Source organism: Hordeum vulgare, chromosome 7H (genome assembly GCF_904849725.1).
Source record: "Hordeum vulgare subsp. vulgare chromosome 7H, MorexV3_pseudomolecules_assembly, whole genome shotgun sequence".
In the NCBI taxonomy this organism is placed as follows: domain Eukaryota; kingdom Viridiplantae; phylum Streptophyta; class Magnoliopsida; order Poales; family Poaceae; genus Hordeum; species Hordeum vulgare.
Window position 1 is genome coordinate 575,142,021 of NC_058524.1, and position 72,089 is coordinate 575,214,109.

At 44.6% G+C, this 72,089-nt stretch overlaps 1 protein-coding gene and 1 pseudogene across 1 annotated transcript; both read right to left on the reverse strand.

The window, feature by feature from the left end:
• Nucleotides 1-41,483: 41,483 nt before the first annotated feature.
• On the reverse strand, nt 41,484-43,042 carry LOC123409347 (annotated as a pseudogene).
• A 1,656-nt stretch (nt 43,043-44,698) lies between these two features.
• LOC123409995 (probable LRR receptor-like serine/threonine-protein kinase At1g74360) lies at nt 44,699-47,572 on the reverse strand. Its single transcript, XM_045102863.1, has 2 exons — nt 47,114-47,572; nt 44,699-47,012 (listed from the first exon to the last, which is right to left on the reverse strand). The coding sequence occupies exons 1-2, from the start codon at nt 47,163-47,165 to the stop codon at nt 44,797-44,799; spliced, it is 2,268 nt and encodes a 755-aa protein (XP_044958798.1). The 5' UTR covers nt 47,166-47,572; the 3' UTR covers nt 44,699-44,796.
• Nucleotides 47,573-72,089: the final 24,517 nt, after the last annotated feature.

Below are 72,089 nucleotides of genomic sequence, written 5' to 3' on the forward strand. Positions count from 1 at the left end.
TTTCATCACTGAGGAAATTCCTTTTGAGGAAATTCCTCACCGATGACTAATTTACAGCGGAAACAGTGAAGGATCAGAAGTGCAAAGTTTCACAACAGCAGTTTTTCAGAGTGAAGAATGTGAAAACAGATTGCACAGTGAGCAGACACGCAGAATTCAGATGAGGATTAACTGATGTGAAGAATTTGGGGTTGAGGAAATTCAGAGAAAGTATTCAGCAAATTCTTCAAACAGTCACAGTGAAAATCATCAACACATAATACGGGGAAAGTAAGGAGTTGAGGAATTAGAACCCGTTTCTCAGTGAAGACAATCGTTGATGACCCAGTTCCAACTGCTATGACAGTCGTACATCTGGTTTGGAGCGGCTTGGTATTGAAACCAAAGGACACACAGTCCCTACCGTATTCTCCTTGAGCTAAGGACACACAGTCCTCGCCCAACACTCGTGGTAAGTCTTCAGGGCAGACTTCCAAACCCTCACAAACTTGGTAACCCGGCGATCCACAATTGACTGCTGGAAAGCTCTAGACCATGATGCCTAACCGTCTGGAGGATGCACAGTCCTCAAAGGTAAAAGGCTTCAGTCCCACACAGGAACAACTTCTTCAGTGATGCTCAATCACTAGGTTTGGTTTGTGGTTTCGGTGTATGGTGTATTTCCTCACTAATGAATTACTCTCGAAGGCTCTGAGGAATTGGGTTGCTCTTATGACAAGTGTCAGTTTCTAATGGAGCAGCCAACCAGCTAGTGGTTGTGGGGGGTGGCTATTTATAGCCTGGGAGCATCCCGACATGATTTCACACTAATGCCCTTAAGTAATATGACCGTTGGAGTGGATAAGACCAGTGACTTGGCGTGGCTATCAAAACGGTCGGAACCCTCAACTGTGAGAGTCCTCATGTCACTCGTATTCCTCATTTGAGGCTTTTGGTAGGATTAGGGTTGGGTTGAGCATCATGAGGAAATGCATTCCATAGTGTAACTTCGACCCCTTTAACAGTACGGTGTTCCTATTACTCAAATGCGAAGAAAGTAAAACAGAAAGTGTAAATCTTCATGCTTCAAATTCTTCAGAGTGATTTTCTTCAGGACACACCGGACTTCTCAATATCAGTATCTTCATGAGGAATATCAATTTTATCGCAGATTCCTCACGATTCATTTCTTCAGCTTCAGACCATTTTCTTCAACTGAAGGCATACATTTTTAGGGGTCGATATTCTTCAAATATCTCAAACTCCTCAATGACTTATAGATCCTGTGTACACTCACAAACACATTAGATACTTAACCTATAAGTCTTCAAACCACCAAAATCACTAAGGGGCACTAGATGCACTTACAATCTCCCCCTTTTTGGTGATTGATGACAATCAGGTTAAGTCTTCAACAGGGATAAAAAATATGAAGTGTAAATACTCATTTGAGGAATTTAAAATCAAGATTCAGAGAGACTCCCCCTGAAGATGTGCATATCTTGAGGATTTTGCTTTTTACAACAAATGCACATTGATGATTTATATCATGGAGATCTCCCCGTGAGTCTTGTAAATCATGCATACATGTAACATATCATATGAAGAAAATGAAGATGCATGATGACAAATGGTATCTGACGAATTCCAGCATGCGTGCATTAAAACTCGAGGAATAAGCATGCGAAGAAAAACGTTCAAATGCGTCAGAGTACCATCGGGCTTAAGTTACAACTCATTACATAAAAACTTCAGAAGAGCCAAGAGTTTGTAACTTAAATATAGTTCATAAGCCCCAAAAATATCCCGCTTGAAGACTAACTCTCAAGTTTCTTCCCCTTTGTCATCAAGTGACAAAAAGGGACAAACTGAGGACTAACGTTCGTGAAGACTTCACTTCGTGGCAGTTGATGAAGAGCCGTGATGCTTCTTGGAAGTAGTCTTCTTCCTTGGACCGGTAGCAGTGTCGAGATGTTCTTCATCAGTTTCAGCAGTGCGGAATGAAGAAAAGGAGTTGTCTTCAAGGTCTGGCACTAGAATAGGCCTGAACTTCTTCTTGGGAGGCCACGACCATTCAAAGTCTTGCTCAAAGTCCATTTCTTCAAGCTCAGTCTGAGTCTTCAGATGTGCAAGTGTAGCCCAGGTGCGATCAAAAACCTCATGCAGATAGTGATGGTTGAGCTTCACAGAGTTCTGTGTTTCAGTGAGGGTTTTCACAATGGCACCAAACTGGCGTTTGACCCGTTTGTGGTTGTGATCCACCTTCTGGTGAAGACCGAGGAGGAGCTCTCTGGTATTCATCACGCGAGGAGGAACGGGGCTTGCCGGACGAGTCTAAGTATCATCCCATGAAGAATAAGCTTCTGGCTCTCTGAACTCGCCATCAAGGGGCCTACTGCCTTCTTCAATCACAGATTTGCCTTTTCTTCAATGGACTCGAAAGTCTTCTTGTTGACCCGGATAGGAGGCATATAACCAACATGGTTTTGGAAATCAGCGTGGAAGTTGATGCCTGTCCTTGTCCTGATGAATCTCATGATCCATGGGGCATATATCTTGTGATCAAAAGGGCACATAGCATTGTCGGCCAAAGTCCTCAAGAAGAAATCATGGATGTTGATAGGAATACCATGAATGATGTTGAATAGGATATTCTTCATGAGGCCTACAACATCTTCTTCATCATCATGGCCTTTGATCGGCGCGAGCACACTGCAGAGGATTCTGTAAACTGATCTGGGTGTGTACTTGAGCTCGTGGACGAGGAAGGTTGTTCTCGGAGATTTTCCTTCAACCAATGGTTTCATGAGGACTTCCATCATCCCATTTGGCAGCTCACGCTCACCATAAAGCTTCACAGCCTCATCTGAGGGAATTGGTACAGGCAGTTCACGGAGAAGCTCAGTAGCAGGCGCCTTGTAGTGAGTGTTTTGTGTCATCCAGTCATACACCCAAGTGTTAATATCTTCAGGGTTGCCGGATATGTGAAGAGTGGCATAGAACTGAAGAATTAGCTCGCTGTTCCAGTCAGAGATGTCGGAGCACATTGGTAGTAAACCAGCATCATGGAGTACACTGAGGACTGGCGCGAGGCACGGTATTGCTTCAAGTTCAACATGAGGAATATGCCTCTGCTGGAATATCTTGTTTCGTCCACATAGCACAGAGGCATAGTAATTCAGCTGAGTCCTAGTCCAAAACTTCAGATGCCTCATTTGAGGCTTGTCATAGGGGTTCTCTCCAATGAAGTACATGCGTTCTTCAAAGAAATTTTCCTTTTGAAACTTAGGACGCTTGGAGAATGGCTGATGCTGAACTAGCTTTAGATTTTGCTGAGGAACAGGAGGGGAGACAACAATGGCAATCTCTGGGTTGAGCACGATGAATGCATTGTCTTGGTTCGGTGCATTTTCCTCAGGGTGAGGAATTTCAGCAGCTGGTACTTTAGGCTGAGGAGATGGTGCTTGCTGGGCGTCAGGCTGAGGGGCTTGCTCTGGCTGTGCTTCAGGCTGAGGAATTGCTTCTTCTTGCTCAGTTGGAGGAGTTGGATCAGCCTGTTCCTCATCTTGAGGATTCTGCTTAGAGCGTTGAATTTCATCAGCTTGAGGTTTTTCAGTTTGTTCTTCCTCAGCTGGCTTGGTGGCAGAGGCAGTTTCATCAGCTGGTGCAGCTGATGCTTGAACATTGTCTTTCTGAGGAATGAAAGGCTGAGGACTGTCGTCTATATGAATTTCCTCGTCAGTGTGTTCCTCAGAGGCAGCATCCTTCATTTCCTCATCTGCCTTTTTTGCTGGATCATCAATGATGACCATTTCATAGGAAGGAGTGACATTCAGGGGCACAGGATCCAGAGGAGCAGTTTCTTCAAGTGCTTTGAGGCGCTTTGCCTCTGTTTCTTTTTCTGCTGAGGAGGCCTTTCTCTTTTTGGCTTCCTTTTCAGCAGCCCTAGTTTTCTTCACGTCTGATGCAGACGGAGTCATCTTCTTCACCGTTGAAGCTTTTGGTGAAGGGGTTCTCTTGACAGATTCTTCAGCTGGTATTGAGGAACCAGCTGGAACAGAGTCATCAGCTTGCTTTGGCGAAGCAGCTGGGTCAGGGACAGTCTCATCAGCGGCAGCAAATTCATCAGCTGGAGTTTCCATGATGATTTCTTCAATAGCCGGTTCATCAACACGGCGCTCTTGGTGTACTTCCTCAGCTTGAGGAGTTTCCTCATCATGAGGAGATTCATCTGCTGGCTCCTCAATCAAGGGTTGAGGAGTTGGTGCTGGGGGTGCGGCCTTCTTATTGTAGTCATCAACATCACTAGTGGCCGGCTTGATGAAATTGCTCTTGAGGCTTTTACGATCTGACAACTTGGAGTACTTGTCAGTCAATTTCTTCAGCTCTGCCTGTGTTGACACCAGTGCACCAGGAGTCAATTTGAGGAGGTTCTGCTTGAGGAATTTCTCCTTTTTAATCTTTGCAACTTTGGTCTGCCTGGCCTGCTGTTCTTTCCACTTGGCTTCATTGATGAAAGTGGTCACCATGTGGCTGATGCCAGGGGGAAGCTTCAAATCATCAACTGGAGTGTTTGGGTCCTCATACCAGATGTTGATGTAGTCAAGGAGGACCTTGGGGTCCATTGCCAGAGGAATGGCACTGCCCGATGCTTGAGCTACTCTTTCCTGCTTGTTTCTGATGATGGCTTGCAGGGTTTCATCATCAAATTCATCACTTCCCTCTGATGCAGACGGGACGGTGATGATTTTGCTGGGGCTTGGCAGAGTTGCACGTTCAACAGTTACCAAAGTCTTCGCATGAGGTGTTTAAGACTTTGTCTCTGAGCTGGTTACAGCTGGGAGTGAGGAGCTGGAGCTGGCGGTCATAGGCTTCATGACTTGCTTCTGTACTGGTTTATCTTGAGGCTTTGGAGGTGGAGCTGAGGATTTTGGTACTGAGGGCTTTGGCGCTGATGGTTTTGGTGTTGAAGGTTTTGGTGCTGAGGGTTTTGGTGCTGAGGGTTTTGTGACTGAAGCCTGAGCCGACATCTGTTGAGGCTTTGGAGCCCTTGGCTTTGATGGCACAGACTGCATTTGAGGAATTTCTGAGCCAGAGGTTTCTGCGGCAGAGGAACTAGCAGCAGCTGAGGCAGCAGCTGAGGATTCATTGAATTTCCTCACTACAGCTTCTGCCTGCTTCTTGAGCTTAGCCAGATGCTTTTCCTTCTCATCTGGATAGTCATCAATAGTCATGAGGCTTGAGGGATGTGCTACTTGATGATCCTCAAGTGGGGCCCTTCTGCCAGGGGCTTCAGAGTGAATTTCTTCGCATATTTGGGAGTCACAAACCTGTATTCCTTCCATTGTTTTGCCCATCGGCGTTCTATCTTCTGTTGTCGTATTTTTCTCTTGGTCATTCTCTCATTTTCATCACGCGTGCAATAGTCCAAGTAAATATCCTCAGGGATATCCACAGCTGTGTTTTGCTCAAGTTTCTTTCCTTCCTTCTGTTTTCTGTCATCCTCCCTTTTCTTCAGTTGAGGATTTTGCTGATGAGATTGAACTCTTGAGGATTCTGATGAGACTTGAAGATTTTCATCCAGAAACGCTGCAAATGAGTTAATGTGATGAGAACCGAGAGATTCATCAGCTGACATGTGTGTACCTGTGAACAGAGTATAGTCGCGAGGAATTTGGAGAGGTCATATGCGTTCTCAGATTTGAAGAAAATGAAAAAGTTTGACAGTTTGAGGAATATAACCAGTGGTTGAGGAATTTGCCTAAGCATACTGTTCTTGGGTTCCAGAGTTGTACAGATCCGAAAATTCGCACAATTGAGGAATCTCGTGAAAATCTTAGATGCTTAGCATAGTTCATCAATGATGTGATGATAGGCAGTGTTTGAGGAATCAAGTGCTTATCGTTTCTTGAGGAAAAACAGATTTCACATAGAAGATGTAAAATCTTAGATCTAACTTGCTGTAAAAATGGGATTTATTTACCCTGGAAGGTGCGCACGAAGAACACAGAAAGGTGTGTGTGGAGAAGCTCTTCGGTCGCGTGTCCAATGCACCCTAACCCGGCGACAGAGGACGTCTACGGCGGCGGCGGACGAAGATGGTCCGACTCCGGCGTGGTTCCGGCGACGGAGAAGTCGAGGCAGTGAAGCTCTTCCTCACCAGCGACGAGACTACCAGCGATGGCGCTAGGGTTCGGTGGTGTATGCTGTGGCAGGAGAGCGATGGAGTGAAGAAGAGTATGCCGAGGGGGATAAGGACATATTTATAGCCAAAAGTTACTGTTGACGCGAAAATTTCGGACCAAACAGCCCCTGCTTCTAAGTCTCCGCAGGACATGTGTAGCTCCCGAATGATGCGGTGGAGATAGTGGAGATCGTGGTTATCCGATCGTGGGAAGTGGGGTTCAGTTAGTGTGTATTAAAGAAACAATTTATGAAGATTTGAGGATTTTCGTTACAAAATCATCAGCTGACAAGGACGCAGTGAGGATTTTGAACAAAGTTTCAAGTAGAACGCATATGAAGAATTGAATAGGCTGGATGAGTATAGCATAGAGGGAAAGTAGGGTCCGATCACATTCACTTAGCAAAAATATCAACTTGAAGAAATAGCAATAAGTGAATGCTGTTGAGGACTTGAAATCACAGTCTATCTAGTCAAATGAAAGTCATCAAGTGTTTTTGAAGATTTTGTGATAAATCATCACAATGAAGAACAACTGTTTTGAAGAAAAACACATTTTCAGGAAATAGAACATTTGAAGAAAATCAACTTGAGGAATTTCACATTGGGCGGTGGCGTGACCCACCATATAAGAATGTTGATTACAGACGCCACGTACAATTGTCGTAGGGCTCTGAGAATCAATTTCTTCGTTAATTTCTTCACATTGAGAGTGACATTCTTCATTAGTTGAAGAAAATCGATTCATCATGTGTTGCACATCTAAGTCATCAACTTTGCATAAGTGTTAGGATGTGTGCATGTTTTTACAAAACATTTGAAGATTCTAAGATATTTAGCTCACACCGCAACTTGCAAAACCTTTTCCCATCCAAGGGCTTAGTGAAGATATCTGCCAGTTGATTATCAGTCTTCACATGGTCGATGAGGATATTGCCCTTGAGGACATGGTCCCGAAGAAAATGATGACGAATCTGGATGTGCTTGGTCTTCGAGTGTTGTACTGGGTTGTATGCAATCTTGATAGCACTCTCATTGTCACAGTAGAGAGGCACATTCTTCATGTTGATGTCGTAGTCCTTGAGGGTTTGCTTCATCCATAGCAATTGAGCACAGCAAGAACCAGCAGCAATGTACTCAGCTTCAGTAGTGGAGAGTGATACACAATTATGCTTCTTTGAGGACCAGCAAACTAGTGATCTTCCGAGGAAATGGCATGTGCCAGAAGTTGACTTGCGATCCACACGGTCACCAGCATAGTCAGAATCAGAATACCCTACCAGATGAAGATTTGAGCCCTTGGGATACCATAATCCTAGTGTTGGTGTGTGAGCTAAGTATCGAAGAATATGTTTCACAGCCTTATGGTGTGATTCCTTCGGTTTTGCTTGAAAACGTGCACACATGCAAACACTAAGCATTATATCTGGCCTAGATGCACATAGATACAATAAAGAGCCAATCATAGAACGATATACCTGCTGATCGAAGTCTTTACCATTTTCATCAGTGCCGAGGTGGCCGTTGGTAGGCATTGGAGTCTTGGCACCTTTGCATTCATGCATGTCGAATTTCCTCAGAACATCCTTGAGGTATTTCTCCTGTGATATGAAGATTCCATTGCTTTGTTGACGAATTTGAAGACCCAAGAAGAATTTCATCTCCCCCATCATGGACATCTGATATTCTTCACTCATCATGTAGGCAAATTCATCACTGTATCGTTTGTCAGTACAGCCAAATATGATATCATCGACATATATTTGACATACAAATAGCTCATTATCATAGGATTTTGTGAAAAGAGTTGGATCGAGTGAACCAAGTTTGAAGCCTTTCTTCATGAGGAATTCCTTCAATGTAGCATACCATGCCCGAGGGGCTTGCTTGAGACCATAAAGAGCCTTTTTGAGTCTGAAGACTTTGTCTGGATTCTTTGGATCCTCAAAACCTGGGGGCTGAGCAACATATACTTCTTCCTCAAGCTTACCATTGAGGAATGCACTTTTCACATCCATTTGATATAAGATGATGTTATGATGATTAGCATAAGCAAGTAGTATTCAAATAGCTTCAAGTCTAGCAACAGGTGCAAAAGTTTCATTGAAATCTATTCCTTCAACCTGGGTGTAGCCTTGGGCTACAAGTCGTGCCTTGTTCCTCACCACTTGACCGTCCTCATCTTGCTTGTTTCAGAAAATCCACTTGGTGCCGATGATGTTATGCTTGCGAGGATCTGGGCGTTTGACGAGCTCCCATATGTCATTCAACTTGAATTGAAGAAGTTCGTCTTGCATAGCTTGGATCCACTCCGGTTCTAGAAAAGCCTCAGCAACTTTTGAGGGTTCTGTGATGGATACAAAGGAAAAATGCCCACAAAAGTTAACCAAGTGTGAAGCTTTTGAGCGAGTGAGAGGACCTGGCGCGTTGATGTCGTTGAGGATTTTGTCAAGTTCTACTTCATTTGCAATCCTTGGATGAGCTGGTTGAGGATTTTGTCTAGGCTGAGGAAGTGGTGCTGGTGCAATTTCCTCAGGAGCATCTTCTTGATTTTCATCAGTGATGGGAATCGTTTCTTAACCAATTTCCTCAGTGGGGACAATGTCTTCAGTAGGTTTGAGCTTTATTGCTTCCTCAGGAGACAGTTTATGTGGATCAGAAGGCAATTGCTCTCTTTGCGAGCCATTAGTTTCATCAAACCGCACATCTACAGTCTCAACAACTTTGTTGTGATAGTTGTTGAAGACTCTGTAAGTGTGCGAGTCCTTTCCATAACCGAGCATAAACCTTCATGTGCCTTAGGTGCAAATTTTGAGCAATGGTGAGGATCTCTAATCCAGCATTTTGCACCGAAGACTTTGAAATAACTTACATTGGGTTTCTTGTCAGTGAGGAGTTCATATGAGGTTTTCTTGAGGAATTTGTGAAGATATACCCTGTTGATGATATGGCATGCAGTGTTGATTGCTTCAGGCCAAAAGCGACGAGGAGTCTGATATTCTTCAAGCATAGTTCTTGCCATTTCAACCAGAGTCATATTCTTCCTTTCGACGATGCCATTCTGCTGAGGAGTATAAGGAGCAGATAATTCATGAGTAATACCAATTTCATCAAGATAATCATCAAGACCAGTGTTTTTGAACTCAGCTCCATTATCACTCCTGATATGTTTGATCTTGATGCCAAAGTTCGTCGAGGCCCTTGAAGAAAATCGTTTGAAGATTTCCTGCACTTCAGTTTTATACACTATGATATGCACCCAGGTATATCTGGAATAATCATCAACTATGACGAAGCCATATAAAGATGCTGCATTGGTTAGTGTGGCATAGTGAGTAGGTCCAAATAAATCCATGTGAAGCAATTCGAATGGACGTGTAGTGGTCATGATCGTTTTTGAGGGATGCTTGGATCTGGTCATTTTCCCAGATTCACAAGCACCCAAGAGATGATCCTTGAGGAATTTGACCGATTCGATGCCGATGACATGCTTCTTCTTTGCGAGCGTGTGCAAATTCCTCATGCCTGCATGACCTAGTCTTCGGTTCCACAACCATCCTTCTGAGGTTTTTGCTAGTAAGCAAGTGGCTAGTTGAGGACCTGTAGAGAAATCAACAATGTACAAATCCCCTCTTCTTACACCTTTGAAGACTTTGGTTCTGTCAGATTCCATGATGACTACACATCTATATCTACCAAAGATAACAATCATATCAAGATCACAAAGCATCGAGACTGACATAAGGTTAAAACCAAGGGATTCAACATGGATCACTTTGTCCATATGCCTATCCTTGGAAATAGCCACTTTGCCAAGTCCCAATACCTTGCTTTTACCTTTGTCAGCATATGTGATTTGCTTCAGAGGTGATGGAGTTAGTGGCATATTCATCAGTAAGCTTTTATCACCAGTCATGTGATGTGTGCAGCCACTATCAAGAACCCACTCAGTATTCTTGGGTTTGTCATCCTGCAGATGAATTAGTGCAGCTTACCATCTCATATGCTTCAGATTTGAAGAATATGATACTAATTTCATTAGATCAGTAATTTCATCATAACAGAAATGTAAGGACGTGTGAAATATTTCTATTTCATCAATCATTAGCTTGCGTCCTATCAAGCATTTTCTCAGGTCTCCAGCAAATTCTTCAGATGATGATTTTCATCTGGAGACCTGACCTGCACAAGTGATTAGTTCGATTTCTTCACCATCCACATCTGAAGGGGTGGCAAAGCATTCATCATCCTCCGAGCACCATATAAGAAAGGTGGCATTGAAGCCAATGCACTTCTCTTAACAGTAGGTGGGTTAAAGTACTCATATGAATATGCAGAGAACTGGTTAGAGGATTTATGAACATAATGATTTGAGGAGTAACGCTCATATTCATATTCCTTGTAGTTTCCCTGCACGTTAGACGCATTAGCACGGGTACGAGCATAGTTTTGACCAGTTGAGGATTTTGATCCTCTTGAAGACTTTGGTCCTCCTGAGGAATTTGATCTGGGGTTCAGATTCTTCGGTGGTGGTGTCATGAGGACATTCACCTGAAGATTTTCAAGACAACTTTTGGGAACCCAGATTTTCCTCAAGGGAGGGCCATTCCTGCAGTTAGTTCCAACATATCGAGCAAATACTTCACCAGATTGATTTTTGAACAGTTTATAGTTGGAGTCAAATGACTCATATGAGGAATAGGATAATTCACATGAAAAGCCAGTTAGATTAGATGGATCAAAAGGAGGCCCAGTAGCAGCAACCCATGAGATTTTGGGATAATGCTCAGGTTTCCAATAAGATCCATCAGCATTTAATTTCCTCTCAAAGGCAATTCCTTCTTTCCTCGGGTTCATGTTCAAGATCTGCTTTTTGAGCACATCACAAAGGGTTTGATGTCCTTTGAGACTTTTGTATATGCCTGTCACGTATAATTCCTTCAACCCTGCATTTTCATCAGTAACATTTGTGTTTTCCTCAAGTGAGGAAATAGACACAACAGGTGCAGTTGAAGAATTTGTAGCAATGGTAGCATTTGATGATTCTAGTGAGGAATTAGCAGTTTCGCGTTCAATGCATTTAAGACATGGAGGAATAAATTCAACTTGACCAGCGTTGACCTGTTGAGCTAGTAATGAATCATTTTCCATACGAAGATCATCATGAGACATCCTCAGCTTCTCAAGATCAAGCTTCCTTTGAAGAAATTCATAGGAAAGCTTCTCATGATCAGTGAGGAGTGTATCATAACGATCCTGAAGATTGTCAAATCTAGACTGAAGACTTTTCACATCATCAGTGAGGATTTGGGTAAGGTTCATTTCATCATTCAACATATCATCACTTTTATCTAGCAGTTTTTGAAGCTTTTCCAGAGCAGTTTGTTGTTTAGTGGCAATGATAGCAAGTTTACTGTAACTGGGTTTCTTATAATCACTAGGTTCACAGTCACTTGAATCAGAGGAGGAGGCATTATTTGGTACCTTTGAACCTTTTGCCATGAAGCAATAGGTTGGAGCGAAGTCATCAGCATAGTCATCAGTATGGATGGTGCAATCATTTTCTTCAAGATTGAAGATTGACTTGCTGACGAAAGTGGTTGCCAGTGCAAGACTAGCCTGTCCGGATTCTGAGTCTTCATCAGAACCCTCTTCTTCATCACATTCCTCTGATTCTTCCTCGGAGTCCATTTCCTTGCCAATAAGTGTCCGAGCCTTTCTGAAACTAGTCTTCTTGTGTGATGAGGGCTTTGAAGATGAGGATTTTGAAGATTTCTTCTTCTTCTTCGAGTCATCAGAACTGTCATCCTTGTATTTCTTCTTCTTTGATTCCTTTCCCCAACGGGGACAATCAGCAATGTAATGACCTGATTTCTTGCACTTGTGACAGGTTCGTTTCTTGTAGTCCTCAGATGAAGATTCTGATTTCCTCATGTATCTTTTTGAAGATTTACCGAACTCGCCACGTCGTGTAAATCTCTGGAATTTCCTGACGAGCATTGCAAGCTCCTGTCCAATTCTTCAGGGTCACAAATGCTGTCATCTGTGTCTTCTTCTTCAGATGAGGAAATTGCTCTAGCCTTCAGTGCACGTGGTCTGGAATAGCTTGGTCCATATAGATCTCTCTTTTCTTCTAGCTGGAATTCATGAGTATTTAGCCTTTCAAGTATATCAGCTGGATCAAGCATCTTGTAGTCTGGTCTTTCTTGAATCATCAGAACTAAAGTATCAAATGAAGAATCCAAAGATCTCAGCAGTTTCTTCACAACTTTGTGATCGGTGATGTCTCGAGCTCCCAGTGCTTGCACTTCATTTGATATGTCAGTGAGGCGATCAAAGGTGTCTTGGCAGCTTTCATTGTCATGTCTCTTGAAGCGATTGAAGAGATTGTGAAGAATATCAACACGAGAGTCACGCTAGGTTGATACTCCTTCATTTACCTTGCAGAGTGTCTCCCAGATCAGTGTTGCAGAGCCCAAAGCACTTACTCTTCCAAACTGGCCTGGGCTCAGATGGCCACGGATGATGTTCTTCGCTTGAGAATCAAGTTGCTTGAATTTCTTCACATCAGCAGCAGAGACACTAGCAGAGAAGATGGGGATGCCATGTTCCATAATATACGAGAGATCATTATCAATAGCTTGTAGATGCATTTGCATTTTGTTCTTCCAGAAGGGAAAGTTCTTTCCTTCGTAGGTAGGACATGCTGCAGTCACCTTAAACATGCCTGCAGTCACCTTAGAATTTCATCACTGAGGAAATTCCTTTTGAGGAAATTCCTCACCGATGACTAATTTACAGCGGAAACAGTGAAGGATCAGAAGTGCAAAGTTTCACAACAGCAGTTTTTCAGAGTGAAGAATGTGAAAACAGATTGCACAGTGAGCAGGCACGCAGAATTCAGATGAGGATTAACTGATGTGAAGAATTTGGGGTTGAGGAAGTTCAGAGAAAGTCTTCAGCAAATTCTTCAAACAGTCACAATGAAAATCATCAACACATAATACGGGGAAAGTAAGGAGTTGAGGAATTAGAACCCGTTTCTCAGTAAAGACACTCGTTGATGACCCAGTTCCAACTGCTATGACAGTCGTACATCTGGTTTGGAGCGGCTTGGTATTGAAACCAAAGGACACACAGTCCCGGGACACACAGTCCCTACCGTATTCTCCTTGAGCTAAGGACTGTTGGGGAACGTCGCATGGGAAACAAAAATTTTCCTACGCGCACGAAGACCTATCATGGTGATGTCCATCTACGAGAGGGGATGAGTGATCTACGTACCCTTGTAGATCGTACAGCAGAAGCGTTAGAGAACGCGGTTGATGTAGTGGAACGTCCTCACGTCCCTCGATCCGCCCCGCGAACAATCCCGCGATCAGTCCCACGATCTAGTACCGAACGGACGGCACCTCCGCGTTCAGCACACGTACAGCTCGACGATGATCTCGGCCTTCTTGATCCAGCAAGAGAGACGGAGAGGTAGAAGAGTTCTCCGGCAGCGTGACGGCGCTCCGGAGGTTGGTGATGATCTTGTCTCAGCAGGGCTCCGCCCGAGCTCCGCAGAAACGCGATCTAGAGGAAAAACTATGGAGGTATGTGGTCGGGCAGCCGTGAGAAAAGTCGTCTCAAATCAGCCCTAAAACCTCCGTATATATAGGTGGGAGGGAGGGGAGGAGGCAGCCTCAAAACCTAAAGGTTTGGCCGAAATTGGAGGTGGAGGAGTCCTACTCCAATCCTACTTGGAGTAGGATTCCACCTTCCCACTTGGAAACTCTTTCCACCTTGTGTTTTTTCCTTCTCAAACCTTATGGGCCTTAGTGGGAACTTATTCCAGCCCACTAGGGGCTGGTTTATCTCTTCCCATAGCCCATGAGACCCCTTGGGGCGTGACACCCCTCCCGATGGTCCCCGGCACCCCTCCCGGCACTCCCGGTACACTACCGATGAGCCCGAAACTTTTCCGGTAATGCACGAAAACCTTCCGGTAACCAAATGAGGTCATCCTATATATCAATCTTCGTTTCCGGACCATTCCGGAAACCCTCGTGACGTCCGTGATCTCATCCGGGACTCCGAACAACATTCGGTAACCAACCATATAACTCAAATACGCATAAAACAACGTCGAACCTTAAGTGTGCAGACCCTGCGGGTTCGAGAACTATGTAGACATGACCCGAGAGACTCCTCGGTCAATATCCAATAGCGGGACCTGGATGCCCATATTGGATCCTACACATTCTACGAAGATCTTATCGTTTGAACCTCAGTGTCAAGGATTCGTGTAATCCCGTATGTCATTCCCTTTGTCCTTCGGTATGTTACTTGCCCGAGATTCGATCGTCAGTATCCGCATACCTATTTCAATCTCGTTCACCGGCAAGTCTCTTTACTCGTTCCGTAATACAAGATCCCGCAACTTACACTAAGTTACATTGCTTGCAAGGCTTGTGTGTGATGTTGTATTACCGAGTGGGCCCCGAGATACCTCCCCGTCATACGGAGTGACAAATCCCAGTCTTGATCCATACTAACTCAACGAACACCTTCGGAGATACCTGTAGAGCATCTTTATAGTCACCCAGTTACGTTGCGACGTTTGATACACACAAAGCATTCCTTCGGTGTTCGTGAGTTATATGATCTCATGGTCATAGGAACAAATACTTGACACGCAGAAAACAGTAGCAACAAAATGACACGATCAACATGCTACGTCTATTAGTTTGGGTCTAGTCCATCACATGATTCTCCTAATGATGTGATCCTGTTATCAAGTGACAACACTTGCCTATGGCCAGGAAACCTTGACCATCTTTGAACAACGAGCTAGTCAACTAGAGGCTTACTAGGGACAGTGTTTTGTCTATGTATCCACACAAGTATTGTGTTTCCAATCAATACAATTATAGCATGGATAATAAACGATTATCATGAACTAAGAAATATAATAATAACTAATTTATTATTGCCTCTAGGGCATATTTCCAACAGTCTCCCACTTGCACTAGAGTCAATAATCTAGTTCACATCACCATGTGATTCCAACGAATCCAACACCCATATAGTTATGGGGTCTGATCACGTCTTGCTCGTGAGAGAGGTTTTAGTCAACGGTTCTGAAACTTTCAGATCCGTGCGTTCTTTACAAATCTTTATGTCATCTTATAGATGCTGCTACTACATGCTATTCGGAAATGCTCCAAATATCTACTCTACTATACGAATCCGTTTCACTACTCATAGTTATTCGGATTAGTGTCAAAGCTTACATCGACGTAACCCTTTACGACGAACTCTTCAACCACCTCCATAATCAAGAAAAATTCCTTAGTCCATTAGTTACTAAGGATAAATTTTGACCGCTGCTAGTGATTCAATCATGGATCACTCTCTGTACCCTCAACAGAGTTTGAGTCAAGGCACACATTAGGTGCGGTACACAGCATGGCATACTTTAGATTCTACGGCTAAGGCATAGAAGACGACCTTCGTCTATTCTCTTTATTCTGCCGTGGTCGGGTTTTGAGTCTTACTCAAATTCACACCTCACAACGCAACCAAGAACTCCTTCTTTGCTGATCTATTTTGAACTCTTTCAAAAACTTGTCAAGGCATGCATCTTGTTGAAACTTCTATTAAGCGTTTTCGATCTATCTCCATAGATCTTTGATGCTCAATGTTCAAGTAGCGTAATCCAGGTACTCCTTTGAAAACTTCTTTCAAACAATCTTGTATGCTTTACAGAAATTCTACGTTACTTCTGATCCACAATATGTCAACCACATATACCTATCAGAAATTCTATAGTGCTCCTACTCACTTCTTTGGAAATACAAGTTTCTCATAAACCTTGTACACACCCAAAATCTTTGATCATCTCATCAAAGTGTATATTCCAACTCCGAGATGCTTGCACCAGTCCATTGAAGGATCACTGGAGCTTGCATACTTGCTAGTATCTTTAGGATCGACAAAACCTTCTCGTTGTATCACATACAATGTTTGCTCAAGGAAACCGTCGAGAAAACAATGTTTTGACATCCTACGTGCAATATTTCATAAATAATGCATCAACAACTAACATAATTCTAACAGACCTTTAGCATCGCTACGAGTGAGAAAGTCTCATCATAGTCAACTGTTTGATCTTGTCGAAAACATCTTTGCGACAAGTCGAGCTTTTCTTAATATTGACTTATCACCATCATCGTCTGTCTTCTTTTAAAGATCCATTTTACCCAATAGTCCCATGACCATCAAGTAGTTCTACCAAAGTCTACACTTTGGTTTCACACATGGATCCTCTCTCGGATTTCATGGCTTCCAGCCATTTGTCGAAATCTGGGCCCACCATCGCTTTCTCCATAACTCGTAGGTTCACTGTTGCTCAACAACATGACCTCCAAGACAGGGTTACCGTACTACTCTGCAGCAGTACGCGACCTTGTCGACCTACGAGGTTTGTAGTAACTTGATTCGAAGCTCAATGATCACCATCATCAGCTTCCACTTCAATTGGTGTAGGCGCCATAGGAACAACTTCCTACGCCCTGCTACACACTGGTTGAAGTGATGGTTCAATAACCTCATCAAGTTCTACTACCCTCCCACTCAATTCTTTCGAGATAAACCTTTTCTCGAGAAAGGATCCTTTTCTAGAAACAAACACTTTGCTTTCGGATCTGAGATAGGAGATGTACCCAACTGTTTTGGATATCCTATGAAGATGCATTTATCCGCTTTGGGTTCGAGCTTATCAAACTAAAACCTTTTTCACATAAGTTTCGAAGCCCCAAACTTTCAAGAAACGACAGTTTAGATTTCTCTAAACCTCAGTCTATACTATGTCATCTCAACGGAAATACGCGGTGCCCTATTTAAAGTGAATGTGGTTGTCTCTAATGCATAACCCATAAACGATAGTGGTAATTCGATAAGATACATCACATCATGCACCATACTAAATAGTGCGTGGTATGACGTTCAGACACATCATCACACCATGATGTTCCAGGTGGCATGAACTGTGAAACAATTTCCACATTGTCTTAACTGTGTACCAAAAACTCGTAACTCAGATATTCATTTCTATGATCATATCGTAGACAGTTCATCCTCTTGTTACGACGAACTTCACTCTGAAACAGAATTGAACTTTTCAATATTTCAGACTTGTGATTCATTAAGTAAATACTCCTGTATCTACTCAAGTCGTCAGTGAAGTAAGAACATAATGATATCCACTGCGTGCCTCAGCACTCACTGGACTGCATACATCAAAATGTATCACTTCCAACAAGTTACTATCTTGTTTCATCTCAATGAAAACAAGGCCTTGCTCATGTGGTATGATTTGCATGTCACTAGTGATTCGAAATCAGGTGAGTAAAGATCCATCAGCATGGAGCCTTTTCATGCAATTCATACTAACATGACTCAAGCGGCAGTGCCACAAGTAAGTGGTAGTATCATCATTTAACTCGTATCTTTTGGCACCAATGTGTAACACTACAATCGAGATTCAATAAACCATTGAAGGTGATTATTCAAGCAAATAGAGTAACCATTATTCTCTTTGAATGAATAATCGTATTGCAATAAACACGATCCAATCATGTCCATGCCTAACGCAAGCACCAAATAACAATTATTTAGGTTCAACACCAATCCCGATGGTAGAGGGAGCGTGCGACGTTTGATCATATCAACCTTGGAAACACTTCCAACACGTATCGTCACCTTGCCTTTAGCTAGTCTCCGTTTATGTCGTAGCTTTCATTTCGCGTTACTAATCACTTAGCAACCGAACCGGTATCCAATACCCTCATGCTACTAGGAGTACTAGTAAAGTACACATCAACATTATGTATATCAAATATACTTTTTTCGACTTTTGCCAGCCTTCTTATCTACCAAGTATCTAGAGTTGCTCCGCCTCAGTGACTGTTCCCCTTATTACAGAAGCACTTAGTCTCGGGTTTGGGTTTAATCTTGGGTCTCTTCATTAGCGCAGCAACTGTTTTGCCATTTCACGAAGTATCCCTTCTAGCCCTCGCCTTTCTTGAAACTTAGTGGTTTTCCAAACCATCAACTATTGATGCTCCTTCTTGATTTCTACTTTCGCAGTGTCAAACGTCGCGAATCGCTCAAGGATCATTGTATCTATCCTTGATATGTCATAGTTCATCACGAAGCTCTCAAAGCTTGGTGGCAGTGACTTTTGGAGAACCATCACTATCTCATTTGGAAGATTAGCTCCCACTTGATTCAAGTGATTGTCGTACTCAGACAATCTGAGCACATGCTCAACGATTGAGCTTTTCTCCTTTACTTTGTGGTCAAAGAATCTTGTTGGAGGTCTAGTACCTCTTAACAAGGGCACAAGCATGAAATCACAATTGCATCTCTTCGGAACATCACTTATGTTCCGTGACGTTTTACAACGTTTTCGGCGCCTTGCTTCTAAGCCATCAAGTATCTTGCACTGAACTATCGTGTAGTCATCAGTAATGTGTATGTCGGATGTTCATAGCATCCACAGACGACGCTCGAGGTGCAGCACACCGAGTGGTGCATTAAGGACATAAGCCTTCTGCGTAGCAACGAGGACAATCCTCGGTTTTACAGACTCAGTCTGCAAAGGTTGCTACTATCAATTTTCAACTAAATTTTCTCTAGGAACATATAAAAACAGTAGAGCTATAGCGCAAGTTACATCGTAATTCGCAAAGACCATTAGACTATGTTCATGACAATTAGTTCAATTAATCATATTACTTAAGAACTCCCACTCAAAAAGTACATCTCTCTAGTCATTTGAGTGGTACATGATCCAAATCCGCTATCTCAAGTCCGATCATCACGTGAGTCGAGAATAGTTTCAGTGGTAAGCATCCCTATGCTAATCATATCAACTATACGATTCATGCTCGACCTTTCGGTCTCATGTGTTCCGAGGCCATGTCTGCACATGCTAGGCTCGTCAAGCTTAACCCGAGTGTTCCGCGTGTGCAACTGTTTTGCACCCGTTGTATGTGAACGTTGAGTCTATCACACCCGATCATCACGTGGTGTCTCGAAACGAAGAACTGTCGCAATGGTGCACAGTTGGGGAGAACACAATTTCGTCTTGAAATTTTAGTGAGAGATCACCTCATAATGCTACCGTCGTTCTAAGCAAAATAAGGTGCATAAAAGGATTAACATCACATGCAATTCATAAGTGACATGATATGGCCATCATCACGTGCTTCTTGATCTCCATCACCAAAGCACCGGCACGATCTTCTTGTCACCGGCGCCACACCATGATCATCCATCAACGTGTTGCCATCGTGGTTGTCGTGCTACTTATGCTATCACTACTAAAGCTACAGCCTAGCAAAATAGTAAACGCATCTGCAAGCACATATGTTAGTATAAAGACAACCCTATGGCTCCTGCCGGTTGCCGTACCATCGACGTGCAAGTCGATATTTCTATTACAACATGATCATCTCATACATCCAATATATCACATCACATCGTTGGCCACATCATATCACAATCATACCCTGCAAAAACAAGTTAGACGTCCTCTAATTTTGTTGTTGCATGTTTTACGTGGTGACCAAGGGTATCTAGTAGGATCGCATCTTACTTACGCAAACACCACAACGGAGATATATGAGTTGCTATTTAACCTCATCCAAGGACCTCCTCGGTCAATTCCGATTCAACTAAAGTTGGAGAAACTGACACCCGCCAGTCATCTTTGAGCAACTGAGTTACTCGTAGCGATGAAACCAGTCTCTCGTAAGCGTACGAGTAATGTCGGTCCGAGCCGCTTCGATCCAACAATACCGCGGAATCAAGAAAAGGCTAAGGAGGGCAGCAAAAACACACATCACCGCCCACAAAAACTTTTGTGTTCTACTCGAGAAGACATCTACGCATGAACCTAGCTCATGATGCCACTGTTGGGGAACGTCGCATGGGAAACAAAAATTTTCCTACGCGCACGAAGACCTATCATGGTGATGTCCATCTACGAGAGGGGATGAGTGATCTACGTACCCTTGTAGATCGTACAGCAGAAGCGTTAGAGAACGCGGTTGATGTAGTGGAACGTCCTCACGTCCCTCGATCCGCCCCGCGAACAATCCCGCGATCAGTCCCACGATCTAGTACCGAACGGACGGCACCTCCGCGTTCAGCACACGTACAGCTCGACGATGATCTCGGCCTTCTTGATCCAGCAAGAGAGACGGAGAGGTAGAAGAGTTCTCCGGCAGCGTGACGGCGCTCCGGAGGTTGGTGATGATCTTGTCTCAGCAGGGCTCCGCCCGAGCTCCGCAGAAACGCGATCTAGAGGAAAAACTATGGAGGTATGTGGTCGGGCAGCCGTGAGAAAAGTCGTCTCAAATCAGCCCTAAAACCTCCGTATATATAGGTGGGAGGGAGGGGAGGAGGCAGCCTCAAAACCTAAAGGTTTGGCCGAAATTGGAGGTGGAGGAGTCCTACTCCAATCCTACTTGGAGTAGGATTCCACCTTCCCACTTGGAAACTCTTTCCACCTTGTGTTTTTTCCTTCTCAAACCTTATGGGCCTTAGTGGGAACTTATTCCAGCCCACTAGGGGCTGGTTTATCTCTTCCCATAGCCCATGAGACCCCTTGGGGCGTGACACCCCTCCCGATGGTCCCCGGCACCCCTCCCGGCACTCCCGGTACACTACCGATGAGCCCGAAACTTTTCCGGTAATGCACGAAAACCTTCCGGTAACCAAATGAGGTCATCCTATATATCAATCTTCGTTTCCGGACCATTCCGGAAACCCTCGTGACGTCCGTGATCTCATCCGGGACTCCGAACAACATTCGGTAACCAACCATATAACTCAAATACGCATAAAACAACGTCGAACCTTAAGTGTGCAGACCCTGCGGGTTCGAGAACTATGTAGACATGACCCGAGAGACTCCTCGGTCAATATCCAATAGCGGGACCTGGATGCCCATATTGGATCCTACACATTCTACGAAGATCTTATCGTTTGAACCTCAGTGTCAAGGATTCGTGTAATCCCGTATGTCATTCCCTTTGTCCTTCGGTATGTTACTTGCCCGAGATTCGATCGTCAGTATCCGCATACCTATTTCAATCTCGTTCACCGGCAAGTCTCTTTACTCGTTCCGTAATACAAGATCCCGCAACTTACACTAAGTTACATTGCTTGCAAGGCTTGTGTGTGATGTTGTATTACCGAGTGGGCCCCGAGATACCTCCCCGTCATACGGAGTGACAAATCCCAGTCTTGATCCATACTAACTCAACGAACACCTTCGGAGATACCTGTAGAGCATCTTTATAGTCACCCAGTTACGTTGCGACGTTTGATACACACAAAGCATTCCTTCGGTGTTCGTGAGTTATATGATCTCATGGTCATAGGAACAAATACTTGACACGCAGAAAACAGTAGCAACAAAATGACACGATCAACATGCTACGTCTATTAGTTTGGGTCTAGTCCATCACATGATTCTCCTAATGATGTGATCCTGTTATCAAGTGACAACACTTGCCTATGGCCAGGAAACCTTGACCATCTTTGAACAACGAGCTAGTCAACTAGAGGCTTACTAGGGACAGTGTTTTGTCTATGTATCCACACAAGTATTGTGTTTCCAATCAATACAATTATAGCATGGATAATAAACGATTATCATGAACTAAGAAATATAATAATAACTAATTTATTATTGCCTCTAGGGCATATTTCCAACAAGGACACACAGCCCTCGTCCAACACTCGTGGTAAGTCTTCAGGGCAAACTTCCAAACCCTCACAAACTTGGTCACCCGGCGATCCACAATTGACTGCTGGAAAGCTCTAGACCATGACGCCTAACCGTCTCGAGGATGCACAGTCCTCAAAGGTAAAAGGCTTCAGTCCCACACAGGAACAACTTCTTCAGTGATGCTCAATCACTAGGTTTGGTTTGTGGTTTCGGTGTATGGTGTATTTCCTCACTGATGAATTACTCTTGAAGGCTCTGAGGAATTGGGTTGCTCTTATGACAAGTGTCAGTTTCTAACAGAGCAGCCAACCAGCTAGTGGTTGTGGGGGGTGTCTATTTATAGCCTGGGAGCATCCCGACATGATTTGACACTAATGCCCTTAAGTAATATGACCGTTGGAGTGGATAAGACCAGTGACTTGGCGTGGCTATCAAAACGGTCGGAACCCTCAACTGTGAGAGTCCTCATGTCCCTCGTATTCCTCATTTGAGGCTTTTGGTAGGATTAGGCTTGGGTTGAGCATCATGAGGAAATTCATTCCATAGTGTAACTTCGACCCCCTTTAACAGTACGGTGTTCCTATTACTCAAATGCGAAGAAAGTAAAACAGAAAGTGTAAATCTTCATGCTTCAAATTCTTCAGAGTGATTTTCTTCAGGACACACCAGACTTCTCAATATCAGTATCTTCATGAGGAATATTAATTTTATCGCAGATTCCTCGCGATTCATTTCTTCAGCTTCAGACCATTTTCTTCAACCTTCAGAGTGATTTTCTTCAGGACACACCAGACTTCTCAATATCAGTATCTTCATGAGGAATATTAATTTTATCGCAGATTCCTCGCGATTCATTTCTTCAGCTTCAGACCATTTTCTTCAACTGAAGGCATACATTTTTAGGGGTCGATATTCTTCAAATATCTCAAACTCCTCAATGACTTATAGATCTTGTGTACACTCACAAACACATTAGATACTTGACCTATAAGTCTTCAAACCACCAAAATCACTAAGGGGCACTAGATGCACTTACAGTGCACCTTTTTGCTAGCAGGCGACCGTTCAGTGTGCCACTCAGAGTAGTTGGTCATGATATTGTCTAGGAGTTTTGTAGCGTCTCCTAACGTGATTTCCATGAACATTCCACCTGAGGCGGAGTCCAAGATATTGCGAGAAGCGAAATTCAAGCTAGCGTAAAAGATTTGTATAATCATCCACAAACTCAAGCCATGAGCGGGACAATTTCTAATCATAAGCTTCATCCTCTCCCAAGATTGTGCAACGTGTTCATGATCAAGTTGCTTGAAATTCATGATATTGTTACGTAAGGAGATGATCTTAGCCGGTGGAAAATACTTGGATATGTAAGCATCTTTGTGTTGGGTAACGTAGCATAAATTCAAAAAAATTCCTACGCATATTCAGATCTTCCTATGGAGAGACCAGCAATGAGAGAGGGGTGAGTGCATCTTCATACCTTTGAAGATCGCTAAGCGGAAGCGTTACTAGAACGTGGTTGATGGAGTCGTACTCGTGGCGATTCAGATCACGGTGTGATTTCGATCTAGTGCCAAACTACGGCACCTCCGCGTTCAACACACGTGCAACCCGGTGACGTCTCCCGCACCTTGATCCAGCAAGGAGGAGGGAGAGGTTGGGGAAGAACTCCAGCAGCACGACGGCGTGGTGTCGATGGAGAGACGAGGTCTCCTGGCAGGGCTTCGCCAAGCACCGGCAGAGAGGAGGAGAAAGAAGGGCAGGGCTGCGCCGAGGGAGAGGGAAAATTGTGTCTCCAAAAGCCCAAAAGTGCCCACTATATATAGGAGGAGGGGAGGGGGGTGCCAGAAGCCCCCCCCCCCCAGATGGGAGGTGCGGTAGCCAGGGCAGCGGGGAGGGGTGGCGCACCCCTAGGTGGGCCTTAGGCCCACCAGCGCCTAGGGTTTCCCCCCTCTCCACCTCCTGCGCCTTGGGCTGAGTGTGGGGGGCGCACCAACCCACCTAGGGGCTGGTTCCCTCCCGCACTTAGCCCATCTAGCCTCTCGGGGTCGTTGCCCCCTTCAGGTGAACCCCCGGGACCACCTCCGATGGTCCCGGTGGTCCCGGTACGTTACCGGTGACGCCCGAAACACTTCCGGTGTCCGAAACCATCCGTCCTATATATCAATCTTTACCTCCGGACCATTTCGGAGCTCCTCGTGACATCTGGGAACTCATCCGGGACTCCTAACAACTTTCTATAACCTCGTATAACAATTCCCTATAACCCTAGCGTCATCGAACCTTAAGTGTGTAGACCCTACGGGTTCGGGAGACAGGTAGACATGACCGAGACACCTCTCTGGCCAATACCATCAGCGGGGTCTGGATACCCATGGTGGCTCCCACTTGCTCCACGATGATCTCATCGGATGAACCACGATGTCAAGGGTTCAATTAATCCCGTATACAATTCCCTTTGTGTGTCGGTATAGAACTTGTCCGACATTCGATCGTCGGTATACCTATACCTTGTTCAATCTCGTTACCGGTAAGTCTCTTTACTCGTTCCGTAGCACGTCATCGTGTGACTAACTCCTTAGTCACATTGAGCTCATGATGATGTTCTACCGAGTGGGCCCACAGATACCTCTCCGTCACACGGAGTGACAAATCCCGATCTCGACTTGTACCAACCCAACAGACACTTTCAGAGGTACCCGTAGTGCACCTTTATAGTCACCCAGTTACGTTGTGACGTTTGATACACCCAAAGCACTCCTACGGTATCCGGGAGTTGCACAATCTCATGATCGAAGGAAAAGATACTTGACATTGGAAAAGCTTTAGCATACGAACAATACGATCTAGTGCTACGCTTAGGATTGGGTCTTGTCCATCACATCATTCTCCCAATGATGTGATCCCGTTATCAATGAAATCTAATGCCCATGACCAGGAAACCATGATCATCTATTGACTAACGAGCTAGCCAACTAGAGGCTTGCTAGGGACACATTGTGATCTATTTATTCACACATGTATTACTGTTTCCTGTTAATACAATTATAGCATGAACAATAGACGATTATCATGAACAAGGAAATATGATAATAACCATTTTATTATTGCCTCTAGGGCATATTTCCAACACTTTGCACCTATCCCAAGAATCGATACTATTTTTAGGCAAAGAAGAAAACCAAGTTTTTGCGCGATCTCGCAACGAGAAAGGAAAAAGTCTCAACTTAATCACGTCATTATCCACATCTCTTTTCTTTTGCATATCACAAAACTCAATGAAGGTATTGACATGGGATGCGGCATCTTCACTAGGAAGGCCAGAGAATTGCTCTTTCATAACAAGATTCAGCAAAGCTGCGTTGATTTCATACGATTCCGCACTAGTGGCGGGAGCAATCGGAGTACTAATAAAATCATTATTATTAGTGCTCGAGAAGTCGCAAAGTTTGGTGTTTTCAGCCATGATGACTTCAACAAACAAACAAGCACACAAGCAAGCGAGAAAACCGGCAAAGGGAAACGGCAAAGGCAAAAGAAAACGGCGAAGGAGAAAGGCGAGTGAAAACGGCAAATGTGAAGTGGGGGAGAGGAAAACGAGAGGCAACTCGCAAAAAAGTAAATGCAAGAGAAGAGTTTGTGAGACCTACTTGGATAGATCTTGATTTCTCCTCCCCGGCAACGGCGCCAGAAATACTTCTGCTACTGCAACAAAAGACCTTCCAATGGCGCCAGAAATACTTCTGACGTTTGCTGGGTATCCCTGGCAATGGCGCCAGAAATAGGCACGTCAACGGGAGAATACTTGGCTTGATCTTTCTGCTGCGGCTACGCCTTAAGGGACTTCCTAGGCAAGTATGCAAAGGATTTCCCCCATGGCCTTGGAGCCTTTCGTTGGTGTTCCCTCGAAGCGGAAAGGGTGATGTAGCGTAGCGGTGGTAAGTATTTCCCTCAGTTTGAGAACCAAGGTATCAATCCGGCGGAAGAGTATCTCAAAATCCTGCACGAACACAAAAGCTTGCACCCAACGCTATGAAGGGGTTGTCAATCCCTTATAGATTGTTTGCCAAGTGAGAACTGAAAGCAACAAAGTAACAAAGCAAAGTAAAAGCGGAGATGTAAACGATGGATGTGAATAGACCCGGGGGCCGTAGTATTTACTAGTAGCTTCTCTCATGAAAGCAAGTAGACGGTGGGTGAAGAAATTACTGCCGAGCAATTGATAGAACTGTGCAGATTCGTGACGATATCTATGCAATGATTATTTCTATAGGCATCACGTCCGAAACAAGTAGACCGATACTGTCTGCATCTACTACTATCACTCCACACGTCGACCGCTATCCAGCATGCATCTAGTGTATTAAGTCCATAAGAACAGAGTAACGCCTTAAGCAAGATGACATGATGTAGAGGGATAATCTTAAACCAATGATAAAACCCCCATCTTTTACCCTTCATGGCAACTTCTTGATATGTGCCTTGCTGCCCCTACTGTCACTGGGAAAGGTCACCACATGGCAGAACCCAAAACCAAGCACTTCTCCCATTGCAAGAATCATAGATCTAGTTGGCCAGACAAAACCCAAGACTCGGAGAGACTTACAAGGATATCAAATCATGCATATAAGAAATTAGCAAAGACTCAAATATATATCATAGATAATCTGATCACAAGTCCACAATTTATCGGATCTCGACAAACACACCACCAAAGAAGATTACATCGGATAGATCTCCATGAAGATCATGGAGAACTTTGTATTGAAGATCCAAGAGAGAGAAGAAGCCATCTAGCTACTAACTACGGACCCGTAGGTCTGAAGTGAACTACTCACGAGTCATTGGAGGGGCGATGATGATGATGAAGAAGCCCTCCACCTCCAAAGTCCCCTCCGGCAGGGCGTCGGGAAGGGCCTCCAGATGAGATCTCACACAAACGGAAGCTTGCGGCGGCGGAAAAGTATTTTCGAGGCTCCCCTGATTTTTTGCGGAATATTTGGGAATATATAGGCGCAAGACCTAGGTCAGGAGGTGGCCAGGGAAGCCACAAGCTTGCCCACCGCCGCATCCCCCCTAGTGGCGTGGTGCAAGCTTGTGGGCTCCGTGGGGCCCACCTGGCTTGGCCCAAAGGCTCCGTGGTCTTCTTTCGTTCGGGAAAAAATCATTTCAGGGATTTTATTCCGTTTGGACTCCGTTCCAAAATCAGATCTGAAAAGAGTCAAAAACACGGAAAAACAGGAACTGGCACTTGGCACTGAATCAATAAGTTAGTCCCCAAAAAAGATATAAAAAGATACATAAAACATACTAAGAAGACAAGATAACAGCGTGAAACCATAAAAAATTATAGATACGTTTGAGACGTATCAGCCGCCGCCGCCCCCCCTCTGCACCGCCGACGCCGCCTCACGCTACCCCGCCGACTGAGCCTCCTCCCGTCGCGCCGACGCCTCCCCTCACCACCTTAGCGTCGGCCACCTCACACCCGGACTACCCCGCCGTCCCTTCTCCACCTCGACGCCGCACCAGCCCCGTGCCGGATCCACACCGACTGAAGCCCCCGTCGGATCCGCCGCGCCTCCACCTGGGGCTCCTCCTCGCCGGCTCCGACGTCCCCATCGGCTTCCTCACCCTTCCCCAACCGGCTTCCCCGAGCCTCGCCGCCCCGATCCCCGGCAACGCCGGTGAGCTCCGGGCCCCGGCCGCCCTCTCCTCCTTACCCCCGTTCCGGTTCCGTTCCGGCAAACACCGCCGCGTTCTGGCACCATCGAGGTCTTGTAGGAGGAGGTGGAGGTTGCCTCCTCTCCCTCTCTGTTGAGAGATGTGTGTGAGCAAAGAGAGTTAACAAAGAGAAAGAAAAGAAAATAAAAAGAAAAAAAGAAATATATGTATAGTCCTATGTATGTATACATGGATATATATGCGTTTACGTATATGTGAAGGTGTATGTATGTGCGAGGATATGTATGTACGAACCTAAATATGTATGCATGTATGTCAAAATGGATGTATGTATGTAAGTATATATATGTGTGCACCGAGTGTGTGTACGTGTAGTTTTTTGTGTACTCGTTGTTCCAATGACATGCGGGGTCCACGCCCTAAAGACAAGAATTAAGATAAATAGAAATAGTTTTATAATTAATTAATATTAATAATTTAACTAATTGGACTCATCAGTTATTTAAACAGTAAATAATGTTTTGAATAATTAGGACTTAATATAATAGTAAAAAGTAATTATTAAAAATATATATGTGTTTTATTAATAAAATAAATAATTAATTAATTATATATATTGTTTAATTAATTAGTTAATTAACTAAATAGATAATTAAGTAAATCTGTTAATATGGATAAGTATTTATCCTAATAGCATATGACACGTGGGTCCCCACTAAATTAATATGATTAATTAATAATTAAACCTAACAAAAAAATTGTGTCAATGACACGTAGGACCCATTGGTCAGTTGACCAGTCAACTGCTGATGTCAGCATGACATCATACTGATGTCATAATAGTATTTAAATAATTAATTAAATCTGTTTTTAATTCCTAATTATTGAATAAAACTTCAAAAATTAATATTAAATAAACCGTAAGTCAGATCAAAATAATTTCAACATGAAAGTTGATGGACAAAACGAGGCGAAGCGTGGATACGCGGGCCATTCGTGTGTCACGCGTCCCTAACATAGCATATGTGGAACTTTTCCATCGTTTTCAGTCTGACCCGTAGTAGCCAAAGACCCGGGAAATATCATCTGATATTTTTCCGACCCGTCTATGACGGATGTTACATCGTTAGCTCATGCCTAGCCTGCATATTGCCATGTCATGCTTAGTGTTGCACCTATTGTTATTATTTATTGTTTCTCGCCCTCTTCTTACCGGTAGACCCCGAGATTGACGCTGCTGCCGGGTACATCTACGACCATGCCGACCAGCCCTTTGCCGCATAGCAACAAGGCAAGCAAACCCCCCCCCCCCCCTTGATCATTCCTACATCGCCTATTCTTTTTTTCCTCATGCTTGCATTAGAATTTTGCTATAGTTGTAGTTAGCTCCTATATCTGATACATAGCCTAATTTTGATGAACTAAACTGTTTAGTATAGGCGGAGCAGTCTTCCCCCTGACCCCATAGTCCAAATGCCCCGCTTTCTTTTCAAGTCTCGATCCCTGATCAACGAGCGAGACCCGACACAACACTCACACCCCCTTAGTTGTACGACGCTACAAAGATACTATCGAGTACCGAGGATGACACCTCGCGAAGTACTCCTGATGATATCTTTGTAGTACAGCTAGTCGGTCATGGTTATCGAGGGTGATTCCTCTTTCACCATTTTCGACGATGCCTCTTCGTGCAACCCCTCAAGTGTGGGGCCCTCCAGGGTGATTCCTCTAAGTCCACCTTGATGGTTACATCGTTTGGAATCCAGCGAGGGTGATACCTTGGATTCCCCCCGATGTTACAACCACACAGTTACTCGACCATGTTACTAGGATCTTTGATGGTGGATTCCCGCGTGTTTGTGTCGATGAGCTAATTAAAATGATAATGGATTTGGGTATTTGATCTGGGTTGGTCGGAGACCTTTTCGCACTAACCGGCTATGCGGGAAGAATTATGGGTACTCGACGTCGCGGTATCAGCCGAAGCTCTTCAGACGTCAGCGATGTAGCGGCGAGCGCCCGAGTGGTCCCGAGATGCATCGCTCTTGTATTAAGGGGTGCTAGGAATGACATCGGCCGCCCTAGCATCGTGCAGGAGCGCAGAGGGCAAGTGGGCCCACGACCCCTTTGTGCTTAGGAGTTAGACCGGCAGGCTGGCCTCTCTGCTGAGCTTAGGTGGGGCTGCGACGTGTCGATATTCCGAGGCCGGGCATGACCTAGAAAATTGTGTCCGGCCAGAGTGTTATCGAGCGTGATGGGAAACTTGGTGCACCCGTGCAGGGATGAAAAATTAAATATTCGGATAGCCGTGTCCACGGTTACAGGACGACTTGGAGTTGTGCCCTGATCTTATACAACTACAACTGTCACTTAACTGGAATTAGTTGCCCCGGGATTGCTTCCTCGTAGGGAGTTGAGGAAGGATCTCTGGGCGTGACCTTATATTAATATTGTTGCAACAATATGACTATAATATTTGTGTTACCTTGCTCTGCTCTCGTCTATTGCTGCAAGACCCCCTGAAGATGCTAGTCTTTGATAGGACTAGGCCTTCTCTCTATTCTCGCATTGCTGGAGTCAGTCCACATATAAACCCCTTCTTTGACACTGATGAATACTTAGCATAGTTCTGATGTAAGTCTTGTGAGTACTTTGGATGAGTACTCACCGATGCTTTGCTTCCCCTTTGTTCCCTTGATCCGTTGCTGCGACCAGATGATGGAGCCCAGGAGATGTAGTTCCCTGCCGACGCCTGCCACCCCGATGGTGACTTCTTCGTGGAGGTTGTTGAAGATGAGGAGTAGTTAGGAGGCTCCCAGGCAGGAGGCCTCGCCTCGTTCGATCGTTGTATCTTTTGTGCTAGCCTTCTTTAAGGCACCCCATGTTTTATGTTTGTAATCAGATATTGTTGCTTCCGCTGACTCGTGTGTTTATTGAGCTTCTGTATTCTAGCCCTCGAGGCCCCTGGCTTGTAATATGAAGCTTGTATGTTTTTGTGTGTCTAGAGTTGTGTTGTGATATCTTCCCGTGAGTCCTTGAGTTTGATCGTATGCATTTGCGTGTATGATTAACGTACGATTAAATCGAGGGCGTCACACAACTAAAACCACTCAAACCCCAAATGAGAGTAAGAGGGGGAGAAATCTGGTTAGCCGGAATATAGCTTCTCAAAAACCTTCGCGGAAACAGAGGAAACCAAATCCTCTACCAGTAAATGCAATTCAACCTCAAGTTAAAGGACACCAACCACATGCTCAACATCTTAAACCCAACATAAATGCGCATACAAACATAATAGCTAGGACATCGGAACACCATGACCCTATTGTTATGGGAAATCACATAGAGTCTGAAGGTATAAAAGAAATTTCCATAAACTATATAGAATCAGGAGAATCATATAATAGAGAGACTACAATTGTCGACATATATTTTGCCTCTGAAATTCCTGAAACCCTTCAACTGGATCCAGAACCAAAGACCGTCACGGAGTGCCTCAAGCGTCCTGATTGGCCTAAATGGAAGGAAGCAATTAAGGCAGAACTGTACTCGCTCAACCAAAGAGAGGTGTTTTCCTCAGTAATACCCACTCCTCAAAATGTTTTCCCTGTGGTAGCAAAATGGGTTTTTGTTCGAAAAAGGAATGAAAAGAATGAGGTGGTGAGATACAAAGCGAGGCTTGTAGCACAAGGGTTCACGCAGAGACCCGACATCGATTAGGATGATACATACTCTCCTGTTATGAGTGGAATAACGTTTAGATACTTAATATCTTTGGTAGAAAAAATGAATTCATCTATGCAGTTGATGGATGTAGTGTCAGCATACTTATATGGGTCACTCAAAATCGGACATATATATGAAACTCCCTGAAGGACTTAAAATGCCGAATCCAAAAGAAAATCGCAACACATATTGTGTAAAATTACAAAAGTCACTGTATGGCTTAAAACAATCGGGTAGAATGTGGTATAACCAACTGAGTGAGTTCCTTATTCAGAAAGGCTACTCAAATAATAATGATTGCCCTTGTGTATTTATAAAGAAGTCCTCAAATGGATTTTGCATCATCTCAGTGTACGTTGATGACTTCAATATCATTGGGAGTACACCTCATATAAAAGAAGCACGCAATCATCTAATGGCGGAATTTGAGATGAAAGATTTGGGAAAGACCAAATTATGCTTAGGCTTACAGCTTGAGCACCTCCCCTCAGGAATTTTAGTATACCAACCTGCTTATATTCAAAAGGTTTTGGAAAATTTTAATATGGATAAATCATATCCAACCAAAACACCCATGGTTGTCAGATCCCTTGATATGAGTAAAGATCCTTTTAGACCTCGGGATGACGACGAAGAGATATTAGGACCTGAGTTCCCGTATCTCAGTGCCATTGATGCGCTAATGTACCTTGCAAATTGCACCAGGCCTGATATTGCATTTGCGGTAAATTTACTAGCTAGACATAGCGCTGCTCACACAAAACGTCATTGGACGGGAGTAAAGAATATCTTTAGATATTTACATGGCACAAAAGATCTTGGCTTATTCTATCAGAAAAACGAAGATATGACTATGGTAGGATATACTTACGCTAGCTATCTATCTGATCTTCACAATGTCAGGTCACAGACAGATTACGTATTCTTGTATGGTGGAACTGCTTTTTCATGAAAGTCAACAAAACAGACTCTTGCATCAAAAGAATGTGTATGGCTTCGCATGATGATTAACCACATTCAAACTACATGTGGTATTGGTTCATTGGGATCACCAACTATTATTTATGAAGATGATGCAACTTGTGCTGCTCAAATGCAAATGGGTTATATAAAAAGTAATGTCACAAAACACATTTCTCCTAAGTTGTTCTATCCTCATGCATTACAGAAAAATGGAGGAATTGATATTTTGCAAACTAAATCATCTGATAATCTCGCAGATTTGTTCACAAAGTCTTTACCAAATTCAACGTTCCAGAAATGCATTCATGGAATTGGTATGAGACGACTTCGAGATTTGCAAAGTTCAAGGGAAGAAATCTCCTCAAAATATAACCCTTTAATTATCATTAGCTAATGAATATTGTACTCTTTTCCTTTATGAGTTTTTCCAACAGGTTTCTCATAAAAGGTTTTTAACGAAACAATTAAATACAAGCGTTGATGCATGCCATATCATATTTTTCTTTATATTTTTCCTACTAGGTTTTAAAGGAGGTTTTCATGGCACATCTCATTGCACTTTTTTCATTATGAGTTTCTTTGAAATTTTCTCTCATGATGTTTTTAATGAGGCAATATCTTCATAAAGATCATATGCTATACTTTCTATTTTTCCTATGAATGTTTTTAAAGGAAAGTAACTAAAGCATATTTATTGTTCTCTAAACTCACTAATAATTTTCTCCTTCTTTGAAGGTTTTTCTCATACGAGTTATCAAGAGACAATAATCACTATATGTTGCATCATTTTTTCCTTATCATTTTCCCACTCGGTTTAAAGAAGTTTTAACAACATATCTATACATTTCTCCTCATATTTTTTCCACGGGGTTTTGAAGGAGAATCTCAAGAGTTGAATGATGAATATACAAGGAGCTTTCAATAATGGATTAATCAAGAAATCGACGTTGTACAAGGAAGAGTGTTACGAACCAACAAAATGGACGGTCATTAGCGAACCATCATTAGACTACCATTAGTCAGTTATTAGTGTCCAAGCCTCATACGGACGCATCCGTTCATACATACGCCTCTTTGTATAGACACCTCTTTGATGTATCCCAAATCCTTGTATAAATATGTGATTCTCAAATCAATAAAAGCAAGAGATCATTCGTTTAATCATTTACATTCTTACACATGCGACCATTGGCCGAACTTTGCACACGCAAGCACCACACTAAGGGCCTTCTTTTTACCACAGAAACAATGGATGGATCGCCCATTATATAAACTAGATTTGCAAAAAAAATGTATAAATTGCATTGTCTTTTCCGATGTAGCAGGTCCAGACATTTTTTGTACAAGGACGCGTGCTAGCGAATTAAGCTGGGCAATAGTATTTGCTTTTTCGGAAATCAGTAGTATTTTCTACTAATAAGATGCACATGGTTTTCACTTTTGACCCATACCTTTTTTTTCTTTTTTTCTTAATATTCTTTTTATTTTATTTTTACAAATTAAAATAATGCTTAAAAAATTTAGCGCTTTCAAAATTAGTTCACAATTTTGTAACGAATCACATCTTTCAAAAATAGTTTGAAGTTTAAAAAATTGGTCACAGTTTAATAAAATGTTATAATTTTTCAAAATTGTTTCCATTTCCAAATTTTTGTTCATGCACGCAATAATATTTGCATTGTTTTAGTGTTTTCAAATTATTCTTAGTTATACATACTTGTTCTAAATTTCAAATTTTGTTAAGCAATTCAAAATATTCCTCTGTTTCAAAAAATGATCAGGAATTTAAAATAATGTTTGTTTTTTCGATGATTTTCCTTCAACATGTATTTATCTTTTTTGTATCTCACAAACAAGCACATGCATAACAATCCATTACGTACGGAATTTCTGAAATTGCGTCAGCTTAGGCCTAGGCCGATTCCGTATGGGGCCCATGCGTACCACCACCCTCCCTCCCCCCCCCCCCCCCCACCCCCTTCACCCACTATGCAGAGAATTTTTTAAATTGCGAAATTAATGATTTGTTTTTAAATATGTAAAGATTTTTACAATTTTGGATGAACAGTTTTTGAATTTAAAATGTGTTCATCAAATTGAAAAACAATTCACCATATTATTGAAGTTGGAAATATTTTCTAAATACATGAGAACTTTTTGAATTCACAAACATTTTTTAAAATTGCATATGTTTTGTTTTGGAACTCATCAACAAGTTTTTATGTATAGGCATACATTTCTTGAAATTTGGGAACAACTTATCAAATTCAGAAACATTTTTTGTTTGTGACGAACATTTTTTGGATTCATGATTGTTTTTTGAATCAATGAACATTTTTAAGAGGTTTTTTTTGTAAATTCTCAAACCTTGCTTTGAATATTTTTTAAAAATTCATATACATTTTTATGTAGACACGGACTTTTATTTTTGAATCGGTGAACATTTTTTAAAATATGAATATTTTATAAATTCATGAACCGTTGGAGACCTGGGGCGCAGCCGGCGCGAACCCTCGAGGAGGATCCCCCGGCGCCCGAGTGAACGGGGTCCCCACGCTGATCGCAGGGTTCGCCCAATGCCGCAATCATGTGGCGCAGGCGGCCCAGGCGGCACGGGACGAGCTGCTCCGCCTCGAGCAGTCACTTGGGGTAAGTTTTTTGTCCCCTTGCGTCTTCTTTGGGATTTTTTTCTTCTTTCTTTACTTCAGTGGGGGCGTGCCAGCACACCCACTGGGTGTAGTCCCTGAGAGTCAGACCGTCTCGGAATCAGTCGGGTTGAGTCTTACTCGCGGGTAGTTGTTTCTTCTTCTTCGAGTGAGGGTGCACGAGCGCACCCACTTGGTGTAGCCCCGGAGAGTCGGGCCGGCTGGGAATCAGCTGGGTCGAGTCTTACTCGCGGCTAACTCTTTTCTTTTTCCGTTGTAGGAGTATCACGACCGCCGGGTGCTTGCTCACAACGCCCTATTGAGCCGGCACAGGGAGGCGGAGGGCCGGTCGGTCAATCTTTGGGACCAGCTCGCTCAAGCTGTCCAGGAGCTGGATGCCCTGCGAGAGGAGGGCACCCGGCTGCGCCAGGAGGTGGAGCTTCTCCAGGAGGAGAAGAAAGATCGCGAGGCGGACCAGCGGGCGGAGTTGGAGCGGCAGGACGCTGCCCACCGCAAGGCCATGTCGCCGAAGGAAGCGGCCCATAGCGCAGAGCTGGAGCGACTGGACTCCGTCCACCGTGAGGAGTTAACGCAACGGTACCCATCCTATGTTGTGGCCTTGAAGGACAAGGACAACCGGCTGACACAGGAGGTCGAGGCGGCGCTGGTTCCGCGGGCCGAGCTCGACAGCCGGGTCCACGCATTTGCGACCCGGGATCGCGAGCTGGATGAAGAGGCGGCCGAAGTCGACATTCTCCTCCACAGTGAGTCCTTCGTGACTTGTTTTGCTTTCTTGGTGTTGATTCGGGCTTTTTTCTTTTTTCTTACATCGCACGCCCGTTTTTGCTCCCCAGATCTCTTTATGGGAACGCGGGAGGCACTATCAGGGAAAACCCTAGTAGTAGCGCTAATTTTACCCTTACTAATAGCACTCGGGCCAACGCTACTGCTAACGCGCTACAACTAACTCTTAGCAGTAGCACGTTATTGAAAACGCTACTGGTATCTACGTTAGGAGTAGCGCTGGAATAAATAGAGCGCTACTGCTAAGCCAGCGCTACTGTTTATATTCCAGCGCTACTGCTAACATTCCTGCTTTTAATATTTAATTCACATCGTATTTATGTTCCCCCTACATATTTGTGCATGCTCTATACAGTGGTTTCATCATATCATAATAGACATGCATAATTTGCATCACATCATACACATAAAGTACTCCCCCCTGTCTCAAAATTCTTGTCTTATATTTGTTTAGATACGAATGTATCTAGTCAAATTTAGTATTTAGATACATCCATTTCTAGACAAAGATAAGACAAGAATTTTGGGACGGAGGGAGTATCATGTCATATAAGTTATCATCATCTTACGTACTCATCTAACAACTCATCATCATCTTAATCATATACCAAGTTATCATATGATACACATAAAGTAAAACAGAAAAACATCATAATAGTCATCATATGCATGCATCCTAATCGATCATGTCAAGTTAATATAAACCAGAATAACTTGTCTCTCATAAGACCTAGTCCTCGCTCCTAGGTATAATGTCATAAAACAGAATAACTTGTCTCCAACTTGTGGCTTGTGATCCTTCTTTATTTCTCTCCATGCTTCAATTTGGAGCCTTTTTGATTTTGGTTTGCGGTTACTCAAGTATGGAGCATCGAATTCATCCCTCGGTGGGCTTTTAATTTTCATATGACCTGGGTGCATCAACAGAGGCACTACATCATGTGGCAGTTTCTGTTGAAGAACATAATAATAACCTAGTTAGCAATGTAATCAACACCATTTATACAATAGTAGAGCATACTTAATTAGGAAACTCTTACCAAGATATTTTGGCGAATGTCATCCGATCTCAACCTATGCACTAGTGGCATGTAAAATGTATAATTTTGGCCAATTTCCAAATTATACGGGAAGTTATCCCTAGAGAGCAGAACACCAACAAGAAAGTAGAGAAGAACATCCTTCTCCTCCCAAGTTAGATGTGATCCACACGTGTAGTGTGTCGTGTCAATTAATTTCCGTAATTGACTCGAAGAAACGAAATAAGCTATAAATTATAGTTTAACAAATTTAGTATATGGATGAACACCAACTATTTCTAAATATAGAATGCAAATTACTTGAAAAATATGGTTGAGGAACTCACATGGAGGTAAAACACGAAGCATATCGATAACCACCCAAATGTCGATGTTGCCTGGCATATTATCTTCAGGACGAAGATCGAAGGTTATTTCCATACCCTCCTGAAATCCATATGCCTTGCAAAGATCTTCCCAATTTGGGCACCCAAATTTTGTGTAAAAAACTGAATTAAATACTTTGATAACAAATGTGTGACCATGTATAGTCCTCGGGTCAGCGCTCCTCGTCTCCATTCTCTCGTGGTCTTCGAAACCGAGCCTCTCCAACACATATCTTCTTGCATGGCAAGGGAGGAACATATCTCCATCCTCGTCAAGCTTCATGCTGAAGAACCTATCGTCTCGCAAGTGAGGCGTGTCGCACATACCCCGATAGTCGCCGCAATATTCACACTCCCAATATTCATCGTCAGACATTTCCTATTTTAATGTGGTAATTTAACTTATAATAGATGGAACATGTTTGTAAATGTGTAAACAACAACCGTGACACTATATCGAAAGAATTGAACATCTATATATAAACAGAAGCATGAATGATAAAAAAGGACCTATATTTGGTCGAAATGTTGATTCATTACCCTTTCCGGCAATTCCCAAGCACTCCATATGTCCTAGTTTCTAGCACTAGTCATGACGAAATTCACGGAAATTTTCGGCATGACCTTTGCTAAATAGTGGACATATGGAGCGCCTGAAATTTGCCGGAACGGAAATGAATCAACATTCCGGCAAAACATAGGCCACTCGGACATTCTGGCAAAACTTAGCACAACTTAGCAAGAAAAAGTGAGAAACTCACTACTGTTTTATGCATTAACACCAACAAAAGGATGATATTTGTAGGTTGGTGAAATATGTATGTGCCCTTTTTCCTCTCCAAAGTTTAAATAAGTTGTTTGAAACCATTGGTTGTCTAATTCAAACCTAATGTGCCTACTTACATGAAATTTACAAACATGAATGATTTATTTCACATTCTTTACATAATATTCAAGTGTGAACCATAGGATTTTTCCCCTTCTTTCTAGTTAGCCCATCAAAAGATCTTCAACAAACATATCTTGATTTTCTTATTAACATGCATCTCAAGATGACATCTTGAACCGATGGCCCTAAAATCAAAATGGCAGCACCCTTGGGGTGCCTAGAGCGGGAGGGGAGGGGGGCGGCGGCACCTGAAGGGGGGGGGGGGTGGGGGACTTACCGGAGCGGGAGGGGGAGGGGGCTTACCGGAGCGGGAGGGGAAGGGGGCTTACCAGAGCAGGAGGGGAGGGGGGCGACGGCGACGGTGAGGGAGGCGGCGGGGGCGACGACGACGGCGGCTGCGGCACCGACGACAACGACGACGGCGAGGGAGACGACGGCGACTTGAGATCGAGGAGAGAGGGGGTGGGGAGAGTTAGGAAATTTTTAGGCACGACATGGGGTGTTAACTCAACATAATAGTAGCGGTGGTTCCGGAGGAGCGCTACTGCTATTGTACTTAGCAATAGCGCTTTTACCATGCCGGCGCTGCTACTACAGCTACTGTCGGTTACCTCGTTGGGCCCCTTTTAGCAGTAGCGCTGGATGCAACGCAGCGCTACTGCTATGGACCTTAGCAGTAGCGCTGGATTAGGAATGGCACTGCTACTATAGCTACTGCGGGTGGCCTCGTTGGTCCTTGTTTATCAGTAGCGTAGGATATAAGGCCAGCGTTACTGCTAATGACATTAGCAATAGCGTTGCGTTGAGTCCAACGCTACTGCTAAGTAGCAGCAGCGCTTTCTTATTTTCAGCGCTACTAATAGGCTCCTGCCTATAAGGTTTTTCCTAGTAGTGAGGCGACGGATGTGACCGTGAAAGCCCACCGCAAGGAGCAGTGGGCCGCGGGCGCCTAGGTTGAGGTGGGTGCCGGTTGGACCGTGGACGAGGTGGCGATCGCCGCCGAAGCCGACTTGCAGGAGCTGGCGCTCGAGGGGGCCGGACTGGCCGTGGCTCACGCTCTTTGGCCGGATGCGGTGGAACCGGCGATGATGAGCCGACTGTCGCGGTGGCTCGAGGCGAGGAGCGCTTGGGTGAGCGCCTTGCGTGCGTCGGTGGTGCGGGCCGGAGCGTACATGGCGCTTCAGGTTGCCAAGTCATGATACTCGGACCTCGACTTAGGCCTGCTCGTGGCGCAGGGTGCCAGCACGGAGGCGGAGTTGGCTGCCGTTGAGGATGAGTTGCTGCCGTCTTCTTCCATCTCCCCCAATCTCCCTCCCGTGAGCCCACGCTGCTCATCCATTTCTCTCATCTCCTCTCTCCTCCACCCCGTCTTCTCCAGACGACCGCAGTAGCGAGCGGCGGCGGCGAGCAGGAGAGCGAACCAGATCCATAAGTCGTGGACTTGTCGTCGAAGCACGAGGCGCTGGTGCTGGTCGACTGGGTGGAGGCGGCCATGTACGTGTGGCGGCGCAAGGTGACGGCCAGCCACGGCGCGGAGAGGACGACGAAATGGAGCCGGGTCAAGGAGCTTGCCGCGGTCGCTGCGACGGCGACGAGGGCCGTGGCGGGTGGTTTCCGACCGGATGCGCAACGGCAAGTTTTCGCAACATGGTGTGTGTTGCATTTTTTTGCAACGAATGTATCGGTGCAACAATACTACACAACAGTACCTATGCTGCATAAAGACGAAGACAAAAAAAATCTGCAACCTAACTTATAGTGTAAAAGTTTTCTGCAACATGATCTTTATTGCAAATTTTTTTCCATAATAGTATCTATGTTTGCAAAAAGGCAAAGAATTTTTTTTACAACAAAACGATTGATTCTGTAACTCGACCGTTGTTTTAGGAATTAACGAGTCCAAAATTATTTTATAACGAAACTATTATTTCTGCAACTCGATCCTTATTTTAGGAATTATTGGATTCGAAAAAACGATCGAGGCACGTAGATCAAACGGCTGACATCGAAGGGTGGTCGAGGTGGTGAATGTTTACTAAACATGCGGGGACAGACTGGTAGCAGCCCCCTTAAAATAAACGAAATTGCTATGTTCCCTCCTCGCCGTTGCAAGCATGTCTTCTCTGTCCTGTCCTGTTCTGTTTTCTCAATCTCCCACTGCCTGCAAATCTTCTCCACTCACCTCCGGCGGTCCGGCCTCCGCGCCAATCAACTCCTTGCCTGGCCGTGGCATCCGCCTCTCTGCTCTGCACCTCGAGCTGTCTCCACCTTACCCAACCCCGCGTGGCGATGGTACCTACCATGGTCGGTCTCTTCCTTCCGGGTGAAGTTCGACTGTTCGAGCCACACACAGCGAGCGCGACTAGCCACCCTGCCTCTTCCTTCCTCCTCTCCCTGAGCGCCTCTGGAAGACCGTCTTTCGTCCCTGCCAAACGGCAGCTTGTCCAGGAGAACGAAGCTCCGAGTCTGGTGTCTGGTTGTGTGCCTGACAAGTGTTTGAAGTAATGTCCCAACACTCTGTTTATTGTATCATGCTTCTCAAACATCAAATCGGTGAACGGCTACACAAGCTAATTTATATGTGTCATATAGACGCCCTTTGCAGTGTCAGTTATTAGTAGTTTGCCCATTTTATTAGCAATATATAAAATCTTTGCCGCCTTCAACAAGGATATGTTTGAATTCTCATTTGCCCTAGTCAATTTGTTTGATTGCCATTTTCTAAAAAGTAGATAAATTCTGGCCTAAGCATATTACTTTGATGAGGGCTTGAAGGAAACATTGCTTTTGTAAATCCTTAATTCCCTTTGTACTAAACATTTTGATAAAAATTATGAACTTGGTTCTCATATATGTGTTGTAAGTTGCAACACTGAGCTCCAAAATTGAACTGCTTCTATGATCAAAATCAAGCACTCGAGTGGTAGTCACTAGCAAACCAAATATGATCAACAAATAACAGTTTTGCTAAAGCACATCTAGATGTGCCATAAGTATTGCACATCTAAGTTCTATATCATTAATCTTACGCGAAGATTCATGTGGATTTATTTTTCATTTTTATGCTTGATTGGGTCACTTAGGACGCGTTTGGTTCACATCTGTGTTTTTGGCGTTTCTGTATACTTGGGTCCGGCTGAGCTAATGCAGGCTAAACACCAACATTTGCATGTAGTTTGGTTGTGTGGATTAACCGATATGCTAGTACGCTGTTTGGTTGCCTGCGTCGGTGTTGTTAGAGAAATAACACGTTGTTTGGTTGCAACCCGGTAAAGATGTGATCACCACTTCTCACTAGTGGTGACCTTACCACACACTCACAACATTGTCTTTCCCTAGCTAGGAAACAAATGGCAGTTTATCCTAGCTACTAGCAAATGACAGTATAAATTATTAAGTGCCAATATGGCCGAATAGTCCAAAGTTCAATGATGCTAACTAGGTGGAAGTTCATCCTCCTCTTCCTCTTCCTCTCCTTCTCTCCCTCTTCTTTTGCTGATGTTGTTGCCTCTTCTTCTTCAGATCCTGGTCTGACCTCTGTTATCCCATATTGCCTGAGCCCACTCCATCTTTTTGGCCTTTCATGCTTCGTTGTCAAACGCCTCCACACCATGGCCGGAGCTGATCACCTCATCAGGAGTCACATCATCATCATCTGGCACATGTTCATCAGTTTCCCATTGCAGGATCCAGTTGTGAATGATGCAACATGCAAGAACAAGCTTGACCTGGGTAGGATAAGGGTGGAATGGCTTCTGATGCAGGATCTTAAACATGTTCTTCAGAGCTCCAAATGCCCTTTCAACGGTCACTCTAAGGCTGGAGTGTCTGAGATTGAACAACTCCTGTGGAGTCCTAGGATAGTTCTTGCCAAAGAACTAGTTTAGATGGTACCTGGTGTTCGTGAAGGGTGGAAGAACACCTGGCCGACAAGCATAGCCAACATCTCCTAGGTAGAACTTGCCATCTGGGTTATTGATGCCATCAGGTCTACACATGCTGTCACTAAGAATGTTAGTATCATGTGCTGATCCTTCCTAGCCTGCCAAGACATATGTAAACTTCATATCAAAGTCAACAGCAGCAAGCACATTCTGGCTTGTGTAGTGCTTTCTCCCTCTATATGATGCATCTTGTGACCTCGGCGCTCTGGCAGTAACATGAGTACCATCTATTGCGCCAATGCAATCCTGAAATGGCATTACAAGATGGTGTTATGGCTAGAACAAGAACAGGAACATCATATGAAGGCATTAACAACATACTGTGAGTGCTCACCTTGAAGTATGGATACCATATTGGGCTAGTGCGAATCTTGGTAGAAGTCCGACCGCTTGGTGACACGATCATCTCTCCTCTCGGCTCCCCAACAACATACAACACTTGTTTGAAGTACCTGGAGATGGTCTCCATTGATCTTCAGAACGTGTTGTGGATAACCCCGAACCTCTGGTTATTGCCAACAACATGAAGGAACACGGCCACTTGCTCATCAACGCTGGTGTGGTATCTTCTAGCATCCCCCTGCCACTGAAGGTCTGGACAAGTTTTGCAAGTGGTGCTCTTTTCATTCTAAGCATCCACAGAGCCTCTGTGTCGTTGCAGTTGTAGATGTAGTTCAGATTCACTATCCTCTCCCTATCCCGAATTAACATCGGACCTTAACGGGCGAGAGGTCTCTGATACTCACTTTGAGCTCTCTTATGGACCAACATGATACATGCCTGAACCACAGCTATCAGTGCTGCTGCCTGAACTACAAGCTTCATCTGTTCATCGGCAGCCTAAGCGACAACCATGATGCGGTGAGCCAACATGCTACCGACCCTAAGCGGTCCTTGCAGAGGAGGGGAAGGGGTAGCTTACCAGCTTCCGGGGTGGGGGAGACATGCCGGAGACGAGGATGGCCGGTCGGAGTCGAAGAAGAAGGGGAGAAGTAGGTGCCGATGCCTGGGAGTGCCAACGCCGCCGCCATCGCCGCCGTCGCAGCCGCAGATCTGAGTCGTCGCCGATGCTAGTGCCAATAACAGCGGATGGCTTGTCCTAGAGCTAGGAGTGAGCGGGCAAATGGGGTGGTGAGCGTATATTTGGCGCCATCCCGCCTCCGCAGATTTTCCCTTCCCGCCATCTCCAACCCAATCCCCCCTGCACCGTGCGCTGCACCGCGTTCCCCTTTTCCGCCCGACTCAGCATGGCTCGCTGGAAACTGCCGATTCGAGCGTTCCCAGCGAGCTAGGCTCTGGGGTGCTTTGAGCTCCGTGCGGATGCGAGCCAGGCCTCAATGCAGACAACCAAACGGCCCATTTTCATCCCGCGTGGCCTGGTTGGGCTCTATGCAGGTAACCAAACGCATCCTTAGATGTGCGATAACTAGGGTTAGATGTCCGATAACTAGGGCACATCTAGATGTCCGATAACTATGGCACATCTAGATGCACCCTAGACATTCACAATAAATAATGGCCTTCCAAAATTTACTCGTATTGGAAGGAAATTATTCACTCCTAGCTGAAAAAATATATGGAGGTGCCAGTGTATTTGAAAGTCACTACCTGTTTAGCTCATACAAAGATACTTTTTGTCAACATTTCTCGCTTCCCAGCCAGAGTTAGAACTTCCATATATTTTGTCGCTTGTGCCACATTGCTGCAATAGGCTATGACATACTATACTTGGGCTGGTGTATTTAAAAGTCAGCTTAGATCATACTCCCTCCGTTTCTAAATATAAGTCTTTCTAGAGATTCTACTACGGACTACATACGGAGCAAAATGAGTGAATCTACACTCTAAAGTATGTTTATATACATCCGTATGTAGTTCGTAATGAAATTTCTAAAAAAGACTTATATTTAGGAACGGATGGAGTAGAAAGTAGCAAAGATACTATCCAGCAAAAGTGACTGTTCAGGCAACAAAGAAGTGTACCTTCTAAAAAATGATTTTATTCTGAAAGGCAAATGATAATTCAACCAAGTCGTAGGAGGATAATGTTGACTGCCTAATCGCCTTATCAACAAAATAGTGTACCTCCTAAAAAGATGATTTTATTGTGGAAGGTAAATGATATTTCGACCAAGTCATTGGAGGAAAAGGCTGAACGCACAATCGTCCATCTCCTTTAAGAAGTGCTGCTATCATTCCCTTGACCTTAACGTCAACATTTCTCTTCTCCACTGGAAATTAGTACTTTCGTATATTTCGTCACCTGTGTCGCAATAGGTAATATTGTGTTCATAATTGTGATATAGTGGGTTATTTAAATATCACTACCTGCTTAGCTGACACAAAAGACTATTTCGCAAAAACTGTGTCTTTGAAAGAAAAAAAGTATACCTCCTAAGAAACAATGTTCTACGAAAGGGAAATAATGTTTTTTATCGACAAGAACACTCAATTATTTATTCCCTTTAAAGTGTTCATAACGTGTTGCTATTGGTCATTCATTCAGGAAACTACATTTGCTACCGTGGTTAGCTTAACGTGCATTATGGTTTCCAGAAAGATCAATATATATTGCCAAATCAGGAAGCAGGTCACGCTTCTAAATTTCCAATCACATGGGATCTCGAAAATGCTAGGTGATCTTGGGTAAATTCCTCAGAATAAATAAGATTACAACACGCCGGTTATTTATAAAGGTAACAGTAGATCGATCAATCTTTATTCAGGAGAAAGCATATAACGAAGTGCGTACATTGCAACAAACGCATGTACCCATGGGCACACACTACTTCAAAGATATCCTACAGTTGCTGATTTTACGTAATGCAATATGGTACAGATACACGAACCACTGAAGCTCTCTGATAACAAAGGTGGCAGAGAAGCAAACGAGGAATGAAATTACTGACACAGCAATCTCTTCATTTGTAGGATGCTCTTCTGTACCATACGAGGGGGGCTGGTTGTTAATTGAACGAGGACTAGGAGCCACAGGTGAGTTCAAAGACAAGAGTGGATTACCAAGGAAAGACTGGTCATTGAAAGTGGAGAGTTGCCCAGTCTTTGGGACCTCTCCTGAGAGAAGTGGGTTGTATGAAACGTTGAATTTACTTAGTTTAGACAGCTTGTCTAGGCTTGATGGGAGTGCACCGGAGAAATTATTCCAAGACAAATCGAAGCTCTCAAGGGAACTCAGATGACCAATTTCGAATGGAATCTGACCAGAGAAAGAATTGTCGGACAAATTTAGAGCAACTAGTTGCATCCAACCAATCTCTGATGGTAGGTGTCCAGAGAGGCGGTTGCCATCAAGGAGGAGCAAGCTAATGTTCTTCATTGCACTAATTGTGGAGGGTATCTCCCCATTTAGTAGGTTTCCTGACAGCTGAACATATCCCAAGGCCGTTCGTAATGGTGAAGTTACTGGAAGTATCTCATACCCCATGAGGATCCTGTTCCACATTGTTAGGCAGTTCTTCTGGGACATCATCATTAGTTCAACATAGTCGAACTCTGGATAACTTGCCGGGAGCCACCGGTACACAGGAAGGCATTTACTTGTGGCGGACCTTATCAGTGAAGGATTGCTTCTGTTCTTGACAAACGTTGGACTGGGGTTCCTCCCCATACTTGCCATCTCTGGTGGTATTTTGCCGGATATCCGGTTTCTAACAAGGTTGAGCCAGAGCAGGCTAGTACAGTTTCCTATCTCCCTTGGGATCTCTCCTGAAAGTTGGTTCCCAGCCAGCATCAACAAGAGAAGCGATGTCAGGTTACCAATCTCCCGTGGGATCTCACCTGAGAGGCTGTTGTATGACAAGTCCAATGCTTGGAGCCTCAGAAGCTGACCATATGATTGTGGGATTTTTCCAGAGAAGTTATTCTCTGCAAGCATGAGGGCTGTGATACTTGTCATGCTAGCAATTTCAATAGGCAGTTTGCCGGAGAATTTGTTAAAGCTGAGATCAAGCAAGCTCAGGTTTGACAACTGTAGAATGCCAGAGGAGACAATGCCTCCACTGTAATTATTCTCTTGGAGTACAAGATGGTTTAGGCTGGCTAATTTTCCAAGGACTTGTTGCACCTCTCCTCCAAAATTATTGTCACTGATGTCCAGAAATTTCAGGCTGGTGCAGTTTATCAGCTCGGGTGGTATCTTGTGATGGAAGTGGTTGCTCGCAAGAACCAGCTCCTCGAGCCCCGCGATCGAGCCAATTCCTGGTGGTATAGATCCACCAAAGCTATTGTTCCATAGAGACAGGGATCTTAAACTTGAGCAATTGGCAATTGAATCTGGGAAACTGCCAGACAGTTTGTTGCTGGAGATGTCTAGATACTGAAGCTTGCACCCCTTGGGAAACATGCTGGAAGGGATGCTCCCTGTGAGGTTGTTCGTCGAAGCTTTGAACCGTGTAAGCCTTTCGATCCCTTTCCATACGGCATTTCCGGTGAATTGGTTCCAGCTAAGATCAACATCACTGAGCTTGGTGCACCCACTGAACAACCCACTTATCCTGCCTGTGAGGTTGTTGCTGGAGACAGTGATGACACTGAGGTTTCGGCAGATGGACGTGAAGTTTGTCCTAATGTTGCCCTGGAACCGATTTTGAGATACATCTAGTGTGTGCAGGTTGGTCAGTGTGGACACATCGAGGGCGCCGCCGATCAGGTTGCTTGATAAGTTGAGGTACTGGAGGCCCCGGCAGCGCTTGAGATCAGGATGGAGCTGGCCAGTGATGCTGTTTGCCGAGAGATCAAGGTGTGTGAGCCGGCTGAGGCGAGAGAAGTTACCGAAGGGAGGTCCGGCAATGTTGGAGCTCGAGAGGTCGAGATAAGTGACTCGCCCGGCGGCATCACACCCAACACCTTGCAGACGGCACGGCGAGGCCTTGGTCTCCGACCAGGCGTCGTAGGCACCACGGTTCACCGGGTTCTGCGCCTGGAGGAAGCTCTTCAGTTCGCGGAGCACCTCCCTGTCACTTTGCCCAAGGATCACCTCAGCTGTTGCAGCAGCGCCGGATCAAAGCCGATGCAGTTTATTAGTAGGAATTAAGAAGGAAATGTATGTATGGACGGTGTGATCATACAAGCAGGGGTCGTACCGAGGATAAGTGCTTGGCAAAGCGCGCGCAGAACATGATGAAGAACAACCATGGATGGAGGACAAGGAAACAAGTGAGTTGTGTTTTTGCAGCTTGCGCGGCAACACTTACTGGATTCTCATCCTTATCGCCAGAAGAAACATTCTTCTCCGTCTCCAGAACTGTGCGGCCAATTTATGAGGTTTCACGTCATGAAAGTGTCTTTGAGGCCAAGTCAACCGCATGAAGTCTCTTTGGGGCAGTGCGGTAGCCCCAGGATATGGCTACGCCCCACGGCAGCTTCGGTGGAATAGTAATAGCAGCAGCTACATTACTCTACTGTAGATACAGTATACGAATTGTTTTGCTTCGACGCTCCGGGCCATGGCCCGAGCAGCCTGGGGCCTGGCTAAGCCCCTGCGCAAAATTAATAAAATTGACTCCTCGACAAGACAAATTCATAAAGTGGACTGCGTTTAAAAAAAAATACTCAGTTGATTTTTTTGTACGACGTTCGACAGCCAGACGCCACATTACACTATGTGTCGCCACAGCCAAAGGCGTCACACCCCTGGCTACGCTGGCGCTCTGTGGCGGGCCGACCCCACCCGCGGCGCGTAGACGTCACACTGGCACTTATCAGACCCACGGGTCGGCCTCCCCCACCCCCCTCTCCATTCACCTCCATCAATCAGAACAGAGAGAGAGGCCCCCCTCGAGTTCACCTCTCCTCATTTCTCAAATCCCTCCCCCAAATCTTGCAGATCTGAAGGTTTGGTCTAGGGATTTGGAACCCAGTCCCTCTCTTAAGGTAATCTCCCCCGAACCCCTCCCTCTCATTCAAAAAAAATCTTATTTGCTCACTTTTTTGCAAATTTGAGCAAACCCTAGTTCTTCATGAAATTTGGGATGTGTACGCTTTTGTTGCACTTGTTTGGATGTTAGGATTAGGGTTCTTTGTATGTGCGATTGAGGGTTGTATTGGGGTTAGGGGTATGATGGGGTTAGGATTAGGGTTGTTTGGATGTTAGGATTAGGGTTCTTATGATTATGTAGATTTTGTAGTATTTGGATGATTGCTTATACAATATATTGTATGTTGTGTTGTTTAAATTTTTTAGGGATGGAAATAACATGTGTTTATGTTCATCACGTGGACAAGTATGCCTTTTTGAAAGATAATATTGATCCGGACTCAGATGAGCTTGACATGGTGTTTGAGTGTTGTCCTAGCTATGCCGAGTTGTTGGAACAAGTTCGAAAATATTTGAATTGGATGGACCCAAGTGATGTTGTTGAGTTTGATGGTAGGCATAATGTGGGATTTGAAATGCACATTCGTTGGAAGACCATGTGTGTAAACTCCGAGCAACATTGGCTTGCATACAAGGAGACAATGGTCGAATCACTAGACAAGGCTCTAGAGTTATTTGTCATAAAATAAGTGAGTTAAATACATCATGGGTGCATTAACTTGTCATGTATGGTCAATTTGGTGTCTAAAGTTGTAAAATACACGAAAATAGTGCTTTAACTTGTTCGACCGTGCAAATACGGTGCCTCCTACCGTATTCGGGTGTACGCCTTACCTGTGTGGCGTGCAAGCATGGCGGCCGCCCACAAGTCTGTGGTTGAAAGTAAACGAGTAATTTTTTATTTTTGTTAGGATGAAAATTTGACGGTGGGACATCCTGCTTAATGCAATAACAGGGTCGAACTAAGTTATATTAGCTAGAAATGTATACAGACCAGCGCATCGTTGTGCAATTCTTCAACACATATTCTACATTTTTATAGAAAAAATCGAGATCTTGTTTAGTTTTCATGATATGTAAATTTTATGAAATAAAAAATACAGTAATTATCGGTAGGGCATTTTTGTGTATTTTAAATATCTATTCTATTTTCATTATTGTGTACTTTGAAGAGGTTGATGTGAACGTTTTCAAAAATTTATGTGGATTTAGGCAGTTCAATGTATATTGAAAATTGTTGTGTAAATTTATGTATCTTCATGCAGGACCACAAGCACGGACAATTAGTGTGTATCTTCATTGTATTACTATATTGTTAAAATACACAATTACAGAAAAAATAACAATGTAACTGTTTGATGTGTATTAAAAATTAGTGTGTAATAATAGTAATTTGAGAAATGTATTAATATATCTTAAAGGTGTTTGTAGAATTAAGAACAATTTTACACAATAACATTTCCAATGCACGTTGAACATTTATAAAAATACATGTTGTCATTTTTTTGTGCGCGTGACAAACATCTTTCAAATATAAGTTTATAATTTTATAATACCCGTGAAACATGTTTCAAAAGCATTTTTTTTAAATGCACCAGCACATCCCCTCAATCTCCCTTGATACTAAAATGTTTAAGAAGTAAATTATCTCATTTAGGCATCAAATGGTGTCTTGTCTGTTGGTTAGCAGAGGTCCCTTGGTGAACAATATAACCACGAGGCACGACACGACGTGATGCCTAAAATGGAAAAATAATGTTTACATTTTTCAGAGGGTGAGATAAATAAATTCGTAGGAAAATTCCAATTAGATGTTCTAAATAAACATAAAATTTTGCTTGGTTTATCGGCTAGATTGCAAGGGTGGCACACGTGAGCTCCTAGTTTCGAAACTTCAGATCCATTTTTCGTTTCTTATTTCTTTTCAATATCTCACACGGTATCATTATTATAAATTGCACTCTATCTATGATTTGCACATACAACTGTGCTTGGTGTAGCTGATATGCGGGACCTAAACCTGATAGATTGGACCCATCAGTATGCATCCGTATGTAATGTAATTATGAATAAATAAATAAAATGTGAGGGGGTTGGATGTAAAAAAATGCTCCCGGTCCCTGACACGCGGGCCGCCATCATACTGGCTCGCTATGCTGGCAAGGCATATGCCCCGCTACTGTACGAGGCACCGTATTTGCATAACCGGACAAGTTAGAGCATCATTTTCATGTATTTTTCAACTTTAGGCACTAAATTGACCGGACATGACAAGTTAACGCATATGTGGTGTATTTAACTCAAAATAAGTTGATGCTAACTTGCACATGGATTTGAACCGGGTTGCCTCTCCGATTGTTGATGGTAGTCCTCCACGCATCAACGAAGAGGCCAACATTGAACCTCTTTTAACCCAACAAGTGAGGCCAACATTGACCGAGAATTCGAAGATCCAACATGAACCATTGCAAGAGGAGAATAATGAGCATGATGATGATGAGAATGATGATGTTGTTCTCCATGACGACAACCTTGGTGATTTGGACGAATACTATTTCCAAGAAATTATGGTCCATTCCATTCCGTACTCACGTAGCTATGCATCGGAGTCGGACGATGATGGTCCCAATGAACAAGTTGATGAGGAAGGGTTCACGTCAATGGAGGTTGAAGCTTTCACGAAGGTATTAGGGAGGGATCACCGGACACCATTGTTGAGGATCTTAGTCTTGCAGATGAAGTTGTGGTTGATGGCGGCAGAGGCATATTGCTTGGAGTTAGGCCAACTTCTCACAGGGACAAACAAGGGAAGAAAATTATTTTGCCCAGGTCAAAGTTTGAAACATTCCTGGAATTGAAGATGTGGTTGGATGACTATTCGGTTACGCATTATCATCCACACAAAGATGTTCATTCGAACATGAAGGTGTGTTACACGGTTGCATGTGAGGATCCAGGATGTCCATGGATTGTGCGTGCAAGACTGTGACAGCCCGAGACCGACGTTCCAGAAGATTCCCCCCTTTTATTCCGTTTTCGTCGTGTGATTTATTTTATTTGTTGCATCATCATCGCATCATGCGCATCATCAGCATTGCATCGGCATCTCCGTTGACGCCAGTTTTCAAACTTGCATCCGTTGTTAGTTGCCGGTTCACGTCGTTGTCCGTTCTGAGTCCGGCCGTACTCGCACGCGCCCGCGACACGTTTAAATCTTGTTTTTAAAGTGTGCGTAAAACTTTCTCTGTTGGGGTTGAGATTTGACGTCGTCTTATTTTAATATAGGTAGGCCGCCTACCAGTTTTCGTCGCAACCGGAGTCCGTGTGGTACCCGAACGGTCGACCGTAGCGGCACCGTCTTCGGTTATTGTCGGACGTTCTCGTGTTTTAAAACTCTGTCACGGGCCGCACCAGTTCTTTCTCTTCTCTCCTCTAGCCCACTTCGTACGCAGCCCATAGTCGACCTAGCCAATCCCCGCAACCGGAGCCGTCTGATTGCGATTGCACGACTCAAACGATGCAAACCCCCCCTCCTATTAGCTACCTGCTATAAATAGTAGATGAACCCCAGCTAATCAGCATAACCCCAGCCCCAGGGAGACAAACTCCCTCAATTCCCGAGCACCGCCGCCACCCACCTCCCTCTCCTTGTTGTGACAGCCAGCCAACCATCACACCCAAAGCCCTGCTCGATCTGGACCGTCAGATCCCAAATCCAACGGCCCGGAGAGCTCCCATGCAGCCTCCAGATCCAACTACTTCAGATCGAGAGGAGCTCGTTCTGGAGCTTTTCCCCGACCAGCGCCGCCCCCGTCTCGAGCTCTTCGCTGCCTCGTCGGACCGGGCGCCGTCGGCGACCACCTGACCAGATCAGAGCCGGACCATCCCCACTTGCTTCTCCTTTCCTTCCCCTTTCTCCCGTTCATGTTTTCCACTCTCACATCGCTCTCTATCTCTCTCCCGTGTCTTTGCACGTGACTCAACGGCGCCACGAGCAGGAGCTCGATTCCGAGCACCTCCGGCCCCTGCCTCCATCGGGAAGGGATCCTCGCCCTTGGATTCGGCCTCTCCAAGTCCCATCGTTCCATTCCCGGCCTCCTCGCCCGCTGTCATCGCCGGAGCAGCGCGCAACCTGTCGGTCTCTGAATCTGGCTGTAAGCAGTTCTACCATGGCATGAAAGTAGATTTAGTTCCTGGATCCCGTTTCGTGTACTAGTGTTATATGTCTGAGTAGCGACCATATTTGCACACGAGCACATCAGCAGCCGATTCGGCTAGCACCGATGGTTACTTTCCACAGGTCTGGGGTTTGAATCCGAGTTGTGCCAATAAAATTTTGTACTTTTTGCGTAAACCTGCACCCTGTGGAAGTGCTACTACATCTGCTTAGAATCCTATGCTATATCACAAACAGAGTGGTATTATAGTTGACTAGCGCAGCCAACTCTTATGCAAGGGCTCTTGGGATCGAATCCCAACTTTTCCTCATATTTGTTTCTCCTCTCATTTCTTTTTTTGCTGCACTAGGATTTTGTGAATTTCAGAAAAGGCATCGATTTTCAAACATCCATAGCTTTTAGACCGTGCACCTGAACGAGACAAGTTTTATATGAAACTTGACTAGAATTTCGCGTAGATTAACAATTTCCAACTCTCATGCATGTTTAAGGCTGTTAACGTGCTCTTTGCGTCGGTTTGCGTGTCGACGCAATAGAAACGGTTTAGGTCGTAACTATTTATTTGTAGCTTCGTTGGAGATGAGACATATATGTAAATGGACTAGAACGGCGTGTAGTTTCACGTGAACCACTTTGTTTTTCCATTTAAGAAACATAAAATGAGATTAGGACTAATTTGGACAGATTAAGGAATTAACGCATGGGGTCAATTCGGAGATGCTATATGTCGTATCCGGCCTCATTTAAAATGCCTAGATAGGTAGTTTAATTTGTGCTTCACCCCTTGCCATGTTAGCAACATTTAACATTGCCGTGTATCTAATCGGGATAGAACTAAATAACTCGTATGTGGAGTTTCGTCAATATGCAACTCGTTGCATATTGAACTTCACTTAATGTGTAGGTTTGATTGTGTGAATTGTCATGCCATGTCTTGCTTATATTCATCCTGATCATACATCATATGTGGATTGCATCTTGTCGTGCATGTGCCGTGGTGAATATCTGTGTTGATGCTTGTTTCCGGTTTGTTCCGTCTTGATAGAGTTCCGCAAGCGTGTCGGAATGTGAGGACCCATTCGACTACATCGGTTCGTCTGCTTCATGGAGTCATTCTTCTTCCAAGCGGGATCTCAGGCAAGATGACCATTTCCTCAGATACCATTACTATCATTGCCATGCTAGTTTTATTGCTTCTACCGATTATGTCTCGTTGCCTACCATATGTTAAATATCAGCCTCTCAACAATGCCATGAAAACCTTCAACCTGTTCAACCTAGCAAACCACTGATTGGCTATGTTACCGCTTGCTTAACCTTGTGTTAGCATTGCTAGTTGCACGTGAGTTGCTTCCATGTGACAACATGGGTTCCTTGTTATATCACCCTATTTAAATGCTATTTAATATAATGCACCTATATACTTGGTAAAAGGTGAAAGGCTCGGCCTTTCTAGCCTGGTGTTTTGTTCCACCTTTGCCCCCTTAGTTTCGGCTACCGGTGTTATGTTCCATAATTGAGCGCTCCTAACACGATCGGGGTTGTTATGGGGACCCCCTTGATAATTCGTTTTAGATTAAAGCTGGTCTGGCAAGGCCCAACATTGGTACTACATTTGCCCTACATAATAACTTTGTTAATACTGAAAGCATAGGGTGTCATGAACCCGATGAGTAATTTTACATAATACAGGGGGCCAGTGCTGATGGTGCTGGTCCAAAACTAGAGCCGTTTGCGGGGCCAACCCGGAGCAACTCGGGAGATTTCTATCAGGCCACCGTACGCTGTGCTTATCCGTCGTGGCCTGAGAACGAGATACGCGGCTCCTATCGGGATCGTCGACACATCGGGTGGCCTTGCTGGATTAGTTTTACCTTTGACGAGATATCTTGTGCATCGGGATTCCGGTGATGCTTTGGGTAATCTCAGAGTTGAGGTTTTCCACTAAGGAATCCGACGAGATCGCAAGTTTCGTGATTGAGGATTTCTATTCGGCTTGTGGTAATTTGTGATGGACTAGTTGGAGCACCCCTGCAGGGTTAAATCTTTTCAGAAAACCGTGCCCGCGGTTATGTGGCAACGTGGAAACTTTGTTTAACACTTGTTCTAGATAACTTGAAGTTAACTTAATTAAACATGCCAACTGTGTGCGTAACCATGATTGTCTCTTTCGTGAGTTCCTTCTTCGATCGAGGACACGGTGGGGTTATGTCTGACATAGGTAGGTGTTCAGGATCAATCATTTGATCATCAGTAGTTACGTACGCTATGCATAGATCTTCCCCCCTCTTATTTCTTGTACACGTAAGTTTAGCCACCAAATATATGCTGAGCGCTGCTGCAACCTCAGCACTTAACCATGCCTCACCCGTTAAGCTTTAATAGTCTTGATACCTTTGGAAATGAGATTGTTGAGTCCCCTGTGGCTCACAGGTTACTACAACACCAGTTGCAGGTACATGTAAAGGTTACTTGACGCGAGCGCTTTGATGGTTCATTTGGAGTTGCTTCTTCTTCTTCTTCTTCTTCATCAATCTAGGATCGGTTCCAGGCTGCCAGCCTGGGATAGCAAGGATGGACACCATTCTTCTTTTCTCGTTTGTTTTCGTTCATAGTCGGACCCTGCTCTTCTTCATGTTGATTATGTATTGTACTGATGTGACTCTGATGTATCTTGTGGCGAGTGTAAGCCAATTCTATATATATATATATATATATATATATATATATATATATATATATATATATATATATATATATATCTTCTTTTCAGTACATGTACTTGTGACGATATCCATTCTTGCGACACGACGAGATGCGCTTCTATCCCTGATGAGGCCTTCGTGCCAAATTTTGGATAGGGTCGCATCTTGGGCGTGACAAGTTGGTATCAGAGTAGTACCGACCTAGGAGCCCCTTGATTGATCGAACTTGGCCGAGTCGAGTCTAGTGAAAAATTGCTTTGAGTCTAGTTATATATCGGAGTGTAGGTGACGGGGATATAGCCCTAGGGTAGGGTCATATGTCCGAACAATACGTCCTACCCAAGGGCACCTCATTATTAGTTTAAAGGACTACAAGGGAAATTCCTACTGGATCGTGACAACATCTAATCCACTCGGTACGGATCCACTCAGACAAGTACATTCCATCCACTCGGATGACAGTCATCCACTCGGCCGTATGACTCACTCGGTCATGCAAATACCAACAGCCGACAAGACATCTGTAGTGGGTTGACATTATGGCATCAATGCCCCATCTTGTAACATAAGAGGTGAGGAGGTGGCGCACTCTATATAAGCCACCCCCTCCACATAGCTAGGGGGATGTTCTTCTTCTCCTCCTTCGGGCTCATTCTTTCCCTGGAGCTCTGTCTCTCTCTACACCATGTAACTCATGTCCATGACAGATAAAACAAATCCTCTCTGGAGCACGAGACGTAGGGTTGTTATCTCCACTGTGAGAGGCCCGAACTCGCTAAAACCACCGTGTCACCCATGTGCATCTTGATAGATCATGCTCCGTTATCCTACCCCCTTTCTATTGTCGGAATCGTTACCACGACATTTGGCGCCCACCGAGGGGCATGACGTCTATCAAGCCATGATGCAAATGGTTTTATTTCTTCAATCTTTGTCTCCAGATCAACAATCATCGATGGAGAATTCGATCCAAAATGTTCCGGACACCACCCCGTTCACAGGAGAGACATGATACTCTTCGTATACAGGAATCAGGAAGTATTATTCCATCCTATCTATTTCTGTACAATCGGCCCTTAATCTAACAATGGTTGTTTTTATTCTGTATGTACACACACTCACACAAGTGCTATCAATTGAAAAGAAAAGAAGATACAAGCGATGAGGACGACCGCGTCATCTTCTTCACATCAACCAGAGACCGCAAACAACACCGGCATCGCTGCTGCGTCACCGCGCACCGGTCGGACGAGCGCTACGGAAACAAGACACAATGGCGACCACCGAAACAAATTCCTCCCTCGGCTGATGGCGCAGCTCCGCGAGCGATGGAGCCACATAGCCGACGACACGGTGCTTCACCCTATAACGGGTGAGCTGGCTGCTCGGGGCCGGCTTCCGCAATTGAGGCGCCTAAGAACCTCAAGGGCGTGAACCTCCTCTCAACCATGGAGGTATACGCCATCGTCTCGCTGTTCAGCACCCACGCCGGTGCGCAGCCGCCGACCGCTTCGGCTGCCAGGTCGGATTCACCATGTCCGCGAGCACTGATAGGTCCGTCCACGTGCTGCTCCACACCAGACCGTGCCCTCGGCGATAGCAACGCCGGCGGGGTGCACATCATGCTCTACGGGCTGCACTGCCGCCCCGATGCCTCCGACTGCCTCGTTCTCGTCGAGTTCATCGCTGCAAAAATAAGCCGGCAAGCCCAACGGCATGACAATTAAACTGCATGCGACCCGCCTCATGCAGCCGGTTTAAGTATTGCTTGTTTAGTGCTAACGCCTCATGCATGCAGATTCGGATGTGGTCAACCATCAATACGTAATAACGTATTCTTCAATTTTCATACACTTTGTGGCCCCGAGAGATGGTCTGGCTTCTCCGGTGTCCATGCGCGACGACTTGCAAGCCTGACCTGGCTGTCGCTGCTGCACGAGAGAAACTGAAGGAACGTGGGATGACCGTTTTCCTCAGGACGTGGGATAACTCCTTCAATGCCATAAGACGTGGTGGCAACCGCTTCAATGTGTTGGACGTGGACAACTCGTTCGGTGAGCCACACTATCATGCCCAGTTATAAGGGAGGTCTGCTGCCCCATCACCATTTTGCTGAGGTAATTACCCCATTAAGCATCTCATAAGGTGAGCATTACGTGCGCCCAATTAATTGTGCATGCATGCAAGCTTAACCGCCCGTCATCAAGTGTCCTATCAAGTGAGCATTTCCTGTGGTCAATTAATTATGCCTGCATGCATGCATATAGCTCACCATCATGGAATGTCATCATGATAATTCTTGTAAAAGAGCATCTATTCTGGCACATTTTGATCCAGCAAAAAATATATTCGTAGCTATACTTGCTACTAACTGGCAGGGTCACTCGTTCGTCACCGTCCCCGAACAACGGTTTATTCGAACGGACGACCGAGTGATGATGACACGTCTTCATCGCTTGACCGCCCAACACGTCGCTACTCAGCCGGATGTGTCTACTTTGCTCGACCGCCCCGCGCGTCGTCAGGCAGCTAAGTCATTTTTTCACAGACTGCATTCTATTAAATAATCGTTTCTACATTACCGAGTGTCGAGGAAGTCGCACATGACGTTCACTCGGAGGCCACGCCACTGAGTGTACCTCTGCACTCGATTGTTTATTTTTATGTGGGAACACTTCACTTCCGCTTCGTTTGGGTCCAGTACTCAAACGAGTTCAGCCGGATTCTTCACTCTTTTAGACTCTTGTTGGTTCCGTACCAGCAATCACGTGGCACACCCACTGGGTGTCTATGGGTGCAATTTACACGAACTATTTCAGAAAAGATCATATTACTTTGATAATTTTTTATGCTGGCTTGTGCTATTTTTCATACACAGGTTACTCGACGCATCCGTGCGCCATCCTCGTCGCTGCTCAGGCTCAGTCGCTGCAACGATCATTCATGCGTTTTCACGTGTTCAGAAGCCCCTGCAATGACGTAGTGGACACGGCCGCCCCGCGTGCTGTCACTTGGCTGCCCCGCGCGTTGCCACTCAGCCAGAATCATCTACCTCACTCGGATGCCATGCGCATCGCCACTCCGTGTGGCACGTCTTCATCATTCGGCTGCCCCGCGCGCCACCGCTCAGCTTAGCTGCGACTCCGTGTCGCCTAAGTTAAAACTACTTCGAGTACGGACACGCTCCACACTCGGGAACTTAGCTGCGACTCTGTATGGCCTAAGTTAAAAACAACTCTGAGTGCGGACATGCTCCACACTCGGGAGCTTAGCTGCGACTCCGTATCGCCTAAGTTCAAAACTACTCCGAGTGTGGACATGCTCCACACTCGGGGACTTAGCTGCGACTCCGTGTCGCCTAAGTTAAAACTACTTCGAGTACGGACACGCTCCACACTCGGGAACTTAGCTGCGACTCTGTATCGCCTAAGTTAAAAACAACTCTGAGTGTGAACATGCTCCACACTCGGGGGCTTAGCTGCGACTCCGTATCGCCTAAGTTCAAAACTACTCCGAGTGCGGACATGCTCCACACTCGGGGACTTAGCTGCGACTCCGTGTCGCCTAAGTTAAAACTACTTCGAGTACGGACATGCGCTCCACACTCGGGGGCTTAGCTGCGACTCCGTATCGCCTAAGTTCAAAACTACTCCGAGTGCGGACATGCTCCACACTCGGGGACTTAGCTGCGACTCCGTATCGCCTAAGTTAAAAACTACTCCGAGTACAGACATGCTCCACACTCGGGAACTTAGCTGCGACCCCGTATCGCCTAAGTTAAAAAATACACTCGGAGACTTGACTTTGATCCAAAAATCATATGATGCAGATTCTACAAACATTCAACATAACGAGCACTGGAAGACTTAAACCCTCTGCCAGACTCATCTAGTCCGACAGAGGCTCAGGGACTACACCCAGTGGGTGCACTTAGCGTGCCCCCACTGGAAGAGAAATACAAAAAAGAAACATTATGCTTGGTCAGGTCCACCAACAACATCCAAGTTTAACAGATTCAACAGATTCCAACCGACTACCAGCAGTCAGTCAGAGTCTCAAGACCCTGTTGGTCACTCGGATCTACTTCAATTATTAAGTTCACTCGGACGTACTACTCAACGGAATCGATCAGGGAGAATGATGAAGACTTCAATCAACGCATAATTTTGCAAGGCCCTGAAGCACGTTCAAGTTCGGTCTGCTGCTACAAGATTTACATCGACACCTTCACCACTCGGACCCTGATCCATTCGGGGGCTAATGACGGGGATATAGCCCTAGGGTAGAGTCATAGGTCCGACCAATACGTCCTACCCAAGGGCACCTCATTATTAGTTTAAAGGACTACAAGGGAAATTCCTACTGGATCGTGACAACATCTAATCCACTCGGTACGGATCCACTCAGACAAGTACATTCCATCCACTCGGATGACAGTCATCCACTCGGCCGTATGACTCACTCGGTCATGCAAATACCAACAGCCGACAAGACATCTGTAGTGGGTTGACATTATGGCATCAATGCCCCATCTTGTAACATAAGAGGTGAGGAGGTGGCGCACTCTATATAAGCCACCCCCTCCACATAGCTAGGGGGGTTCTTCTTCTTCTCCTCCTTCAGGCTCATTCTTTCCCTGGAGCTCTGTCTCTCTCTACACCATGTAACTCATGTCCATGACAGATAAAAGAAAGCCTCTCTGGAGCACGAGACGTAGGGTTGTTATCTCCACTGTGAGAGGCCCGAACTCGCTAAAACCACCGTGTCACCCATGTGCATCTTGATAGATCATGCTTCGTTATCCTACCCCATTTCTATTGTCGGAATTGTTACCACGACAATAGGATTCTTTTTTCTCCTCTTCTATGCTCTGGTGAGGAATCTTGACGTAATAATTTATTCTACTCCTCTTCTCACTCAATTTTTTTAGGATCACACGGATATTTTTGGAATCTATATGATGCCGATGTGACGGAGTTCTGTCTTGGTGCCTCCTGTTTGACTTGATTTCTTCCGGGGAGTTGAGTTCCAGGGGATTCTCGAGCACATCGTTATCATTCAGGTTTCTTTGTATCTCAGGACGAAGGATGTTCATAATTGCTTCAATACTAGTAGTGGCGAGATAACCCTAATGTCCCCAGTACTGGTGTAGATTGTTCGGGAGTACTGCCATACTTTGTATCGTTGTGATCACGAGGGTCTGTAGTAGATGAAGGTCCGAGATTCTGGTTATGTGTTGACGGATGTGATACAGGTGACGGGTTAGTATAGGACTTATGTGATTATTACCCCTTGTATCTGTGTACCGATTGCATGACCAGAAATTTCGGGAATTCTTAGGTGGGAATTCAAGTAGTTGCTTATAGGACAATCTTCCAACAAATGCATGATGTTAGGTTGGGGTTCGACATCTAGTGGATTCATTTGTTGACGGTCGACTTACAGCGGTTCTCGTTGTGTCTTAAAGAGTCCTTGTAGCTTGCTACGACTCGGGTATGCTTCGTATGTCGGGTGCACTGCCTTGCACTTGATGGCTACTGTAAGGTTTGAGCCCGTGCGATCCTTTCCACGAAAATATCGAACGAAATATTTCTCATGAGTTTGTTCTGGCTTGTTTCATAAGGCTCATCTCTTTGTTTTGTTGGAGTTTGGTAATCCAAGTTGCTTAGATGTCAAGTGGTGATTTCAGATCTTTCCTAAGAGGTGTTCTCATATTTTTATGTGAGAATGCAAATCCTTGTGCTCAAATCAACTTGTCATGTCAATTCTTGTCAACCAGAGTCGTCATGTTAATTCTTTTCCAACCGGTGTGCTTCTCTCCAACTGAATTCAATCCTCTCCAGTTTTTGCAGATCATTCTCCCAATTCTTTCCGGAGTTTGTCTCATGTGTCTCAAGTTGTCTTTGTTTTTCCCCGCCATCCCACCCCTTTGCTTCAGTGATTCAATTTTCATCCAAGAGTTTCTTTTCATTGTGCTTCCGCTGTCTGTTCTTTTCTCTCTTACCTGGTGATTCATTGTGAAGATTCTCACGAGATTCGTGTCATATTTGTTCATTCTTGTCATCTTTTCCGGTGAATTTAATTCAGTTGTCTGTGTTCATTATTGTTCGAATTATGCCCTAGAGGCAATAATACATGTATAGTTATTATTATAATTCCTGTATCAAGATAATAGTTTATTATCCATGCTATAATTGTATTGAATGAAGACTCATTTACATGTGTGGATACATAGACAAAACACCGTCCCTAGCATGCCTCTAGTTGGCTAGCCAGTTGATCGATGATAGTCAGTGTCTTCTGATTATGAACAAGGTGTTGTTGCTTGATAACTGGATCACGTCATTGGGAGAATCACGTGATGGACTAGACCCAAACTAACAGACGTAGCATGTTGATCATGTCATTTTGTTGCTACTGTTTTATGCGTGTCAAGTATTTATTCCTATGACCATGAGACCATATAATTCACTGACACCGGAGGAATGCTTTGTGTGTATCAAACGTCGCAACGTAACTGGGTGACTATAAAGATGCTCTACAGGTATCTCCGAAGGTGTTAGTTGAGTTAGTATGGATCAAGACTGGGATTTGTCACTCCGTGTGACGGAGAGGTATCTCGGGGCCCACTCGGTAATACAACATCACACACAAGCCTTGCAAGCAATGTAACTTAGTGTAAGTTGCGGGATCTTGTGTTACGGAACGAGTAAAGAGACTTGCCGGTAAACGAGATTGAAATAGGTATGCGGATACTGACGATCGAATCTCGGGCAAGTAACATACCGAAGGACAAAGGGAATGACATACGGGATTATACGAATCCTTGGCACTGAGGTTCAAACGATAAGATCTTCGTAGAATATGTAGGATCCAATATGGGCATCCAGGTCCCGCTATTGGATATTGACCGAGGAGTCTCTCGGGTCATGTCTACATAGTTCTCGAACCCGCAGGGTCTGCACACTTAAGGTTTGACGTTGTTTTATGCGTATTTGAGTTATATGGTTGGTTACCGAATGTTGTTCGGAGTCCCGGATGAGATCACGGACGTCACGAGGGTTTCCGGAATGGTCCGGAAACGAAGATTGATATATAGGATGACCTCATTTGATTACCGGAAGGTTTTCGGAGTTACCGGGAATGTACCGGGAATGACGAATGGGTTCCGGGAGTTCACCGGGGGGGGGGGGGGGGGGCAACCCACCCCGGGGAAGCCCATAGGCTTTGGGGAGACACACCAGCCCTTAGTGGGCTGGTGGGACAGACCCAAGGAGGCCTATGCGCCAAGAAAAGAAAATCAAAGGAAAAGAAAAAAAAGAGGGAAGAAGTGGGAAGGGAGGGGGACTCCTCCCACCAAACCAAGTCCAACTCGGTTTGGGGGGGGGGGAGTCCTCCCCCCCTTGGCTCGGCCGACCCCTTGGGAGTCCCTTGGACCCCAAGGCAAGGTCCCCCTCCCTCCTCCTATATATATGGGGCTTTTAGGGCAGATTTGAGACGACTTTCTCACGGCTGCCCGACCACATACCTCCATAGTTTTTCCTCTAGATCGTGTTTCTGCGGAGCTCGGGCGGAGCCCTGCTGAGACAAGATCATCACCAACCTCCGGAGCGCCGTCACGCTGCCGGAGAACTCTTCTACCTCTCCGTCTCTCTTGCTGGATCAAGAAGGCCGAGATCATCGTCGAGCTGTACGTGTGCTGAACGCGGAGGTGCCGTCCGTTCGGTACTAGATCGTGGGACTGATCGCGGGATTGTTCGCGGGGCGGATCGAGGGACGTGAGGACGTTTCACTACATCAACCGCGTTCTCTAACGCTTCTGCTGTACGATCTACAAGGGTACGTAGATCACTCATCCCCTCTCGTAGATGGACATCACCATGATAGGTCTTCGTGCGCGTAGGAATTTTTTTGTTTCCCATGCGACGTTCCCCAACAGTGGCATCATGAGCTAGGTTCATGCATAGATGTCTTCTCGAGTAGAACACAAAAGGTTTTGTGGGCGGTGATGTGCGTTTTGCTGCCCTCCTTAGTCTTTTCTTGATTCCGCGGTATTGTTGGATTGAAGCGGCTTGGACCGACATTACTCGTACGCTTACGAGAGACTGGTTTCATCGTTACGAGTAACCCCCTTTGCTCAAAGATGACTGGCAAGTGACGGTTTCTCCAACTTTAGTTGAATCGGATTTGACCGAGGAGGTCCTTGGATGAGGTTAAATAGCAACTCATAGATCTCCGTTGTGGTGTTTGCGTAAGTAAGATGCGATCCTACTAGATACCCTTGGTCACCACGTCAAACATGCAACAACAAAATTAGAGAACGTCTAACTTGTTTTTGCAGGGTATGATTGTGATGTGATATGGCCAATGATGTGATGTGATATATTGGATGTATGAGATGATCATGTTGTAATAGAAATATCGACTTGCACGTCGATGGTACGGCAACCGGCAGGAGCCATAGGGTTGTCTTTATACTAACATATTTGTGCTTGCAGATGCGTTTACTATTTTTCTAGGATGTAGCTTTAGTAGTAATAGCATAAGTAGCACGACAACCCCGATGGCAACACGTTGATAGATGATCATGGTGTGGCGCCGGTGACAAGAAGATCGTGCCGGTGCTTTGGTGATGGAGATCAAGAAGCACGTGATGATGGCCATATCATGTTACTTATGAATTGCATGTGATGTTAATCCTTTTATGCACCTTATTTTGCTTAGAACGACGGTAGCATTATGAGGTGATCTCTCACTGAAATTTCAAGACGAAATTGTGTTCTCCCCGACTGTGCACCGTTGCTACAGTTCGTCGTTTCGAGACACCACGTGATGATCGGGTGTGATAGACTCAACGTTCACATACAACGGGTGCAAAACAGTTGCGCACGCGGAACACTCGGGTTAAGCTTGACGAGCCTAGCATGTGCAGACATGGCCTCGGAACACATGAGACCGAAAGGTCGATCATGAATCATATAGTTGATATGATTAGCATAGGGATGCTTACCACTGAAACTACTCTCGACTCACGTGATGATCGGACTTGGGATAGTGTGAGTGGATCATGAACCACTCAAATGACTAGAGAGATGTACTTTTTGAGTGGGAGTTTAGCATATAATTTGATTAAGTTGAACTCTAATTATCTTGAACATAGTCTAAAGTCCACTTTGAATATATTTGTGTTGTAGATCATGGCTCACGCAAGTGTCATCCTGAATTTTAATACGTTCCTAGAGAAAGCTAAGTTGAAAGATGATGGAAGCAACTTTGTAGACTGGGCTCGTAATCTTAAGCTAATCTTACAAGCTGGAAAGAAGGATTATGTCCTTAATGCTGCGTTAGGAGATGAACCACCCGCTACGGCTGATCAGGATGTTAAGAACGCTTGGTTAGCGCGTAAGGAGGACTACTCAATAGTTCAATGTGCAGTCTTGTATGACTTGGAACCGGGACTTCAACGTTGCTTTGAGCGTCATGGAGCATTTGAGATATTCCAGGAGTTGAAATTTATCTTTCAGAAGAACGCCCGGATCGAGAGGTATGAGACCTCCGATAAATTCTATGCTTGCAAGATAGAGGAAAACTCGTCTGTCAGTGAACATGTGCTCAAAATGTCTGGGTACTCAAACTGTCTAGCTGAACTGGGGATTGAACTCCCGCAAGAAGCTATCACTGAAAGAATCCTTCAATCACTGCCGCCAAGCTATAAAGGCTTTGTGTTGAACTACAACATGCAAGGGATGAACAAGTCTCCCGGCGAGTTGTTTGCGATGCTGAAAGTCGCAGAGTCTGAACTCCGTAAAGAGCATCAAGTGTTGATGGTGAGCAAGACCACTGGTTTCAAGAGAAACGGCAAAGGCAAGAAGGGCAATTCGAAGAAGAGCGGCAAGCCTGTTGCCAATCCACCGAAGAAACCCAAAGCTGGACCTAAGCCTGAAACAGAGTGCTTCTATTGCAAGGGTATGGGTCACTGGAAGCGCAATTGCCCCAAGTATCTGGCAGATAAGAAGGCGGGCAAAGAAAAATCAGGTATATTTGATATACATGTTATTGATGTGTACTTAACCGGTTCTCGTAGTAGTGCCTGGGTATTCGATACCGGTTCTGTTGCTCACATTTGCAACTCGAAGCAGGAACTGCGGAATAGACGAAGGCTGGCGAAAGACGAAGTGACGATGCGCGTAGGAAACGGTTCCAAGGTTGATGTAATCGCCGTCGGCACCGTGTCACTTCAACTACCATCGGGATTAGTGATGAACTTAAATCATTGTTATTTAGTGCCTGCCTTGAGCATGAACATTATATCTGGATCTTGTTTATTGCGAGACGGTTACTCTTTTAAGTCTGAGAATAATGGTTCTTCTATTTCTATGAGTAACATCTTTTATGGTCATGCACCGAATGTGAGAGGATTGTTCATATTGAATCTCGATAGCGATACGCATATACATAACATTGAGACCAAAAGAGTTAGAGTAAACAATGATAGCGACATATTTTTGTGGCACTGCCGCTTGGGTCATATTGGTGTAAAGCGCATGAAGAAACTCCATGCTGATGGACTTTTGGAGTCACTTGACTTTGATTCACTTGACACGTGCGAACCATGCCTCATGGGCAAGATGACTAAGACTCCGTTCTCCGGAACAATGGAGCGTGCAAGTGACTTGTTGGAAATCATACATACCGATGGGTGTGGTCCAATGAGCGTGGAGGCACGCGGCGGATATCGTTATTTTCTCACCTTCACTCACGATTTAAGTAGATATGGTTATGTCTACTTGATGAAGCACAAGTCTGAAACATTTGAAAGTTCAAGCAATTTCAGAGTGAAGTGGAAAATCATCGTAACAAGAAGATCAAGTTCCTACGGTCTGATCGTGGGGGTGAATATCTGAGTTTCGAGTTTGGTACTCACTTAAGACAATGTGGAATTGTTTCGCAGTTAACACCGCCTGGAACACCACAGCGTAATGGTGTGTCCGAACGTCGTAATCGTACTTTGTTAGAGATGGTGCGATCTATGATGTCTCTTACTGATTTGCCGTTATCATTTTGGGGTTATGCATTAGAAACAGCTGCATTCACTTTAAATAGGGCACCATCAAAATCCGTTGAGACGACACCATACGAACTGTGGTATGGCAAAAGACCAAAGTTGTCGTTTCTTAAGGTTTGGGGATGTGATGCTTATGTCAAAAAGCTTCAGCCTGAAAAGCTGGAACCCAAAGCGGAAAAATGCATCTTCATAGGTTACCCAAAAGAGACAGTTGGGTACACCTTCTATCTCAAATCCGAAGGCAAAGTGTTTGTTGCTAAGAACGGAACTTTTCTCGAGAAGGAGTTTCTCTCGAGAGAATTGAGTGGGAGGAAGATAGAACTTGACGAGGTTGTCGAACCTCTCATCCCTCTGGATGGTGGCGCAGGGCAAGGGGAAACCTCTGTCGTTGCAACGCCGGTTGAGGAGGAAGTTAATGATGATGATCATAAGACTCCAGTTCAAGTTTCTGTTGAACCACGCAGGTCGACGAGATCACGCAGTGCTCCAGAGTGGTACGGTAATCCCGTCTTATCAATCATGTTGTTAGACAACAATGAACCTGTAAATTATGAAGAAGCAATGGTGGGCCCAGATTCCAACAAATGGCTAGAAGCCATGAAATCCGAGATAGGATCCATGTATGAGAACAAAGTGTGGACTTTGGAGATACTACCTGAGGGCCGCAAGGCTATTCAGAACAAATGGATCTTTAAGAAGAAGACGGACGCTGACGGTAATGTGACCGTTTATAAAGCTCGACTTGTGGCAAAGGGTTTTTCACAAGTTCCAGGAATTGACTACGATGAGACTTTCTCTCCCGTAGCGATGCTTAAGTCCGTTAGAATCATGTTAGCAATAGCTGCATTTTTCGATTATGAAATCTGGCAGATGGATGTCAAAACGGCATTCCTTAACGGTTTCCTTAAGGAAGAGTTGTATATGATGCAACCCGAAGGTTTTGTCGATCCTAAAAATGCTGACAAGGTGTGCAAGCTCCAGCGATCCATTTATGGACTGGTGCAAGCATCTCGGAGTTGGAACAAACGCTTTGATGAGGTGATCAAAGCATTTGGGTTTATACAAGTGGTTGGAGAATCTTGTATTTACAAGAAAGTGAGTGGGAGCTCTGTGGCGTTTCTAATATTATATGTGGATGACATATTACTGATTGGAAACAACGTGGAGCTTTTGGAGAGCATAAAAGGTTACTTGAATAAAAGTTTCTCTATGAAGGACCTAGGAGAAGCTGCTTACATTCTAGGCATTAAGATCTATAGGGATAGATCAAAACGCCTGATAGGACTTTCACAAAGCACATACCTTGATAAGGTTTTGAAGAGGTTCAAAATGGAACAGTCCAAGAAAGGGTTCTTGCCAGTGTTACAAGGTACACGATTGAGTAAGACTCAGTGCCCAGCAACTGATGAAGATAGAGAGCATATGCGCTCCGTCCCCTATGCTTCAGCCATAGGCTCTATCATGTATGCAATGCTGTGCACTAGACCGGATGTTAGCCTGGCCATAAGTATGGCAGGCAGGTTCCAGAGTAATCCAGGAGTGGATCACTGGACAGTGGTCAAGAATATCCTGAAGTACCCGAAAAGGACTAAGGAGATGTTTCTCGTGTATGGAGGTGACGAAGAGCTCGCCGTAAAGGGTTACGTTGATGCAAGCTTTGACACAGATCCGGACGACTCTAAATCGCAAACCGGATACGTATTTATTCTTAATGGGGGTGCAGTAAGCTGGTGCAGTTCCAAGCAAAGCGTCGTAGCAGATTCTACATGTGAAGCAGAGTACATGGCTGCCTCGGAGGCGGCTAAGGAGGGTGTCTGGATGAAGCAGTTCATGACGGATCTTGGAGTGGTGCCAAGTGCACTGGATCCAATAACCTTGTTCTGTGACAACACTGGTGCCATTGCCTTAGCAAAGGAACCAAGGTTTCACAAGAAGACCAGACACATCAAACGACGCTTCAACCTCATCCGCGACTACGTCGAGGAGGAGGACGTAAATATATGCAAAGTGCACACGGATCTGAATGTAGCAGACCCGCTGACTAAACCTCTTCCACGGCCAAAGCATGATCGACACCAGAACTGTATGGGTGTTAGATTTATTACAATGTAAATCACATGGTGATGTGAGGGCTGGATTACTGACTCTAGTGCAAGTGGGAGACTGTTGGAATTATGCCCTAGAGGCAATAATACATGTATAGTTATTATTATAATTCCTGTATCAAGATAATAGTTTATTATCCATGCTATAATTGTATTGAATGAAGACTCATTTACATGTGTGGATACATAGACAAAACACCGTCCCTAGCATGCCTCTAGTTGGCTAGCCAGTTGATCGATGATAGTCAGTGTCTTCTGATTATGAACAAGGTGTTGTTGCTTGATAACTGGATCACGTCATTGGGAGAATCACGTGATGGACTAGACCCAAACTAATAGACGTAGCATGTTGATCGTGTCATTTTGTTGCTACTGTTTTCTGCGTGTCAAGTATTTATTCCTATGACCATGAGACCATATAACTCATTGACACCGGAGGAATTCTTTGTGTGTATCAAACGTCACAACGTAACTGGGTGACTATAAAGATGCTCTACAGGTATCTCCGAAGGTGTTAGTTGAGTTAGTATGGATCAAGACTGGGATTTGTCACTCCGTGTGACGGAGAGGTATCTCGGGGCCCACTCGGTAATACAACATCACACACAAGCCTTGCAAGCAATGTAACTTAGTGTAAGTTGCGGGATCTTGTGTTACGGAACGAGTAAAGAGACTTGCCGGTAAACGAGATTGAAATAGGTATGCGGATACTGACGATCGAATCTCGGGCAAGTAACATACCGAAGGACAAAGGGAATGACATACGGGATTATACGAATCCTTGGCACTGAGGTTCAAACGATAAGATCTTCGTAGAATATGTAGGATCCAATATGGGCATCCAGGTCCCGCTATTGTATATTGACCGAGGAGTCTCTCAGGTCATGTCTACATAGTTCTCGAACCCGCAGGGTCTGCACACTTAAGGTTTGACGTTGTTTTATGCGTATTTGAGTTATATGGTTGGTTACCGAATGTTGTTCGGAGTCCCGGATGAGATCACGGACGTCACGAGGGTTTCCGGAATGGTCCGGAAACGAAGATTGATATATAGGATGACCTCATTTGATTACCGGAAGGTTTTCGGAGTTACCGGGAATGTACCGGGAATGACGAATGGGTTCCGGGAGTTCACCGGGGGGGGGGGGGGGGCAACCCACCCCGGGGAAGCCCATAGGCTTTGGGGAGACACACCAGCCCTTAGTGGGCTGGTGGGACAGCCCCAAGGAGGCCTATGCGCCAAGAAAAGAAAATCAAAGGAAAAGAAAAAAAAAGAGGGAAGAAGTGGGAAGGGAGGGGGACTCCTCCCACCAAACCAAGTCCAACTCGGTTTGGGGGGGGGGGAGTCCTCCCCCCCTTGGCTCGGCCGACCCCTTGGGAGTCCCTTGGACCCCAAGGCAAGGTCCCCCTCCCTCCTCCTATATATATGGGGCTTTTAGGGCAGATTTGAGATGACTTTCTCACGGCTGCCCGACCACATACCTCCATAGTTTTTCCTCTAGATCGTGTTTCTGCGGAGCTCGGGCGGAGCCCTGCTGAGACAAGATCATCACCAACCTCTAGAGCGTCGTCACGCTGCCGGAGAACTCTTCTACCTCTCCGTCTCTCTTGCTGGATCAAGAAGGCCGAGATCATCGTCGAGCTGTACGTGTGCTGAACGCGGAGGTGCCGTCCGTTCGGTACTAGATCGTGGGACTGATCGCGGGATTGTTCGCGGGGCGGATCGAGGGACGTGAGGACGTTCCACTACATCAACCGCGTTCTCTAACGCTTCTGCTGTACGATCTACAAGGGTACGTAGATCACTCATCCCCTCTCGTAGATGGACATCACCATGATAGGTCTTCGTGCGCCTAGGAAATTTTTTGTTTCCCATGCGATGTTCCCCAACAATTATATCCTATTTATCCTTGCAATTCTTTCCCATGTTGGAGATTCTTATCAACCTATCTTGTTATTCATTCCTCTCTTTTCTATCCCGAGTGCTGAAATTATCTCAGTAGTTTCTTGTTTTCAATTCTTTAATTATTTCGAGGTGCTCAACCTCATCTAGTTTTCTTTGTACCGGCGCAATATCTCTCTTCTAAGCAATCTTTTCTAACAGTGGTTTCTTTGAGTGGGCCCATAACCCACAGGTTCTTTCCCAGGATCTTTCCTCGCTCTTTTACCTTTTTCCGGAGATCTCTAATTCTTTTCAACTATGACGTAAGTATGAATTTCATCAGTCATTTTCCTTCTTCAAGATCACTTCAAATTTATTTGTCGTCATTGACTAAATTTTTCCTTGTTCTTATTCCGGAGTGTCTCAGTATTCTTGGTGTTGTTTCTCGTCATCATTCTCAGCTTGCAAATTCGAAGGAGTGTTTCTCTCAGTCTTGTTCCATTCTTGTGAAGATTGTCATCGCAGCTTCGTGTTTTCCTCTCATTTGTTGTCATTCATGAGTAATCCCCGTCGTGCTATTTGGTGCTTCTCTAAGTTGTTTTCATTCTCGATCCTCCAAAGGCCATCATTTCAGAAGATTCTTCGTTCTCAGCTTTCAGCTTTCATTCTCAAATTCTTCTCAATTGTTGTCTCTTCGTTCGTCTCTCGATTATTCCGGTGCCTTGTTCTAGTTTCTCTCAGGTGGCTCATGATCTCTTCTTTATCATGTATCTCCATTATTCATGGTTGCCTCATTCATTTTAATTCTCACTGGTGCCTCTTTCAAGATTTCTTCTAGTTTGTGCTCTTATCTCTCCTCAATCATTTCTAGAAGAATAAGTGCTACGCTAAATCCGTTCCTTGTCATCAATTAAACTTGATGAAGGATAAACATAACATAATTCTTATTCCTGTTTCATAGTGATTTCAATCTTTCTTCCGGAGTGGCTCACGATATCAATTCCTTTTTCTCAAAGTGTTGTTATCTTTTCTTTTCCGGAGTTCCAAGTTTTCTCAAGTATCTCTTTGTGTAGCTTCATCTAAATCTTGGCAAGGTCATAATCATATTCTTTTCTACCTTCATATCTTTGCATCGTTCATTTGTATACGGAGGTCCTTCGTGGTGGTTCATCAAGGTTTCAATCCTTTCTCAAGTCTTCTTCAAGATTCTTGTTGAAGAACCTCAAGTACCGTTTCTCTTGCATTTCAAAGTGCAATTCTTCCTCCTTTATCATTTAAGGTGGTATTATAACATTCTTGTTAGTGTAGGAGCCTCGAAGAGATTTCCTTTCAAGAATGAGATAATTAAACCCACCAAGTCTATGATCATGAGTTGTTTCAACCCGTGATTTCTTCATTGAGCTGTCTTGGTTTGGATTTCACCTAAAACTTTTCCAATGGATTGTTGCTATCATGGTGCTTGTCATTAATCCAAGTTTTCAATGTATCCTCTTCAATTCTTCTTTCAAGGATGTTCCTCAATCCAATTGTGATAGTAGTTGTCATTTTCTTCTCCATTCTATTCTGCTCATGATGTTGTTCCTATTCTCTTGTTTCGGAGTTGTTGTGATGTTGCTCTTTTTGGTCAATCATGTTGTTCTATCAAGATCATGGTGTTCCCTTGTTCTATTTACTTGTTTGTTGTGAAGCTTGCCTAATTCTCCTACCTTTTCGAATTTTTTGTCCCATTTTCCTACCGAAGTGCTGCCGAAATTTTCCGTGAATTCTTTCTTGTTGCTCATATCAGTCTTCATCTCTTTGCAACCTTCAAGGATCGTTGGTTTCTCTCGTTTGTCAAAGAAGCGACTAGATTTTACCTCTTGTTCTTTCTCATCCTCTTCCCCTTTCATTCTTGGATCTCGGGGCGAGATCCTCTTGTAGTGTAGGAGAGTTGTGACAGCCCGAGACCGACGTTCCAGAAGATTCCCCCCTTCTATTCCGTTTTCGTCGTGTGATTTATTTTATTTATTGCATCATCATCGCATCATGCGCATCATCAGCATTGCATCGGCATCTCCGTTGCCGCCAGTTTTCAAACTTGCATCCGTTGTTAGTTGCTGGTTCACGTCGTTGTCCATTCTGAGTCCGACCGCGACACGTTTAAATCTTGTTTTTAAAGTTTGCCTAAAACTTTCTCTGTTGGGGTTGAGATTTGACGTCGGTCTTATTTTAATATAGGTAGGCCACCTACCAGTTTTCGTCGGAATTGGAGTCCGTGTGGTACCCGAACGGTCGACCGTAGCGGCACCGTCTTCGGTTATTGTCGGA

Bases quoted from the DNA above. Each gene is read 5' to 3' on its own strand.
- LOC123409995 (XM_045102863.1), bottom strand. From the start codon at position 47,165: ATGGTTGTTCTTCATCATGTTCTGCGCGCGCTTTGCCAAGCACTTATC. The intron at 47,013-47,113 runs GTACGACCCCTG...CTGCTGCAACAG, and splicing joins TTGCCAAGCACTTATCCTCG to CTGAGGTGATCCTTGGGCAA.